Source organism: Ambystoma mexicanum, chromosome 2p, assembly GCF_040938575.1.
Source record: "Ambystoma mexicanum isolate Mex_15411 chromosome 2p, UKY_AmexF1_1, whole genome shotgun sequence".
Taxonomy (NCBI): Eukaryota; Metazoa; Chordata; class Amphibia; order Caudata; family Ambystomatidae; genus Ambystoma; species Ambystoma mexicanum.
The window spans coordinates 250,586,304-250,658,392 of record NC_090923.1 but is presented as its reverse complement, the minus strand read 5'-3'; positions in this window follow the sequence as shown (position 1 = coordinate 250,658,392).

The window sequence follows — 72,089 nt, the reverse complement described above, 5'->3', positions numbered from 1 at the left end:
AGTTTGTGCATTGGCTGAATTATTGTTTTAGGATGTTATTTGGAGTGGATAGGTCTTGAGGTGGTTGTATTATGTTTTTGGGTTGTGGTCACTGGGCAGGTGTTTGCTTGCATGGGTGTCTAATGCTGTGGTGGTTGTGGCCAGGGCCTAGAGTCTTGGGTGCATAGCCCCACAACCACTGCAGCATAACACACCCATACAAGCAAACATTTTGGGTTGTGGTCAGTGGTCAGGTATTTGCTTGCATGTGTGTTTTATGTTGCAGTGGTTGTGACTCAAATCATTGTATACTTACTGTTTGCTTTGTTGAGGTTTTGTTGAGGCTGTATGCAGTTTTTTTGGCCAGGCCATGCACACAAGACTCTAGGTCCTGGTCATAACCACCGCAGCATAACAGACCCATGCAAGCACACATTTTGGGTTGTGGTCAGTGGTCCGGATGTTTCCTTTCATGGGTGCGTTATGTTGCAGTGATTGTGACTGCAATCATTGTATACTTACTGTTTGCTTAGTTGAGGTTGTATGCAGTTTTTTGCAGGGTATGGAAACATGGAGCAGACATTGTTTTTTTCATTCTCTGTGATAAAAGAAAAGATCACATGTTAGTGTAGGTAGTTTGTATTGAGTTATTACATCACATAGCAGACATTTCTGTATATGCTTCAAACCAGGGTACTGTGCAATTTGGGTCTGTGGAGGGGAATCCATGCAGGATTAAGAAAAAACTTTCTACGTTATGGTACAATCATCTTTGGTGTCTCATTTCAGTAGGAGGAATTGAAATGGTATATGGTTTTTGGTTTGGAAGTAGTGGTACTATTGTTGCAGTTAGATAACATTACGTTACATTTTAGCAGTATTAATTTATCTGTTTTTTTACCTGTTGGCGTATAGTTTTGAAGTTGTTGGGGGTATTTTTATACGTAATAGGTGTTGCAGGGTTTCCTTAGAAAAATGTATATTGCAGTTTTCTGGTTGTAGTTAGATATCAGTTGGCATATTCTAACTTTTTATAGTTTTTCACTGTTAGATAGCTGTTTGCCTTATTCTATTAGTTTATGGATTTAAAGGTTATTAAGGAGATTTTGTAGATGTTCATACTCAGATTAGTGAATACATTTGGATTTTAAGAATATTAAGTATGCGTTTACAAGATTTGCTGGTAATCTCTATTTTAGAGTAATGGAACTACCATTACATTCAAACCATCTACATTTCTTTTTTATGTATGCAGTGTAGTGACCTGCATTGGTTGTGACTCCTGTGTGGTAGATTATGCCTACTGTTGTTAAGGTTTTCTTGCCAAGTGATACTTCTCCATGTGTGAATCCAGTCAGCTTACAGTTGTTTTTGGTACCATCTGCATTGTAACGCAAAAGCATTACTATTACGTATTCACTATGTCACTGTACTTGTAATTCAGACGATTATCTGAATTGCAAATAGTACATAATCTCTCTTTGAACATGTTCAGTGTGTTTGTTGTATGATACAACACTGTAAGATACCCCCTGAGCTTTTGGACAGTGTGGATGTTGGCCGAGTCTGTGGATAGTCGCTTTGTCCGCAGACACTGCAGACATTGCCAGGGGGTTCAGTATGTTGTTGTAAACTAAGGGTATCCTGGTAAAAAACCTATGAAATTCATGATCCATATATCTATATTCAGTGAAAAGATTTTGTTTAAGGGACCTTATGGTTAAGTTGCGGTGCTACTAGAAACCTATCAAATTCAGTGAAAAAACTTTGTTAAAGGGATTTTATGGTTAAATTGCGCTAGCAAAAAAACTATCAAATTCAATGGAAAAATGTTAAAGGGACGTTATGGTTACAAGTAAAACCGAAAAAAGAAATTTTACAGTTATGGTAAGCTAAGAAACCATAACTCGTGCCACCACCATGCACTGCTAAGAGTAATACCCATGACATCAAAGATGATATCACAAATTCCAACACTTGCATACCATTGATGGATGCCTGTGATCCTAAACTCACATTCTTTCAAAACCAAATTGAGCAATGCAGTGCATTGAAAACCTAATGATGTCAACTCACTAAGAGGCTTTACTTATAACTAGCCTTCATAATGTTTCCTTTGCATATGTGACAAGTAGCAAGTAGCAATAGGTAAGGACATTCATGCTCCTGCCAGTAGAATGCATAGCCCCATTTTTCTCCAGGAATAGTTGCTGCCAAGTAACAAAAATGAAACAGAGATAGAGATAACATTACAAGTGGGAAACAGTCAAAATTCTTGGACTATTTCTCACACAGTTGTTAGCTATCAATTACAACACAAGCACACTAAATAAAATGTAAAGCAAACAAACAACTCATTTTTCTAAATCATGTGTTGCTATAGAAAAAATATAAATATTCTGAAATAGCCTAGTATTATCAATAATGCTAATCCACCTGGGAAACATATTCTAAAAATAATATATTGGTATAAAGGAATTTACTAATATAACCTACCAGGTTTTAAACCCACTAAAAATGGAAACTTTGTTCACATAAGTGAAAACTACTTTCAAAGAGTCCATTAGATAATCTAACATGTATTATACATGTCATATAATTAAAGGGCATTCTCTGTTTGGCAAACTGCTACAAGGATATCGGACCGTGGAAGATATTTTGCAAATGTTAGTGACAATGAACACATGTATACCGTATATTTAATAACAATGTAAAGCCACCTGTCATGGACGCAGGTAAAAGGCCAGCAGCTATCAACATTTTCTCCACTATGAAACTGAGAAATGAAAAGAAGGAAATGCCAACTACTAAGAATCACATTCAGCATATCCTTGTTATTCAAAGTTTCACTCTGACCTAGTAGCTTTCTTGTCACTTCACAAATACTATTTTTCCAAGAAAACTGGGGAATAGTGCTCATCTCCAAATATGCATTTTAGGTTATACTTGGCATTTCGAAACCCTGCAAAGGGAAATATTAAAGGTCAATTCACAGAGGAACTACCTGTTTTATTAACATCTTACTTGGATATGTAGTCCTTTGTTTATACAGTCTAACTCTGCTTTTGTAAAGAGGAAGGCAACCCAAAACCGGAACGGTAAAACTAATTCACAAGGACAAATAATCAGTGCACCTCTTTGCAAGGGAAAACAAGGTTTATTACATGCAAAAAGTTCACAGACAGTACCGTAAAACCAAACTGACATGGATCTTGTCACTTCCCAAAGACGTTAAAAATTATATAGCGGTAAACTGCAAAATCTGAATACATACCTTAATATGTTATACCACCAAAATCATTGGCTACCACCCATAGAACATGCTAATACTGAACCAATAGTCCCTAGACCAATTGGCCAAACCATATCTAAACCATTCCCCTAGACACATGGCCCACTACATGATCACTATTGAATCCAGGTACAGGATTTGTTGTTCGAACATATTGACACACTAGTAAATTGTGATTTTCAGGTGATGTGCACCAATCCGATCCAGATGCGTTCGAAATAAACTGAGGAGGCCAACTGTGCATTGATAAGACAATAGGCCTTCTCATTATACCCAGACACTGTGGCACACACAAGATGCACCCCCTACTGTATACTGAATCTAATGGCATCATATCTACTCCTCCTATCCCAAATCATGGAAAATTCCAGACATTGACCCCTCACCTCCTTTAAACCCCAGGTGCCCAGTTATGACGTGACTGAGGGCACCATTCTTTTGTCTGAATTTCAGGGATGCATTTGATTTAGTTGTGTGTTTTGTAATTCAAATGTGGTGACCGATCCTTGGGTGAGGGCAGTAGTGCACTGAATCAATTCCTTGCCTATTTGTATCACAAATACTGTATGCAGACTGTACACCGAATCGGGCAGATTGTATGCCCGATTCTCATGAATTTGTTCTTCAAAGGGTGCAGCCCTTCTTTTTCTCCCCACAGTAAACATTACATTCTCACCACATCCAGGCCCTACAGCTGGATACAATTAGCGTTTATCTGTGCAACGTGGGTGCCTCTAAACTCGGCTTCTCTCCATGGGACCAGGAAAGGGGATTTGTTTTTGGAGTTGAGCTAAAGAGAGCCGCAGCTCAACATCAAGACCTGCATTCTATTCTATTCATCGTGCACTAGGCCTCCCTCAACATGCAATAAGGCAATACTTACGACCACAGTACCGTTCTGACTACATCTTCCACCAGTTTCAGCTCTTTTATATACAACTCACTAAAGAACATTACTTCAGATACAACTAAACACAGGGCCTATAATACTGGCTACCTATAACCTCTGCAACTGTAACATTAATATGTGTGTTGGTCTTTCTGTGTTGCTATACGTATCTAATATGAGTAAAACCTAACTAAAAACAATACATATTCCTTCTGCCACGTACAACTCAACCTGCTCACACTGTGGAATGTTTGAATAGGTTTTTCTCAGCCTGAACCATTCTGCCTGGCTGGGATGCAGTACGTGCATCCTAAAATTTAATTGCACATAATAGAAATTGACTTTTAGTATTGGACCACAGAAATACATATGCAGAATAGTTGAAGCTACAAATCTAGCATGTCATAAGAATTCCGTTACTTGTTCCATCACATACCATATAGTATAGTGTGTTTTTGTACTTTATACACTATTGTGCAATGCCAAGTTGGCAATATTTTGACAAATTGATTTCTGCCCTGAAGGAGTACTGGGATGAGTAAAGGCTAAAGTGCCAATTTAGCCGTCACACTTCTACAAACCGAAATCCTACGCAATCCTTCACCTTTTATGGTAACGTGGGCCGATGCTATGCTCTCAAGAAGAGTGTGAATGTTATTTAGTAGCGAGCCACACAGTGAAGTAAAACAGTCCAAAATAAAGGAATGTCCAAGGGAGATTATATAAAAATGTATACATTGATCAAACACACAATATGCAATATAACTAACTAGAAAACACTCCACAAATTCCATCCATGAGGTGAGTAGTTGACAGGCCCTGTGAGGCATGATGTGGCATCGAGGTGGTTTGAAATGCAAGCACCGTGGTTCAAATATTTTGGTTGAGTGCTAAAGGCAGCACGCGCTGAAGGTCTTGTGGTTTGAGATGCAATGAACGTAATTCAGAAGCAGTTTCATTGGTTTGATGCATTGAAATCATGGATCCTGGCTGTCTTGGCTCTCTGGGTGATGTGAATCCCAATCCAAGGATTCTAGGAGTATATGTGTCCTTGTTCCCGGGCTGCCAAACATGGGGGAGGGTTTTACACAACTGCAGGAGTCCTTTTGCACTGTGAGGTCCTGCGTACAATTGAAGATGGCAGAGAGAAAGGTCTTGTGCCAACGGTAGTTCACCCCCACTGATGCCTGGGGATGGTTAGGGGGCAGAGATCACTCATGCCTTGCATACTCAGTATTCAACTCAGTATTCAACTCACTGGCAGAGGACTTTGCAAAGATCAACCCTCCCAAAACAGGTCCAATGAGTTATTTCTTAAATGTTTGTTCAAAAGTGAATCAATCAAGGGAGTTCTCTTTTTAAAGGCAAAATCCCACAGGTGATTGCACTAAAGCTAGTCATCGTTAGAGGTCCACTCCCTGCTCTTAGAACAAGTGGTCTTTGACTTCAGACAACACACCGAACATGCTTTGTGTTAATGGAAGTGGAGTGGGCAGGAAGGAAAGATAGAGGCAGAGAGCAACAAGATGGTGGAAACATTCTCCAGCTGTCAATGACTCCCTCTGTCTAACCACACCTCCTTCCCTTCTCAATAGAATTTAAGGCCTTTATATATGCAGTACCCTGGTGTGAGGACACACCTATCTTGAATGGATGTGCCTTTTATTCCTGTTCCCAGGACAGATTTATTCAGAGTGGCTGTCTCTTTGGGTGGGTGTTATCTACCCTCACAAAGGAGTAAAAAGAGGAAATCCCAAAGGTTATAGTCCTGGCCTGCCAGCAATGGCAGGGCCCAGCCTGTCTGGGGAGAATGCACAGAAGCATTTCACAGTTGTGCTGGGCTCCATGGCTGGAACATGTCTATTATCAAATGTTTGTGGATGTAAAAATTATGTGAAATACCATCCACTATACCAAAACTCAGATATGACTTATTTTTGAAAGCTGTATCTCCCGCCAGGACTATAAACTCCACTTGGAGATCAGGATACTGATGCAGCAGGGCACAGGTACACACTATTCATTTGGCATGGAACTTATAAAACAGGAATGTGATCACCTGATTTCCCTTGCACTGCCATAAATTGGAACTGCCATAATTGTGTTATTATTTAATAAAAGCCAGGGCCTCTACACCTGTGTCAGATGGTAATTACTCCTCAACTAGCAAGAAGTGAGAGCAATCCTCACACTGTGGCTTCAGAAAATGGCTGCTCAGTCAAATCCTAAAATGTACTCATTCATAAAAAAAGGCAGTTAGCTTTATTCATGGCCATCTGTTCATGCTTTACAGTCTGTCACTGCACCAGGTGGTGCACTCCAGATATGAAAAGGGTGTGAGGAAAGTCACCATGTCTGAGGGCTCACCATCTGATTTTCTCTGATTGCATTGTATAGTTTTCTGCTCACTGGTGTTGAGCTCTGTCCGTTCCACAAGGTAGGGAAGCTATGGGTGATATCACAGTGAATGTCATTATTTTCTTTCAATACATTCTGCTTTAGTGACCTTTTGAAACATGGCTGTGTTACATCTTTACTGTTCCAAATGTATCGAAGGGAGAATGCCTGTTTGAGTCTCTGAGAGTTCCACCTGAGGCAGTTAGTAGGAAAAGCCTGGAGCAGCTGGATTACTGGGGGTGTGTGTGTTATCATATACCTATATGTTTGCAGCAAACAAATGTATTAAATATTTTACCTGTAAGACATCTTCATAATATTGGCAATGAGCTGAACCTCCATGCTACCCCCAGTGTGTGTCTGGCTGTAATCGCACTAAAGGTAGCGTCCGTGTTACTGTTGCAGATTGTGGCTTTGTCTGGTGAGCGGAGGATGAGATAGGGGTGTGGCTTCAAATACTACCAACCGCAACAAGTGTTGGAAACCCTCATTTCGTGAAGATAGGTAAGCCTAGCAATGGTGGCCATTTGTTGCTAATTGAAGACCGAAAGCTCAGTAACAAGTCAAGACGGACTGCCTCACCAGAATGTGCTGTTCCACTTTATGAAAAGTAAAGATGGACTGTAAAGCAAGGACAGGGTGTTTCTTAGCAACAATCCGACTTTGGGTGTGGTAATATGTGAAAGGTTAGCCTATATAAAAGACTTCTTCAGCCCTATATAAAAGACGTCTTCATGCCGCCGTGCGAGAAGTTGACATTAATACGAAATGGCTTGGCAAGTGTACGGCAAACAACATGATGCATGCTTGAAATTGACTTCTGTTTACCAACCAAAGTTGATAAGTGACATAAGTGTCAAAATTAAGTTGGATGTAATACCAGCAGTCATACAGCTTTGTCAACAAAAATTGAGAAAAGAGAGAGTGTAAAGGCTTGCCCACACTACTGAGTAATAATAAGGGGAACATTATGGCCATGCAGAATATTCCTGGTTTGTTAATATTTATTCCTGCTCAGGCCCTGCCAAAGTGAAGTGGTCACAGTGGAAAAAGGTCTTCATGCCTTATGTCAAAGCCACATGTCGGAATGCTTTTGCCATGGATTGCAAAGTTTCCCTCTTGATACATTTTTTGCGATATGAGCCCAACGTATTTATGAAACCTTACCAGATTTACATGATGACCCTTATACCGAAAAGATGAATGAATTGGAAGTTGCAACTGTAAAACTTGATACTTATTTTAGTTTCAAAACAAGTACCATTGCGGAATGTTACAATTTTGGAGTTCGAAATCAGGAACAAAATAAGAGAGTGGAGAAATACATAACAGCTCTCTGTTATCCAGCCTGTAATTTTGGAAGGGGGTTGGGGGAACACATTTTTGGCCAGTTTATGATCCACTGTTCTCATAATAGGATATGTGAGGAACTTTGATTGAAGGAAGACCCTCATTTTTAAGAGGTGAAATGGATTGCCAAGTGGGTGGAGCACTCAATGACTTGTGTGGCAAAGCTTACCAACGCCAAAAAGAAAGAAATTGACACTGAAGTGGTTAAAATAGAGAATGAAGAGAAGGAAAATAATCATTTAAAAAAACTTCATCCACAGGGTGACATGGCCAGTAAATGAGGACATAGGAGCATAGGGAAGAGTCCACAAACCTGAAAATGTGAGGTAGATATCATCAATTTTTTAGGTGTGGGAGCAAGGCAAGTTCTTTGGGGTATCTCGAAGTTTATTGATGTGCATGGGCTGGAAAGTTTTATATGCACAAATTCAAACCATGCAAGAATTTTGAGTTGGGTCATGGAGGAGTAAAAAGGCTATGCAGTTCATGGGTGATGACAGAGGTTTGACATCTGAGGCAGATGAAGTGGAGAATGTTGCAATGCTCACAGTGACTGTGGTGACAGCTTACACACAAAAGAAAAAAAGACACATGTCTGGACCCAAATACTTTAGAGCAAGTTCTTTATGTGACAAAAAAATATGGTGGATGGGGCGATGTGGATCATAGGAAGATGTAGGGAAATTGAAGGGGACAGATGCATCACATTGTTTTATTTTAGTTTCATATAGAAAAAAGTTTGTTTTAAAAAGAAAACGGGGGGTTGGGAGTGACCCCCCATTAAATATGTTTTTGTGTTGAAACTTATGTATGTAGAAAATTTGACTGTCGAAAAAATCACCATAAACGCAACAAGCTGCACAAATGATGTTGAGAAAAGCAGTGAAAGAAGAATGAGGTAGAGGACAATTGCCTTACGAATGACAAAGCTTATGACGACTGGAGTAAGCCCTTTTGAAATGATGAGAAGCTCCTGAAGTGGCTTGGAAGTGGCTGGTAGGCTGGGAAACGCTGGGTCCACTGATGTCAATCACCAGGGTACGAATCCTCTGCAAAACCAACTTCGTTTGCTCACTTGATTTTATACTGGACTATTAACCCTCATGGACTTGGTTACTTTGTGGTGAAGGATCAGTGCATAATATTCATGCTAAACACCCTATATGTATATTTCTTTAGGAGTAAACACGCCCCTTTTCACCTCATCATGAAAACAAGCCGCTGCGCGCTGCTGCGCGTGTGCTTCTGCACGCGTTCACCTGCAGTGGTTTGGAAGTGGCTGTTCGACTGTTCGCTGCTCCCAGCCATTCCAACTTACTCTTACCTTTAAAGCGTAGGCAATTGTACCACTCCTTATGCAGCAACTCCTGTTTCATATTGTTGTGCTATTAGCGGCAGCTTTAAAGTAGACTCTGCCTTGGTAAGAGATCTGTTTAATCACACAGGGTAACATGGCGATATTGAATTGTTTGTTTTCCTTTGCTTTGCCTCTATGCACGTATTCTGTTAACTCCATTCTGACTGCATTTGTAAACAGAGGTTCTTAGGAACAATTTGAGTACAAGCTGGGCAGCGTACCTATGGTTCTGCGCTCCATAGCTTATTGCCGGTGTACATTTCAATGTGTTGCCTGTGATTTCTAATACTTGCATACCAATTAATGTTAGAATCTTTCTTGCTGCCACGCACGCTCTTAACAAAATTAACCTCTGTTGTTGGAGGGGAATAGGCACATCATGTCAGCGCGGTTGAGCAGTGGGCATATTGAAAGCAAATTTCACACAAAAAATAGTAAACTTACTGCTATGTTTTCTACCTATGATCTCTAAGAAACCCCCGTCCCATTGTGCTCAGGGGGCTGATACAATTGTCACAAAGTAGCTTTTGCATATGCACAGGCTCAAAATTCATCACTTTCTAACTTAGAAAACAAACTTGGTTTGAAGGTAAGGGAGACAGAAAGTGTACTTCCACACATTCCTAGGAAAAGCTTTTTGAGTATGCATGATGTGGAAGACAGCAATTTGACAGAAAATGCTTGGGGTGCTCCCTTCAGGTCGCTCCCCGATATATTGATAATGGCACCAGCAGTACTCTATGAGCTAGAGAAAAGGGTGGAGAAAAGGGTGGAGCTATCAGGGGGTCCCTCTACACCTGTTACTGCCCCCTTGGGTTGAATGGTCCAAGTTCATATTCACTGTTCTGACCATCTTTTGCCAATTTTACCTGAATCTAAACTTTCAAAGGTACTCCACACTCAATCCCCCAATGAATTCCACACAACGGGCTCAAAGGGGGGTTACCCCAAAGTATGACTGGTCAGGATTGCTCTTCCCCTGATATACCAATATTTGAACACTCCAAACTGGGTGAGGGAAATTATAAACTGGATCCAGATGATAAACTGTCAACTTTTTCTGAAGATCTTCAAATATTTGAAACAAACTACCCAGTAATATCAAGAATTCTCAATCTCTTAGATCGAGGGCATGACTATACACATTACAAACTTTGTGACATAAAAGCGGCCCAAACACTTACACTTTCCAAAATCAATAAACTTGAGGGCTTCATATTTGCGGAAAACTATAAACAGGAGGGTGGTTGTATCTCTCCACAGCCCAACAAAAAAATTGCACAAAGCACTATAGCCACACAAACAGACATACCACCCGCAATCATACCAACCACTAACCCTCATAGCCAGGAACCTCCGACTTTGCTCAGTCTTTTGCAGATACTTCCAAGGACACAACCTCTAAACTAACCATTCAAGTTTATATGCATGCACAACTGTGGCAAATTGTGACTGCACATGCGGAAAAAAATGACCAGTTACTTTTTTTTAATCAATCAAATGAAGGAACCACAGGAGAATAATCAGATCAGGGGGGTATGCTACAGCAGGAGGAAATTACCTCACATCCCGATAGTCCTCCAGTCCTACTTGCAGCTATCGAGAACGAGAACATTGCAAAACACATCTCAAAGAGTGATGAATCACCTGTCGGGACATTAGAGGAAATTCCACATCAAAAACTATTTATCTCCAGAAAGGAAAAGAGGTCATACCTGTGGACAATAAAAAGACTCAACATGTGCAAAGCTGCCATGGCTGAGGAAAAAAATAATAATAATTGACTCAAACAGAAAAGACCCAAAAAACAAAAAACAGAAAGGGCATTTTGAAGAGACTGGCTCCTTAGACCAACAGACTTCAACTTTGGATATTGCCAAACCTCGATTTGGGTATAAATGTAGAGGAGTTGTCACTTGAAAGCAAGCTTGCTCTGCAACCTAATTTAGTGGGTAGCCTGAAATCATCGAGGTCGGCTCCACCAAAACAAGGTATGCATGACAAACAACCTGTGAGAAACAACGCTAGTTCCACTTTAACCAAACATGCAGAGTTTGCATCATCACTCACAGTGCCACAATAAACTCTTTTATCCACTAACTAAAAAATGATTTATTGTTAAAAATCGACAACAGGTAAAGAACAAGTGGTATTGGATGATAAATTGGTGCCAGACGGGGCTGGCACGGCATGCCAGTCATCCGCTATTAAGATTCCATCTGGCAATGACAAGTCATTGTTTATGGGAGCTGTGCAAGAAATGACAGCCTCGTTGACGGCATCCCCACCATGCCAAACGTTGACTCCTCCTATACCAGTCAGTGCTGTTTCCACTTCCAAAACTGCAGGTGAGGAGATGACTCCCATTTCAAGTAACCCCAATAATATAAAAGATAACAATTCTGAAAATGATTCTCAGTTCAACAACTTGAACAACACGGAAAAAGAAGAGCAAAACACACTTTCTCAGATATCACCCATTCTTTGGTGGATCAGCTCCTCGGAAATGAACGGTGACAAAAGCCTGAATTGTTCAAAAACCCCCTGCATTAAGAACACTTACCTCTCAGGATATTTCCTGGATTCCTGGATTACCCTTCCACCTCTCAACAACTATAGAATGGTACAGCAAGTTGAATCTACAATTATTGCAGAACTAATAAGGATGCATAGACATGAACTAAAAACGATAGGACTTGACCTTCATCCATTGACATCAATTGAGAAAGTGATCATATTCAATGAAACTGCAGTAGTGTCACAGAAGACTCCCCCACTATTCCCGACAGGTTCTTTAGCCACGGTCCCAACAGAAGCCGCGGTTATAGCTCAATTAGCTGCAATGTCAGTAAACACCAAAGGTTGGTCATGGCTATCTGTCCTCTTCAATCCATCCAAGAATGGGCAGGATATAGACCCCACATAGTAGCAAGAGTTCCTTGAGGGTGATGTCCTGGAATTCGTGCGGTACTAAAAATCTTTTATTCTGGGCTGATACAACAAATCTGCACATATACATTGACATCATACTATGTCAAGAAACTATGTGCACCTTCCACTCCAAATAAGTTGTTGTGTTGCATTCCACTCTGAAGCAATTCGAGGTCTACAGGGCAGGCCCACAGGTGGATTAGCTATCTTTCGTAATAACAATGAGTCTGTTAAACATTGTAAGATCTACAAAACTCAGCTTTATTTGTCAATAGTTGTGGGAATTGGGGACTATGTTGATGACCTCTACCTGCTTGTCTCCATTTACTACAACCGTCTCCAAATGCCATTAGAGCTTGCAAAAACTAACTGCCTTATCTGATGAAGTTTTCTTTGAATGGCCAAACCGAAAGCTAATTTTGGGTGGGGATATGAATTCATGTTGTATTACTGATTTGCATCCAGAGATGCCCATTGATCATTCACTTAAAATCTCCCCTTCGCTTAAAAGAGGAGCCCAATGGTTTTCCCACTTTGCACATTGGGAAGTTTATTTTATACCTTTCCAAGGGGAAGGGCATGCAACCTCTTGGCACTGGGATAATACAAAATCTTGCATTGACTACTTAGCAGTAACAGGCGACTTATTAGCAGTGTCCAGAGGTATTGAGCTCTCCACTTCAGCAAGCAGTGATCATAGTATATTAACAGCACTCTTTGACTACGAAATACTGTGTATGGGGAAAGATCCCTTTCAGACACTGCTGATTCCTGATCGTGTGGGGGCTTCTCTTAGGTGGAATTACCATTTGTGTGATAAAATCAACTTGCTTATTACAAAGGAGATAGGCAGGTATTTTTGTAGCACCCCAACGACCATGGATCTCCAGCTAAATACACAATGCATAACTGGTATAATTAAAAAACGCAATGCTATCATTAATTAGAACCCAGGATCACTCCAATAGAAATCAAAAACATTCTCAAGCGTTTAGTTATGATCTATTGCTGGAGAAAAAACATGAAAATAAGTTGCTAAGACAGTTTAAGATGCAATCCTTGGAAGAGTTGGAAATTCAAGCTCTAAAGAAGCAAATATGCAATAGCTATCGGAATAAATGCAAAAACTAGAAGGCCTATTTACATCTCAAGACGAATCAGGCTATGATAACCAGCCATTACAGGAATGATAGACGCTCTACATGGGCGATATTACGAGGTGACCCACTTAATACAAAACATGCACAAACCGCTAACATCTCAGAAGAGGCTTGGACATCCTTCTTTAGAGTGAAATTCCAGCTCCCCATGAGATTTGCCCAGGGACAATCCAAATTCACCACAGCTAAAATCACTCATCCTCTAGGTTGGCCCCCTGAAGACATCACCTGGGCCATTGGCAAATTAAATAACTCCTAAGCCCCCGGCCCTGATTGCATTCCACTGTGTGTTTAAAAAAGAAACCCCACTTTATAGGCTGAGATTTTGGGATTCCAATATGAAGAAATAAGAACCACCTCTGTTATCCCGAAATCCTGGGTAAAATCTATTGTGGTCCCATTACACAAAAAAGGGCAGTACTACCAACCCTGAAGATTTTCGACCAATTGCTCTAATAGATGTGGGAGCAAAGGTTTTTTCGATCCTCCTGCTATGTGAGCTTCAGCTTCACATACGCCAGCATAAGATATTGTTGCGATTCCAGATAGGCTTCCGCGCCCGAATGGGCACTGCTCTGAATGCCAAAGTCATAACCCACCTTCTAACCAAAACCAAAATGTTGGATCCTGGGCCATTATATATTGCGTCAGTTGATCTCTCGGCAGCTTTTCGCTGCATATTACGCACTGTTCTATGGGAAAAACTAGAACGGAAGAGAGTTCCCTTGCATCTCTTAATACTAATTGCCAGATTACATCATGACACCTCCTATTTGGTAAAGTTGGATGGCTCGGTTGCTTGTAGATAGCTGATACCCACAGAGGTTGGGATTAAACAGGGATGAAACTTGGCAACGACCCTGTTTAACCTCTACCTCTGTGACATAGACAAAATATGGTCCAGTGAAATATCATATCCAGCAAGGCTTGGCCATCTTAAAATCCAATGGCTTGCCTTTACGGATGATATTTTAATATTTGATCGAAACCCCCATAGGGCTGCAGAACAAGCTTAACATAGTTGCAGCCTACTTATACAGGCACAACCTGAAATGTAATATAAACAAATCAAGAATTCTAATTTTCAAAAACTTCAAAAAGAAGATGCACACCACAGTTTTGAACCTGGATGGAGTTCCAATCCAGGTGGATACATCCCTCAAATATCTTGGCTACGAGATGATTGAATCCAATTCAAGGAAAATGTGGAGGGAATACCTCGAAGCCAAAACAAATGCCTTAGGTACGCAGATGCGGATGGTGTACTCGAAATTTTGCACATTTTCCATGAGTCCCTTAATTGATTTCTACATACTTAAGGTAATACTATTATATGGGCTTACTTATGTCTATTAAACATTGACACCATGCTAGACCAAATACAAGGCAAATTGTGGAAGCACACCTTACTCCTTGCCGACTCATTCCTTAACTGTGTGCTTCGCCAGGAATTAGGGCTAATTGCACTTTCAACCAGATTCCACTGGCGTCAACTTACAAATCTTGCTAAAATACTCTATCCCCCAGATGATTAAAACAAGAAATCCACCTTCATTTGCACAATTCTATGACTCAATGGTCCAAGTGCTTGATGATTTGGGATTGAAGCGGTGCGATTTGGAATTTCGTTGTACTCTAGCAAAAAAACGGCTTTTTGAGTCGGACTGAGTAAGGACCCTGGATGATATGCTCACAAAGAAACTGTACTATGAGGCATCATGGTATGCAATGAAACAAATCTCTCCTAGATTGTATCTGTTCAAATTTCCATGTCATGTATTAAGAGATCTATACTTAAGATTTAAGTGCAACGATTTTGTAGTCAAACAGGGCTAAAAGAAACATTGAAACATCTATTGCATTTATTTTGAAACCAACTGATGCACCATCAGACCCACACCTTCACTGCCTTCCCACCTTACTCAAAGGTTCGAGTTTACCCAGGTCTCTGACTCAGAAGTGACCAATATCATCAGAGGAATAAAGTCATCCAGATGCCAATGGGATATCTGCACAGCTTCAGTCATCAAAGACTGTGCCTCAGAGCTCGCCCCATTCATCTCATCATTCATCAACACCTCTGTTTACTCTGGCAGTGTGCTAGCCAACCTGAATGAAACCTGGGTCCTTCCACTCCTCATGAATCCCACATTAGACCCTAATATCCTGACCAACTAACGCCCTGTCACAACTGTTCTTTCCTTACTTAAGAAACTGGATAGAGCAGCATACCTTCAGGTCCAAAAGTTTCTTGAAGTCAATAATCTTCTCAGACTGTGCCAATCCGGATTCCTCCAGGTCACGAAACGGAATCAGTACTCCTAGATTTTAAAATCAAAATGGATGTGTTCAAAGACAATGGCAAACCTTTCCTCCTCCTCTTGCTAGACCTCTCAGCTGCTTTTGATTTGGTGGACCAGAACATTCTCTGCCAACACCTTTCCTTGCAAGCCTGCTGCTCCACTAAAGCAACTGCCTGCATCTCAGCTGTCCTATCAAATAGAACAATCAGGGTCTTCTCTGCCTCTGCATCATGCCCTCCAGATCAAGTCACCTGCAGAGTTTCCCAAGGCTTCTTGGTCTCTCCCACATTATACAATATCTACACAAAGACTCTCTTCAACCTCTTTGACACTTTGGGTGTCTCCTATACTAACTATGCGGACGATACCTAAATCCTCCTACCCATCTCAGGCACCAACAACACTGACTCTGATTCACTGGGAAAAAACAATAAAACCTTCCAGGCCTGGATGGCTCTACATTTTCTTTGCCTAAATGACGGTAAGACCAATTTGCTCCCCATTGGATCAAAAACACTCTTGAACGATGTTGACAGAGGACACAAGTCTTTTATCATAGACGGTAATACCATCCTAGTCTCTAAAGAAGTAAAAACAATGGTGGTTTACCTGGGCTCCTCACTCTCGCTAACTAGACATGTAAATGCAATTGCCCCGAGTGCGGCCTACATGCCTAAACTCGGCAACGCCTGCAGACGCTTCATTACTATTGACAGTTCCATTATTATTGCGAGAACTCACATTGTCTCCAGATTAGACTATTGTAACACCATTTTCACAGGATCCACCACTTGCAACATCAGAAAACTAAAGATCATACACAATAATGTTTTACACCATTTTCCGGTATTTCCCCATTCAGGGAACCTATCCCCATTCCCATTCCAGCCCCCATAGGGCTCAATGGGAATGGGAACCATGCTACCAACGGGCCCGTTAACAATGGGCCCGTTGTTAGGATGCTGGTCCTTTAGCGACTCCCACTCAGGGGGCCTGGTAAAACCAGGTGCCCTTAGCGGGACCCACTAAAGGACCTCGTATGCAGCGGTAAGGGGTTAACAGCACCGGCACCTTTACCGGTGCCGTTAACCCATTACATCCAACCTCGTAATGACCCCCCATATCTCAGCGGCTAGAAGAAGTGTTCATTGGTTGCTAATTTGGAAGTGCATTCTGTTAAACACCCTCACACTAACTTACAAATGCCTCTGAAACACTGCACCCAGATACTTGTCGAGAAAATGTACTAATCCACAATATAACAGACCCACTCCTCTCTGTTCCTGGATTCAAACTGCAACGAGCAGGAGATCACAGCTTTCCAATAGTGGCCGCAAACCACTGGAATACCCTACCGCTATCGCTAAGATCGGAAAAGTCATTCTGGATCTTCTGCAAATGCCACAAAAAGTGACTCTTTTTACAAGACTCATAACTCACTATCAGTCTCAATCACAGCAAGTGAGGCACTACGGATCTAAAGTTCACTACTGCCCATCCGATTAACTGTATGTCTGTGTTATGGCTGTACGTTTCACAAAGTTGCACTTACTGTAATCAGGGTCCTGATGCCTTCTGGTTTGGTGCGCTCTACAAATGTCAAAATAAATAAATAATGAAATTAACACCTTCCAAAACGTGCCTTATGTAGCCCCATTGATTGATGACCCTCGAGGATTCCCTAGCAGATTTGTTGATCACAGATAAGGTTCTGGTTATCCCGATGTTTATTAACTAATGAGTGAACCTTGAATGTGCTGGACATTGCTAGTTAATCTGCCTCAGTGTGCTTGTCATTTAACACTCAATATGCATTACAGGTCTAAATGGTGATTTACACCAGGTTCAAGTTTCGTCTACATTGAGACAAAATTTCACACCCAATACAGGACTCATAAAGAAGAAAAGCCCAACTAACCATAGATCTAGTGAAAGTAATATGTTACACCTGATTCACCAACACATCTACTCATGCTGCTAATTGTTGAGAAAAAGGTAACGTTTTATGCAGCTCCAACTCATAATTTAGTGACATTTTATAAATACTCAGAATATCGTAGTTTAACCATTAGCACTATACTCCTAAGGAGGCTTTAGTGGTGACTGAGGAATAAAATAGTTTTGAAACAAGAATGACGTTTTCAAGTGCCAGATCTCATCAGACACACTGTGACCCTAGGCATGTGTGTTTACACTGAGCTTCCCTGGTGTTACAGCTTGTATTATTATTATCACATATCATTTCAAATAGAAAAGCATTCAAACGTGTACATATGTAGGATGCTACAAATAACTTTAAACAGAAAGGAAATGCATTCCCAATACTCCGCCCCTTACTCACCCAAATACTACTTCAGGCAGGCTTTCACCTGCCCACTTGCTCAACAACATATTTCAGCCATTGATCTACCCACCCATTCATTCAATGCTCATACATTGGTTCGCCTACCTACAAATAAACAGATGGCAATCAATACACTTTAAATAACTGACACCTGTTGGCTTTCGCCATGTGAGTTCACTTAGCAGTTGCCAGGCATTCTTGCTCAGGGCCGGTGATGTAGTAACTAGATGTTCAATACAAGATAGAACTGCACCACAAATACGTAGACCTAGGGTAGGTGGCCCTATAAACTGCTATAATATATGTAATCCTTATGTCTTGGTGCAGACATCTAAATTACCACTGTCTCCAGCCATGTGAAAGCCAAGGGTGCAATCAAAAAAGGTAAAATACTTAACATAAAGATCAAAGTAAAATGTACCCCCAACACAGGGAAGAAAGAAAACGGTGACGGTTAGTTAATGGTGACTCCTGTTGCACTGAAAAATAAAAGGTTGAATGAAAGGACCTATTCAATAGTTAAACCATGTGTGTTATATCACGACATGTATATAGTCCTTCAACTCAAACATATTTTGTAGAGTAGAGCCACCACAAAAAGCATATTGATGCAGTTCCATTACTCAATTGTAGTAACCAAAACATGATAAAAAAGGAAAAGAGACATATTTTTCATACAGCATTTTCAATAAAAGAATCCAAAGAGAAAGAGGGAAAAGAGCATTTTCAACATGAGTCAAGAAGCTACAAGCTTTTTTTGGACATTCCAGATTGTGATTCTTCAAAGTTCTTTCTTAGGTTTTTAGAAAAGTCCTTTCTTGGCAAGTAAGAGAGCCTTAGAAAGTCCTTGATCGGAAACAAGTTGTACCTTAATAAGAGATAAGTTGTGCCAAAAATTCCTTGATCGGGAATGGGTTCTGCCTTGATCAAAGACAGGTTATACCGACGCGACAGGGGGCAAGTAGATGTTAGCACAGTATATTAACGCTCATAAGTAGGCAAAGAAAAAAAGTTAAAAGGGGCCCCCTTGTCAAAAAATGGCATTTTGTCGGCAAGATTGAGGAAATTGCAAATGGCCACCTTCATCAAGGCAGAGATGCCGGTCCCTTTAAGGCAAAAGAGACTTTAGTTCTGCATGTTTTCTTTCTGGCAGTAAAGGTAAACATCTCAATAAAAACAAGCAATATTTAAACATGTGGCATTAAAAGGATGTACTCATCACGGAGAAAATTGAGACACTGAGATGCACTTTATCGCGAACAGGGGTGCATAATATGCAACTGTAGTCAGCGTAGCTATCCTCCTCTTTTGTATGGACCATGGAACTGGTGATTCAGTCGGTCCAACCGGAATGGGGCCGAAGGTGGACGATACAGAGACATGGCCTGCTCAGAAGTATGTAGAGCCCCGAAAAGCCAGTAATGATGTGGAGTCGCGTAGGTGCGGGGCTCTGGTTACAAAGAAGGAGAGAGGGCCTCATTACGAATCAGGCGTTAAGGGGTTAGCGGCGCCGTAAACGGCGCCGACCCTTAACGCCTGATTCCGAGGTCCCTTTGCGCCATGGTGAGTTTAACGCCTGCTTTTTGCAGGCGTTAAAATCCATGGCGCTAAGGGACCATGGTGCTAATTACGCCACCGTAATTTACGGTGGCGTGATTAGCGCCTTCCCCACTCCCATTATGCCCTATGGGGCAAAAATGGGAATGGGGAAGGGTAAAATGGGAAATGGGGGTTTACCGCCCCACTCACCTTAGAATGGGGCGGTAAATCCGCCATCCACCATGGTGTAAACGTACCATGGTGGTAAGGGTACGACCCAGGCGGTAATTTACCGCCTGGGTCGTAATGAGGCCCAGAGTCATGTTGCTGTGTGTACAGAGCACGGGTTGACTCAGATGATGATGAAGTATGTCTGAGAGAAAAAATGTGTGTAACAAGAAAGAAACAGAGAGCGGCACAGCCGTTATACTATGGGACTGTATAAAAATCGCGTGTGGTGAAAACCGAAGTAAGCAAATGAGTGGATGAGGTTGCACTGGTTACCACAACAGACTGTGGCCAATTATGAATAATGGTTGTTCCTCATGTGAGTAACAGGTCTGCTTGTAGTGTCAATGGGGAGCTGTCATGATTGTAGGACGTGTTCCGCAATCGGTCAGGGAGAAAGTGCTGCGCTTTCCCGAGTGAAACTGGAAGCGTCGTCGTCGTCATGGTAATGAAACATGTTATAGTAGGTATGGCTAGTACGCAATCCGAGTCAGGCCGAGTCAGGGCCTGGCTTGTGTCATGGGACCAGCTAATCCTATGAGATTGTAACGTGTCGTTTAGGGCTTGTGTGTTAGATCAGCAATTGGTGGTTTCAATGCAGGTGCTAATGGGAACCACAGAGTCAGGTAGCTTACAGGTCCAATGTTTGTGCATCCTGAAATGACAGGGCGGAGAGTGAATGGAGAAAAAATCTTGCAGGCAATGGAGCGCCTTGATCTGCCATGTATCAACATTCAGATTGAGTCAAATATAAGTATAGAGATCTGCAAGCAAAGCAACTCCTATCATATAAGTGTACCTATTACGTGCTCACTACAGGGCAAATGACTGAGCCACCGAAAGGAGTCACAAATGGCAGACTGGCATGGGTGTACTGCTGTGGGTGGATGTTTGTCTGGTGAGTAGATCAGAAAATGCAAAATGGACTAGCCAAAGAGCCTGGAAGTAGATTGCATGCACCAAAAATGCCAAAGGTGCTGAAAACAATGTGGGGGTGGATGAAAGTATGTTCATATATGAAAAACATGCTTAGTATTGAGGGAGGAATTGTTCGTTAAGCCCATGCTCAAAGTTGTCCATTCTATAAATCCATCTGCATTTCAGAGCCGGCCTTGTATGTTTGAACCAGTCCTGACCCATTCGAGGACCCACCATTTTAAATCATTGGGGTATGACGGGTCTCAGTGTAGTGCTGCACAAGTGGAGATCCATTTTTGCAAGGATCCTTGACCAATGTTCTGATATCCGGATACGGGCATTGCGCATGGTTTGGCCCACATAGCGCAAGCCACAGGGACATTCCACACAGTACATAACTTGATTGGTTTTACAATTGTAAAGGTTTTTCAATGTCAAGTATTCTGTCCCACTTCAAACTGTTGAATTTCACTGGTGAACTGACAGACCAAACACGAGCCACAAGGGTAGTGCCCTGTTGTAGTTCGGAGGTTCCAAAGACCTGTACGTCAGGCCTTTTTGGTGAATAGTGAATGCACCAAATATTCTTTGAGATTATGAGGCCTTTTAAATGCAAAGTGTGGTTCTTGCTGGTCAGGTATTTTGAGCCTGACTATTGGCCAATATTTACAAATTATTTTTTTGATATTTTGATATCGAATGTATGCTGGTCATAGGGGACCACACATGTGATCCGGTCATCTTGATCTTGGAATCATGGTGCTCCTGGTGTTAGAAGCGATTCACTGCCTGTAAATATCACCCCTTTCTTAGATTAGGATATTAGTTTCTTGGGGTAACCTCTATTTTCTATTTCACTAAGGGACGATGCATTCAGATGGAAGTCATCCAAGGAAGGGCAATTTCTTTGGATCCTAAGAAATTGGCCACAGGGTAGATTCTCCTTAATGTGATTAGGATGGTTGCTGGCAAAGTGCAACAGTGTATTCTGATCTGTTGGTTATAAATCAGTTTGCCCTCAAAGTGGTTAATTCTAAGATCCATGAAGTGTATGGTCGAGTTGCTGTAGTCCCTGGTGAACTGGATATTTGTTTGTTTGTTTGTTTGTTTATTTATTTATATAGCGCTCTTGACCCAGGGGTATATGTGCGCTTAGAACATCAAGTTACAGGCAACAGTAGGGAACAATAGTACAGTATTAATGAAGCAGAGTAAACAGAAGGCAGATAGTGCATAGTTGAAAATGGGCAAAGCATAAAAGGAAACATTTGTACATTAGGTATGCATACATACATGGTTGGTTATTTGTTGAGTAACCAAGTGATGACCTTATTTCTGAACGGTTGGAAGGTGGGTGTGGATTTGATATCCAGTGGAACTGTGTTCCAAAGTTGTGAGGCCAGAGTTGGGAAGCTGGATCCGCCACCTCTTTTAAGGGAGTATTTGGGCACCGTCAGTTGTAGTGTGTTAGAGGATCTAGTGGTTCTGGTGTTCTGTCTTAATGTAAATTTGTTAGTGAGATAGGGTGGGGCTAGATGGTTAAGAGCTTTGTATGTGAGGCATAAGGTTTTTAGGTCGAGTTTTTGTTGGATGGAGAGCCAATTACAGGCGATTCTTGTAGCGGAAATATGTTCTCTTCTAGGAATATTTAGGGCGGCACGGAGTGCGTTATTCTGTAAGACTTGCAGTTTTTTGGTTACTGTTTTGTTGGCGCCTACATAGAGGCTGTTAAAATAGTTCAATTTGGATTGAATGAGTGCCCTGGCTAAAGTGAGGCAGTTGTTAGGGGAGATCAATGGTCTGCAGGCCCTGATTAATTTACCAGTGTAGGCGGTGGCTGAGGCAGTCATATTAATTTGTTTGGCTAGGTTGGTATTCGTGTCTAAATAGAAGCCGAGGGTTTTTACACTCTTGGCAATGGGTAAGGTGTTACCATCAATGGTAAAGCAGGTGTAGCTGGGGCAGAGTTTTTGGATAGTCTTGGGTGAGCCGACCAGGAGCAGTTCGGTCTTATCGTCATTCAGGCAGAGGCCATGTGTGGCCATCCATGCCTGAATGATGGAGAAGACTTCATTGATCCATTTGGTGTCCGCGTTGTAATTACCAGATAGGGTGAGGAGTATCTGGGTGTCATCTGCGTAGTTCGTGTAGGTGACACCCAGATTGTCCAGCTTGTCGAATAGGGGCTTTGTAAATATATTGTACAAAGTAGGTGAGACACAGGAACCTTGTGGGACACCGCAGGTAATGGGAGTGGGGTCCGCCGCTGCCAGGGGTGAGAAGACCCGCATGGTCCTGTTGTCCAGGAAGGATTGAATCCATGTGACCGCAGAGTGGGAGAAGTGTGCTGCCGATGACAGGTGGTTGCACAGGATTTTGTGGTGAACCAGGTCAAAGGCAGCGGAGAGGTCGAGTAGAAGGAGAATGGCAGCCTTACCTTTGTCTTTTAGTTCGTCTATCTGGCAATTGAGGTCAACAAGGGCCGTTTCTGTCCCATGTTGTGGTCGAAAGCCAGATTGGCGAGTTCCTAGTAAATGGTTAGTTTCAAGGTAATCCTGGATTTGTAGATAGGCCACTCTGTCAAGAATTTTTAGTAAGAATGGGATGGTGGTAATGGGTCTATAGTTCGTGGGTATGTCCGGGTCGAGAGTGTTTTTTTTTAGTAGAGGTAGGACCCAGGATTGTTTCAGGTTACTGGGGACCAAATTGTTGGAGAAAGACAGGTTTATTCATTTAGTAATGAAGGGGGAGAGATCCCTGGCTGCATCCTTTATGATCTGTGAGGGGCAACTGTCCCCCTTACAGTTCGAGGGTTTCAGAGATGCAATAATTTTTTGTACCTCCGGTATGGATACCTTTTTGAAGGTAAAGCCTGAGCTAGTGGCGGTGGGAGGAAGAGGGGTGGAACTGGAAGTGGGACCAAGAGTGAGTTGTTGTCGTTTGTTGTCAATTTTGGTTTGGAGCCCTGCAATTTTGTTAGCAAGAGCATTCTGGATCCCTGTGCACCAAGGTTTATCCTTGGTGCAGGAGTCAGTGGGAGGGGTAGGGTTTTCTAATTCCTTTAGGATGTTAAAGAGCTCCTTAGTGCTGGAGCTTGCCTGGGAGATCCTAGTGTTGAGAGAATCTTTCTTAGCGCGTGTAATCTCATTTTTGTAAAGAGTGGAGATATTAGTGAGGTTAGTTTTGTTGTTTACTGAAGGCACTGATTTCCATAGTGCTTTGAGTTTACTTTTTTGTTGACGGAGAGTTTTGAGCTCCGGGGTGTACCATGTATTCAGGTGCGCTTTAGGTTTGCCTTTTCGCATTTTCAGTGGGGCAATGATGTCAATTGTTATGGCCATGGAGTCGTTATAGACTTTGACCAATTGGTTCAGGTCAGTTGTAGCTGGCAGTGCGTTTAGAGTCGGGATCACCAGAGGTATTAATGCTTCCGCAGTGATGTAACTCTTTTTCCTAGTTAAGCAGGCGGGTGCAATAATGGGTTTTTTGTACACTAGATTGCGGGTGTTAATGTCAAATGGGAGAAGGTAGTGATCTGTCCAAATGAGCTGTGTGGGATCTTTCACGGTAATGTTACAGTTGAGGGCTGTTATCCAGTCAAGGATTCTACCCTTCGAGTGGGTGGGTTTGGAGCAGAATTGTTTTAGGCCATGCTCCCCTAAAGCTGTGGCCAGGGCAATGGCAGGGGTGTCGAGAGGGTCATTGAACCCAAGATGGAAGTCTCCAAGTATAATCATTTGTGCTGATGGTTTGGAGCTTTCAGCAACTAGAGAGGTGATGTCTTCCTCAAATGAGCCAGGTGGGCCCGGGGGTCTGTAGATTAAATGCAACGTAATAGTGCTTTTGGGGGAAGTTTGTAATTTGACTGTGAGATGCTCACAAGATTTAAGTGGAGGAGAGGGGGCTAGTCTAATATCAAGCGAGGACTTAAAGATAATGGCTACCCCACCTCCTCGCGCGTTAGGTCTATCTGCTCTGAGGATGGTGTAATTGTCCGGTATGGCGAGGGTGAGAGATGATCCTGCAGCATCATGCAACCAGGTTTCGGTTACAGCAAGGAAGTCCAGGTTGTTAGTTAGAATAACGTCTGCGACTTCTATGGAGTGGGCGACTAATGATCTAACATTTAGAAGAACTCCTTTAGGAATAGGAGAGGTAGAATTCATGGGTATTACAGAATGATTGTTGGACTTATTGGGTGGTTTAGCTGGGCATTTGCTAGATCTGTGGTGGGTTCTGGTACCAAGTCTAATGTTCCGTTCGGTAAGGGTGAGGGTAGTGGTTCGAGAGACGGTTGGGTTAGCGGTTATGGGTGTGATATAGTCGAGGGTGGGGCAAGGTGCTCTCCTGTTGGTGGTTTTCCGCTTGGAGACGGCTGAGTGCATAGTAGCTGGGACATGAGAAGGGTGAGCATAGCTGCGGGTAGGGTTGGCGTATTGAGATACCGGGAGGAAGGCCGGTGTGGTAGGCAGAAATGGTGTGGGGCAGGTGATGGGGTGGTGTCTTGGGCAGGCCGGTCTGACTAGACCATTATTGAATGCTATGTAACTATTGCCAGTGCAAGGTATGTTGCTTTGCAAGACACAAAAGGGGAACATGATCACGGTAAAGCAAAGTAACATGCTAGGGCTGGGGTGGCGTGCAGAGGATTGGCGACTAGGGGGCATTGGTGACATAGGGTAGGCGCGGTACAATTTGATTGTGGACAGGAAACAACCCTGAGGCACAACACAAAATCAAAAGAGGTCTGGCGGCGACCATAGGGCACTACACAAAATTAAATGTGGTATGGGGGCGACCATAAGGCACTACACAATGCCGGAGTGGTCTGGGGCGACCATAGGGCACAACCCAATGCAAAAGTGGTCTGGGGGTGACCATAGGACACAACACAATGCAAACGTGGTCTGGGGACGACCATAGGGCACTACACAAAATCAAATGTGGTCTGGGGGCGACCATAAGGCATTACACAATGCAAAAGTGGTCTGGGGACGACCATAAGGCACTACACATAATCAAATGTGGTCTGGGGGCGACCATAAGGCACTACACAATGCAAAAGTGGTCTGGGGGCGACCATAGGGCACAACACAATGTAAACGTGGTCTGGGGATGACCATAAGGCACTACACAAAATCAAATGTGGTCTGGGGGCGACCATAAGGCACAATTCACCTCACATACACTGATCACACCATTGACTGTAGTACATAACATCGCCTAAGTGAGAGATCCCAAAGGGGCACACATGTACTGAGAGAGGGTGCAACAGGGCACCTGGACCAAGTTCGTGTATAGAGGCTTCTAATATGTTGAGAAGTAGTGTGACTTTGGGGTAGGGCAGGATGCTGAAGCACAACAAATGTCAGAGGGGATAGCGTTCCCATAAGATATGTACGGGGCAGATGGGTTATAGGTACGGCGGAGCGTAGTTGTTGCAGGCGCAAAGTTACCTAGGCAGGTGAATGTAGAGGTCCAGGGGGTCTGGCAGACGGCAGAGTCGGCAGTGAACAGGCACAAGCCTTGTCCTCGAGGGCCTTGACTGGAGAGGGCCGGCTTCACCTGCCGGCGACCAATGGCAGGGGTTGTAGTTGCAGTGGCCAATCAGGGAGGGCCAAGACTGCTGCTGTGTGCCTGGTCAGGCACCGATCGGAGGTAGCCTAGAATGCGGCGGCCATCTTAGAAGGGGGTACCTCGTGTACCACAGTACTGGAATCAGGGCAAAACGTTCTCTAACGAAGCAGGGCGGGTGCAGAGCTGCTTAGGTTCTTAATAGGGCATCTACGAATGCTTGTATGCATTTGTGCAGCGAATAGGGAAAATCGAATTTAGGTGGCATAGAAAATAGCGCAATTTCAGGATGTCACTGCTACATGTATTAAGCCAGGTGGAGAACGTGAGTTTTCAGTTCCTTCCCTAATTAATATAACATTGTCTATGTAACATCGACAATGCTTGATGTTGTGAAGCCACAGATTGAATTGATTCAAGACATACTTTTTTTCAAAGGTGGCCATAAAAAGAATTGCTAAGCACAGGGTAAAGGTCGCCCCCATGGCCGTACACTTAATATGCAAGTAGAACTGATTGTTAAATGTGACAAGAAAATTGCAGAGAGCCAAAGTCATTAATTCAATAATGAAAGATCCGTCAATAATGAGGGACCCGTGACTGGATTTTAGTCTTGAATCAAATGCTCATAAGCACAGTCAGTGGCAGCCGGTTGCGGAATACTGGTGTATAGGGACTTGATGTCGATAGTCACCAGGTACTGGGTTGTTGGGTCAACATCAAGATTCTCAAAAATGTGTATACTGCACATTGTGCCCCTGATGTATGATTCTGTCATGATGCTGTTGGGCTTGAGAAAATAGTCCACACATTTGCAGAGTCATTCCAGCACTGACCCACAGCCAGAAACTATAGGTGTGCTTGGGGGGTTTAAAGCGTCTTTATGTATCTTTGGTAAGGAATATGGACACAGAGTCCTACCCTGCGATGTTGTCACGAAAATAGATTATTTCTCTGTAATCCATTCATGTTCTAATGCAAAGTAGACCATCTCAGAGATTTCAAATTGAATTTCTTTGGTCGGATCTTTCTTGAGTAGTCAATAACTGTCTGGATCATCAAGAAGTTGCATAACCATATTGGTATACTGGTTAGTCATCATAATGACAATGCCTTCCCCCTTGTGCACAGGTTTTATTACTAAATCATGGTTTTCTGAGTTGTTTGAAAGCATCTCTCTCTGATTTAGTTAGATTTGAATGTGTTCTTAGTTTTTTCTTACTCAATTGCTTGATTTCTCTCAGAACACAACGTTCAAAAGTGAGTAGATCACTTGGGATCTGATTATCCGTTCGGGTGAATGTAGATTTGGGATGGAGTCCAGTATCAGTTTGAGATCCACTATTATCTATGTTATTAAAGACATTTTGGAATCTCACTGTGCGTAGGAATTATCGAATTTCAAGTTCTGTGTTGTACCAGTCTGTGCTTGAATTGGGCACAGATGAGAGGCCTTTGCAAAGAACTAAGATTTGAGGTAATATGAGATCTGTTTGGGCCAGATTAAAGACCGGTAGGTCAGTGTCAAGTGTGGGATTCATCCCCTCCATTGGCGTGGATGTCTGCATTGGCCTTGGTACAGCGGGGTCCAACTGGGTGGCCCCCATCCTGCCCCGAACCCTCCTCTGCCTAAAAAAAGGTGATGAGAGTGGTTGTAATAGCCGTTGGCCAAATTGATTGTATTGATACGGTCTGAAGTTATAACTGGAACCTTCGCTGGAGGAGCTACTGCTGGACCCTGAGAAGGTAACCCACCTCCTCCTGTCTCCTTGTCTGCCTGAAGTTATGGGTCCTTGTTTATTCATTGAGTTAAAGTAATCATCAGTGGTGTATGTATATATTACTTCTGTCTAGAAGTCTTTAATGTCTTTTTGTAGTTAGTATGTTTTTTTGGTTAAGGTATTAGATTTAAAGATCTGAAACTGTTTATTAATCTCGAGGATTTGTTCTTTGGCGTTAGTCATCAAGGTACTGGTAATGAATTTAGACTCCTCGGCGTCCAATGTTTTTTATAGATCCGAACTGATGCGTTGGGCGGTGGTAACTGTAAGGACATTAGGGGCCTCATTACGATCCAGGCGGTAAGTTACCGCCTGGGTCGTACCTTTACCACCATGGCGTAAACTAAGTTTACGCCATGGTGGTTGGCGGACTTACCGCCCCATTCCGAGGTTGGCGGGGCGGTAAGTCCCCAATCCCCATTTACCCTTCCCCATTCCCATTTTTGCCCCATAGGGCATAATGGGAGTGGGGAAGGCGTTAATTACGCCACCGTAAATTACGGTGGCGTAATTAACAACAAGGTCCCTTAGCGCCATGGATTTTAACACCTGCTAAAAGCAGGTGTTAAATCCTCCATGGCGCTAAGGGACCTCGGAATCAGGCGGTAAGGGTCGGCGCTGTTTACGCCGCCGTAAACCCCTTACCGCCTGGGTCCTAATGAGGCCCTAGGTCTCTAGTGCACTTGGTAGCAATGAAGCTTAGGTTTGTGGTGTATTCCTTGTCATTCAAGAACAAGACTGGTTCATTGCGGACAATCAAACCAACCAATATAATGCTAGCTCTCAAGTATTCACGAAGAAAGTGGCTGTGTAACTCAGTGTGGAATACCTTCTTCTTAAGTTTTAAGAGATTGTTGCATGTAGTTGTAGTTGTAGTGATAGTGGGTTGGTTGGGATCAGGTGGTTCAAAAAGTGATGGACTCTGTAATAGTTCTGAAGTCTCTTCCTTGTTGTAGCTTAATGTGGCGTTCTCTGCCATATTATGCAGGGAGTAGGACAGTAGGTGAAACAGTATCTGGGATGCGTGTGAGGAAAAGAATCAAGGAGCAAGGAGTTGCCACACATTTTTTTATTATTTAGAGAAATGTCGGAACGTTGAGATAATGAATCATAAAAAACTATTCTCAAGACCGAGGGGTGTCCTGAACCAAATAGACAACCAAGGGTTGTCATGTACATATATAGAACAAACAGGAGTTTGGTACCCCTAAATGGGACTGGTAGCAGGATAGGGCAAGCATAGAAGTAATATCAAAGACTGGAAGTGCTGCTACCAAGGGGTGACAATCAAAAAATGAAGCCTATTTGGTTCAACCTCTGATTTAAATAGAAACTAATGACCAAATCATTAATTTAGGTTTCCGAAAGAAGACACACAGGGAGCCAAACAGGTGGTGATGTTTAAACAAAAATTGTTTGTTTACTTTTTACAGTAAATATTTTGTGAGTATGTTCAAAAAGAGACAAAGACAAAAAACAATGCAAACAAAGAAAGGAAGGATTTGGTACCATGAACCTACACACTTATGGTGAAACCAGGCAATCAAAAAAGGTAAAATAGTTAACATAAAGCTCAAAGTAAAATGTACCCCCGACACAGGGAAGAAAACATCCTTTGGCAATTAGGTAATGGTGACTCCTGTTGCACTGAAAAATAAAAGGTTGAAGAAGGGACCTATTCAATAGGTAAACCATTTGTGTCATATCACAACTTGTATATATGGTCCTTAAACTCAAAAATATTTTGTAGAGTAGAGCCAACACAGAAAGCAGATTGATGCAGTTACATTACTCAATTGTAGTTGATGAAAAAAGGAAAAAAAAACATATATCTCATATAGCATTTTCAATAAAAGCAATCCAAATAGAATGAGGGAAAAGAGCATTTTCAACTTGAGTCAAGAAGCAACAAGCAGTTTTAGTTCATTCCAGATTGTAACTCTTCAAAGTTCTTTCTTTGGTTTTTAGAAAAGTCATTACATGGCAAGTAAGAGACCCTTATTAAGAGACCCTTAGAAGGTCCTTGATGGGAAATAAGTTGTAACTTGATCAGAGATACGAGATACGTTTTGACAAATAGCATCACATTAACTCTGTCTTAGCTAAAGGTTTTTTTCAGTTAATGTCAAATATTTTGTTTTGCTATAGTCTCTTCTTGGCCAACCAGCCATGAGCATTGGCTGTTGTCATTGTCTGTGTGGCACTGATTATTAAAAAAAATACATATTCCCACTGGACACGTCCTTCGGCATAGGGCCTTGTCCCAAATACCACTGGCTTGTACCTAATCAGATACCACCAGCTATGGACTTCAGCTATGTCCACTGTCCTAGTAGCACCAATGTAGCACCAATTAGCACAATGAATGTGAATCCCCTCTCTACGGCTGGGACCCAGATCCCCTCAACATGTATCCCGAAAGCCTTGGCCATTGTCCCTGTCTCTACAACACAACTGAAAGTGCATTGGTCATTATCCTTTAGCCAATTCACCATTCTTTTTCCCCATTCTTTTTTCCCCCTTCTTTCATTTCCACCAAGCAAAAACCTGTGGTCACCTCATCGCCACCTTGTAATACTGTGCCAATTGGTAATTATTCCATCAGTAATGCATCGTATGCAGATTACTGTGGTAATGGGAAAACACCTGCCTTTTTGAAAGACTTCTCCATTCTCATTGCCACTCTCCAAGTGCGTGCCTCGTCATTTCTAAGTCTCACCATCTGCCCCACTTTATGTGCATGTTCCCTGATCTGTTCCTATTATCGCTTTTGACTTGCTGGTTCCTGTGCAGGCCACAAATCTTGTGTGTATGCTCTGTTAAATTTCAGCAGCAAGGCTTTTCAGAAATAAAAAAACCAGCATTGTTTTGTTTGTTTGTTTGCTCTTCCAACTACACAAGTAGCACTCCTCCCTCAGTCCCACAACTATCCTATTGTTTATTCACCTTCCCTTGGAAATCCCTTTTTAAACACTTTTTCTTTTCGGCATCCTACAACAATTATCTCCCGCCAAAATGTCGAGCTTAAAATGGTACCCCATCTTCCCCAGATGTTTATTTTATTTGTCTTTCTTTTCTACTGAAACTATGTGCTAAAATGGGTGAAAAAGTGGGATTCTCTGATGCAGGTCTTCTCACTCCCTTTACGATATAGGACACAGAAAGGTCGATATTGAACCTTCAATAGATTATTAAAAACGGTATTGGCAGAACTGTGACTGTAACCAACATGTTTCCTTCCTCGAAAAAAGGCTAGCAATTAAATTTAAGAAAAAGGACAACATAAATGACAGTTCTGATAATATTTCGATATCACCACCCAGAGGGCAGCAATGGCATCGAAATGTAAGGACCCTTCCATAACTGCATGTTGCAATGGTGGTTTAAGACCAAAACTTGCGATGAGCCGCCCATTATGTTACAAATAATTTCTCGCAGAGCGATGCTTGCTGATTGAAATGATAGGAGTGATGCTTTCATTTCTCTTTACGGTGGAAAGTCATTTGCCTCTGATTAAGGGGTAATTATCTCTTGTGTTCATTACATGGTTCAATTTCACCATTTGCTTTAGTGTGACATTAACTTGACACAATTATGTCTGGATGTATGAAAGTGACATGGTAAGCAGAAACAGCTGCGAACCAGCCTGTCGGGTTTCAAAATTCGACTGTATTTCTAGACTGAGATACGTTCAGAAAATAAATCTGTTTGACTGTGAGACAAAACATTGTGCTAGGTTATGAAGTTTCTGCGTTGGGGCCTTTTAGAGGATATGAAGGAGCTACGCATGGGAAGAATGTGCAATTATTACACTATTGAAATAACATGCATGCAGATGTAATAGCTTACCTTTATTATTTATTGCCTGATAGATTCAATCTGACTTTTATTTTGTGATATATTTATATTTAATTTGTTTGGTGTGGCATCAAACATGTGTTCTTGTGTCCACTCCAGAGCCGGTTATCAGACGGAATTAATGGGTTTTAAGATGCAGGTTCCCTATGTTGACTTTATAAAGGATCAGAGTTTGGCTCATCCCAAATAATGAGTATTGGGGTAATGTGAGTGGTACTTGTTACAGAAAATCAGTGTACATGTTTCAAGTGCACAGTTTGAAGACTTCCAAAAGTAGGGATGGGTCTCCAGTCGTGCAATCCTAATTAGAGCAGATCAAGGCTTCTTTCAAGACATGGGATTTCAAGAGCTTCTGTATAACACAGTTTTCCGCAGTGTCAATTAACGATTGGAGGTGAAGCAGCATTTGGGATGCTATACTCAGAGGGTCCCACCACAACGATTTTTAACACATGTATGAATTTCTTTTTAATCTAATGTTCTTTAAAATACACCTATGGCGGGAGTTCAATCCTCAAGTAATTCCTAGTTGTGTGCTATGGTCAAAATATAGAAGTATGTAAAGAATCCCTATGCCATGGGAGACAGGAGGTGGCTCCTTGAATTAACGTCTAATCATGATTTATGCATATTGATTGGCAGATTGGTAGTGCAATGTTCTCAATCATATACTTGCTTAGCATGTTGTCCACGGTGGATAAGGTGTTTCAAAATGTGCATATGCGTGGACATTTCATTTCTGACTGTTGTATGCATGTTTTAAAGTGCAATCAATGTTATCCTTTACTCCACATGAAGCCCATTGATAGGTTATAATAAAGGTTTCATGCATTTTTCTATTTCATGTTAGGGCACAATGTGGTCATTTGGTTTGGAACTCATTGTTAACTGTTCATTTCCCAAGAAACCTGTTTGCATCAGAAATATATTTAATCATTATCTGGGATTACTTTTTGAGTTCAAGTGGAAAGCACCACCACAATCTGGTTGCATTGAATTTTGCTGGGAACAGATGATGACCTGTCACTCAACGAAATCCAAAGTCTTTTTGAAGTTAACCATTACTATTATTTTTAAAGGATCATTACATTCAAATACTTATTTGTACTTAAATCCTTTTATAATTACTGTGACACTTCCTAAAAACGTTTTGTTCATCATCTTATTGCAAACAGTTATTGTAAAATGAAAAAAGGGTAGGTGACCCTGCTCCTGAAGAAACCATCACTCGACCTAGGTAATCTGGCCAACTATCTCCCTATCATGCATCTATCATTTCTCAACAAATGTATTGGGAAGACTGTCACTATCCTGTTGCACAAAAAGATCACTCGCCACACTTTCCTACATAATTACCAACCTGGTTTCCAACGACAATGCATCACAGAAACAAAGCACATCTAAATTGTCAATTGTGTTGTGCACATCCAATTATGTTCCAACTCATTCCAAAGCTTTGCTTTCATATGCAAGATCACAATACATGATACCAGAAAGGTAGACTAAGGGCCTCATTAGGAGTTTGGCGGTACCATGCAGCTATTTGCGGCATGGCTGCCTCCAAACTTGGGTCCGGGTCCGGGTTCCTTGAATGAGGAATTACCGGTCCATTCCAACCTTGGAGGCTCCAGTAAATCCTTATTCAATTTTCCCATCCCCATTCCCATTTGAGCCCCCAGAGAGCTCAATGGGAATGGGGAGGGAGCTAACAACAGGCGTGTTAGTAACAGGCCCGTTGGTAGCTCCCTGGTCCCCTCGCTGGTCCCGGAAAGGGTGTCTGGTCTGACCAGACATCCAGAGCGGGTCCCGCGAGGGAACCTCATAAAAGGGCGGAATGGGTTTAACGGCACAATGGTGCCGTTAAACCAATTCCCCCAGGGTCCTAATGAGCCCCCATTTCTTTCCTATATCAGAGTAACTGAGGTTGATAAACACCCATGTATATATATACTTTTGTGATAGAAACAACCACCACAATACAAAATAATGTACCTCATCAGAGTGGGCTAGCAATAAAAAGTAACATAGCAACAATACGAAGGAGGTCAAGATCTTGATTTGTCCAATCGAGAGTTGCAAAAACTAGTAGCTATCCCATCAAAGAGCACTGGGTAGTCAAAATACTGACTGTGGAATCAAAGTGTTCATGCTAATATCCTGGCTCTGCCAGAGTGCAATACAGAATTGCTAGACAAAGCATCTTCTCTCACTGTTCACTACTATGTGCGAATGTTTGCCTTGTCACACACTAGTACCATTGTTTAGTCTATTTCCTGATCCATATTTTTATGTTCGCCATTTGAGTGTAGGTGCCATAGACAGAGGAGAACAGGCCAAATGCTACAGGCTTCTGGTGACACTATTTTCAAATATTACTTAGCACAAGAAAAATATTGCTTGTTTTTCTGCACATTTTCAATAACTGTCAACAAGTCCGGTGTATTTAAAACCTAATAAAAGATTAAACCTTTTAAACTCAAACTAGTTGATATTCTAGTACTTGTACACTGACCCTTATGATGGAAAACATGTAGCCAGAATCATGCTCCTTTTGCATAACTTGCTTCTACAAAGATATGTTTTTAAATATTAGGACATGTTCTCAAAACGTTTTGGGGACAAGTAAGGAGATGTGCTAAGGCATCTCCTAATTTTTGTCCCAAAAAGTATGCAAACAATGCTTAGGTGCCCTTTTTTCCAACTTAGCACGTTTCTGCAAATAAGGGTGCATTTATGGCGAATTAAAAGTTCATCCAATATACCTTTTGACTGAGGTGCAGGGGGATGAGCAAATCATGGTAGGGTCATTTCTGACCCTACCATGATTTAATTTTTGAAGTGTGACAGCTGTTGTATAAACCACAGCTGTAACAATAGCATGTCCATCCCTCAAACTGGGATGGAAATGTTTCTTTTCTTAATCATTTCACAAACCTGTCTCTGTGAAACATGGTTGCTTTAGCCTGTCATAAATTAATGTTGTGAAAGTGCTACTGAGACTAAGGTATGCAACTGGGCTGGACAGGGCATCGTTGAGCAACTGTTTAGCTCCTCCTGAAGTGCACAGGTTACTTTTGTGAATGAGGTGACTGGATCATTTCTATATATAGCACCCATGAAGCAAGCACATTCTCTGCGCTCCCACAATTTGCGCTATTTTTGAGAATCTGGCCTATTGTCTTCAAAATCAGTTTCACAAAACAGATTATTATTTTAGCTCATGGATGTCAGATATTCACCAATAACTGCACCTTTGTCTACAATAAGAACTGGGAATCAGTGTGTCAAATGCAGAAATTGTAGATTGATTCTAATTCCAGCTTCACTTCATAACCAATGTGTGCTCTCATTTATTCTTGTGATGCACAACCTGTCAAAATGTACATTCTCTAAATATTTCAAGTTGTCACACAGAAAGAGGGATATAGTTATCAGGGTATGCTCTTCAAAAAAGGCTCACTCATGGTATAACTTGCTATAATGTTTTTATGTATAATAATAATAATAATAATAATAATAATAATAATAATAATAATAATAATGATAATAATAATAATAATAATAATAATAATAGTTTTGGCATACCAAACATCCTTGGTTTCTTCAGTGACTAATATCAATACAGTTTGAAAACCTTAGCTCTCTTCTAATGTCAGTCTTTATTAGTATACATGCACTTTGCTTATAGCTTCTAATTTATATCCACTATCTCGTCCATCCAATGGTATGTGCACCGGTTATATGAAATTATAACTAATGAAAAAATAACTCATGAAAAAATAGCAAATACAAACGAACGAATTCTATAATAACTAATTGATGTTTCATTGTTTTTATTGGGATGAACGGTTGCCACACCAACGCACCCCCTTTTTTAAATAATACTTTCCCCCACCCCCATAATAACTATTACCATTCAAAGCCCCATTTTTTTCTTCAAAATTTGTTCTTTTGGAATTAGTTGTTTTTTCATTAGTTATTTTTGCATGTGTTGTTTTGTATCTGATATAATCACTGCATACCTTGTGTGGTTACATGCAATTATAACTAATGCAATAATAACTAATGAAAACATTACAAATTTGAACTATTTCTGCATGTTTGAGTCCCCTGTCTATTCAGAGTATGTGTACCTTTTCCATACGGGTAGTCCTGCATCTAAAACTACATCCTTCACACAGCTTTATTTCTTTTTTCATTTCTGATTATTGGGTGGCGCTAAAGCACCACCTATAAGCTGATACTATTGCATTGGAGTAAAGTAGGTAGAGGGATGAGATGTGAGGAGAGATGCACAGGTGGTGTGTGTTTTTTGATTATACACTGTAGGGTATTCTTTGAGGTTCCTAGCTTGCCACAAAACCGGGGGCTAGATTTACATTGGGATTATTTGCTAAAATCAAAAGCAGGACTTACTGCTGCACTACGGGCACCCTTTCTTTATCTTATTTTTATTAGATTGCTATGAAATTACCCAGAGTAAACTTACCTGGTCACCTGTTTATAACATCAGGAATCAGTTTGCAATTGTTTGACTCGGATCACAGTATTTTGCAAGCAGTAAAAACAATACCAGCTTTAGCTTTGTATCTCTCTATGCATTACCACAAATAAATAGAGCACACAAGGAACAGACCAACGCTGATCCAATTTGTTCCAGTATTTTATAAGCAATTGAAATTCTCAGCTCAACACAAAGTGTTTGTGAAAAACAAAACAACGTGTGTAATGTAATAACATCAACATAACATTTGCAATGATACAAGAATGAAATCACAAGATTCAATCTCTCATTTTCACTGGAGTGAGGCAAATATTCTTCATAGATACTGCCCTTTCTGTGATGAAGTCCTGTCCCCTGTAACAGACTTCACTTATACTTTACCCTCTGGCTGGCAATGTACTGTTATTTGTAACCTTGAACATTGTTAGCTACTTTGGCAGGATTGTAAGCTTTCATTTTGGATGTGAATTGGTCCTCTTGGACAGGGGAGAAAAAAACATCAAATTGCTATCCATGGTAGTATTATTTGCTTATTTATTTTACTTCTATCTTTCCACACAGGCCAGAGCCTTACTAATAAGTAACCTTGCACATAAGTACCTTTACCGAAAAGTCATGCTCACCTCATCCACAAAGGGAAGTCAGGTTGCATGGAAGTTGCTGTACTCACTTCAGAGGCTTCTCGCTCACACTCCCAGATAGTCATTGCAACTCTCCCTTCCACAGACAGCTTCTCTCACACCCCTCCAATCTCTGGCAGCTATCATTATTAAGACCTTCCCCCCGACCCTTTTCGCAGCAATCGTCAAATTTGTGAATACCTGACAGTTTCATGGCAGAAGACCTCAAACATTCCACGGTGACTCTCCTATTGAAGGAACCGCGTCTCCCCATGGGAGATCCCCTTAATTACAGACCTATCACAAATACAGTATTCCTTTTAAAGATTCTGGACCACGTAGCATACAGGCAAGTGGCCCTACATCTCAATAACGTCCCTGTCCTAAACAGCCGGCAATCACTTTTTAGGGCAGGTCACAGTACGGCGACGGCCCTTTTAAAGCTTAAATCTAGGCTTCATGAGCCAATGGATAAGAGACTCCCCTCCATGCTCATGCTACTGGATCTTACAGCTGCGTTCGCCCTGGTAGACCATTCATTACTTGTATCCAGGCTCGAGGAGGAGGCACATTTTTCCCCAGCCACATCCTGCTGGGTCGTGTTGTTTCTGAGTAACAGAAAAAGTAGAGTCTGCTCTGAGTCGGCAGAGGCTGCTACAATACCGATAGAATATGGTATTCCACAGGGGGTGACTATTTCCCCCTGTCTCTACAATATCTTCACGGCTCCTTTTTTCGCAATGCTGGATCGGGAAGGGATACATTTCACCAACTTTGCTGACCACACACAGGGCGCCCCTGACTGGCTGTCACAAATCTGATGAAGAATGTTTGAACAAAGCCTATGCCAGCATTGACAACTGGGTGGCTGTGAATAGACTGGCACTTAAGAAGTCCAAGACCAAACTCCTCATTGTGGGCTCATTGCCTACTTTCTCTAAGTTGGGCTCCAATTATGAGGCCTTCCAACTTGGCGATGTGAAGATCATCCCACTGAAGAAAGCCAAGTCAAGGGGAGTCATTTTCAATCAGAATCTTTCCATGAAGGTCCAAGTAGGGAGTATAGTCTCGGCTGCTGCTTATTACATTAAATTGTTTGCCCACCTACGTCCCCTTATAATCCAGGCCAATGCTGAGATCCTGGCAAGAGCCATTGTGGGCTCCAAACTGGATTATTGTTGTAGTTTACTGACAGGTCTCAGTGAAGCAGAATCCAAGAGACTTCAGGTCATTCAAAATGGTGCTGTGAGGGTTGTCAAGGGCTTATCTAAATGCAATCACGTTACTGAGGCCAGAAGAGCCTGCACTGGCTGCCGGTGGGGGTGCAAATTCGTTCCTGCCTCCTCATGATCACATTTAAGTGCATATTGAGCATCATGCCAGGCTATCTTGAGGAATTAGTTGTGAAGATATGTGCCAGCAGAGCCCTTAGATCAAAAAATCAAAACCTATTAGTTATTCCCAGATGTAAATCTAGGAAGTGAGAAAAGAGGGCTTTCTCAGTGGTGCCCCCATTGGCTTGGAACATTCTACCCCTCAATCCTAGGCTCCAGACTAAGCTTGAGCCTTTTAAGAAGAAACTGAAGACCTGGCTGTTTGCCTTATTCCTAAATACTAACCACATTACAGATATCCCCTTTGTATTCCCCGACTCTTGTTTATGTCTGTTTCTTTTTACGTACATCAGTGCCCTTATGCCTACGGGTCCATTGCCATGCTATACCAAGTAATTAAGGTAAAGTAAAGTAAAAGTAAAATATTATCTCGTCAGCTCTCCGAATAGAGACCAGGCTTCAGAGTTCTCTTTTCTTCAATCAACTCCTTTTGCTCTTTCTTTTTTGGCAGCCAAAGCCGAAGCAAAATCCCTGGCTCACTCTCTGTGTCTTCTTTTCAAAGCGTACTTTCTACCTTCCCATTTCATGTAAATTCCCATACACAAAGTGTATGAATTGCCTGCCCCTGACTGTGATGTCATATGTCAATCAGACACCTCATCTGGATAGCTGATCCGCCTGAAAACTTCCATAAGTCCCTTTTCTATTCTACTGTCACCTTTGAGCAGAGTATTAAGCATGAACGTTGTAATCCACGAGTTACATTTCTGATTCTGGCTTTATGCGCGGGAAGATGGACAAAGACCTACTAAGAGCATCATGACTTTTCACATTACTCAGCTAACGTCCACATTGCAAAATCAGCTTTAATTCTTGCCTTTATTCTCTAAGCAGCATTTCTGAGCCTGAATCTGCACTCCCACTTACATCCAAGTTTGCTCCCTAAGTTTGCACCACTGATTGCCCAAGGTGCTATGGACTCAGCTATTCCATTTAAAACACTAATTCTAATTTGTTTGTTACATGTTAGAATTACTAATTAGTAGATTAATAATCGTTAAAATTAGGTGTTGGCCCCTACACTCTCTGAAAATGTGCACCACCATGAATGGGTAAATCCCAAGTTACCCCTCAACTTTAGTTTGTATGAATTCTCAATGCTATCTCACACCAGTGTCTCACACACACCCCATCATATCACTTCTGCAGGAGTCTAAGCTAGGATTCCCAGCCTATTTGAAATTTGCACCACCCAAATAACCTTCAGTACCCACACATTGACTTGGCGAGACAAATCCTGATGTCCTTGTCCTCCCACTTACAATCCCTCTGTGCCAAAACACAACATCTTGATCTCTTCGTGCTTGCCTTTTCTAGCAGTAAGAACACATTTTGGCCTGCCAGAGTTCCTTCTTAACAGTCTTTTGAGAGTTAATGACTTCACTTCAGTTGTAGATCTGGTACTTGTGCATGTCTTACCAAGTGTCCCTTCCGCCACTTGATTTATAAGCAGGACACATGTCCTTGCACTGAAGGCTTTTTACAAACAAGCACTGGAAAAGCCAAACCTTTTGGCGTGTTATGGTTATTAGGTAGTTACCTATAGGTATTACATACGTTGTCATCTCTGTGGGGGGCCAGCTCAAACATGTGTGTGCTCGGTGCCCGAAGATTTTTTAAGAAGGCCCTAATCCTAGTCTTGAAAATTGTTAGTGTTTTTAGTTTTGGCTATTAGGTGTTGCTAGAGCGAAAGCCAAAATGGTTTTACATTTATAGTTCTAAAGTTTTCCTGGTTTTTCTATGAGTTTACATGAGTCAACGCACATATGCACATACTCGCATGATGCCAGATGCATAGTTGCTATCATGTGATGGCTAATTGACATCATGCGTGTGCTTATATTTGTAAGCTCAGGCTGGGTGAGTTGGGGTCATCTGTACAACGACACAGTGCCATTGCCTGCACATAGATGGTAAGACATATTTGAAACTCCTGTGATTATTACAAGAACGGCCTGGGGAATGAAATGTCTTGTGTCCCCCAGATGGTTGCAATTTAAGTTGATTTCCATATTGGTTCATGGCTCTGTCTGTATGGCGAGACAAAGTACCCTTGATATCACTATTTTGTGACAAGGTATGTTTTGATAATATTGTGATTGGGTCTTCCAAAATGACGATGAAGTTTGGAATTTGGAATGCACCGTGGTGGCAGTGTTTTTCTTCTTCCTAATTGACACTTTCATGACTGGCACTTGAGGAGGTTATGGCTACCGGAGTGCTAGTGATCTTGCTCTAATTGTTGACATGCTAGGTCAGTGTTTTAGTGGTGGTGCTTGTTGTATGCGACTTATGCTATTAGGATTACTAGCCTCTTCATATTTGGTCCGAGGTCTGTTATGCATTGATAAACATTTGTGCATGTTTTCACCTCGACTGTTGACACGCTAGTTTGGGGTTTTAATAGTGGCAGTCATCTAGTAAGACTGGAGCTTCCAGGAAAAATGGGATGTTTACATGTTGAATTTATATATCTGGTGTGCCCATGAATCTGGATGTCTTCAAACGATAGCACAATTAAAGTGCACCTTGATTCAGTGAATGTGATGATACCATCAAGAATTAACAAGAGGTATTACTGAATGTGTATGGATGTGTGTTTCAAGCACAATTAATATGAGATATTAATTGAGTTTAGTGTCCAGGAGAGTACATATATTGTATGGGTGTCTTATTGTTTGTCTTTGTATTTGACTTTTTGTCTAGATGGGTTCATTAAGTGGATGGCTCATCAACTTTAAATTACACTCTTTTTACGAGCATTTGTCCATCTTGGCAGAAAGAAATATTGTGTGTCTACAGGACTAAGAAAGCCATATGAAACAACCATCTTTGGGAGGGTTTCTTCACCCCAAGTAGGAAGGAGATTGTTTTCAGCATTTAAACCCCTGAGGAAAGTCCTACATTTACAGTTCTATGGACAGAAACATGTTTGTTTGGAGCACAATTTTATCTGCGTAGAAATGATTCAGTATTAGTCAGACAAGATGTATGAATTTACTGAAGTGGTCTACATGACATATAGATATTATTTCTTTTGAGGATTTTTGGACACTTCAGCATTTAATGTGCTGCTTTCATGAGTATGTCAAATGTCGTATATTTGTGCACGTGTTTATGTCATTTAATGTATGTAATAAAATGGGTATTTTTATTGTGAATGAATTACCTTTTCTATGTGTGCTCTTCCTTGCCTTTTGTTGTTTACAAGTGATATTTCAAAGCAGTGTTAATGGTTTCATTGCACACACTAAGCTCTGTGATTTGTGTCTTTTATTTAGCAGCTGACATGTTTTGGCTTTTGATGGCGACAATCTAACGGCCAGCAAATATGGCACCCAAAGCACTATCTTTACCTATACTGGTACTCCTACCCCAAACCCCTGCCCACCCCTTTTAACCCCTTACACCACCCCTATATAATTTGATTTGTTTTTTTCAAAGGAATTACTTTGAAGTAAATTACTTTGAAGTAATTCCTATCAGTAAAACAACAGAATATCATTCAGTAGACCTTGTACAGCTATGATTAGGATCTGATGAGTGCTCAAAAGATAACTCTGTGATAGGAATTTGTTCTAATCATAAAACAACCTTAGAACAGATGAGGACTGTAGAGGAAAAGAAGAGTTCATGTTGCTTTTGTTGGTTTGGTTCAGATATCAACACACAGAAAGAGGTTTATGCTTAGTGTGACAGTTTAATGTTATGGTGTGTGGAATATATCCTAACCCCCAAATACAGAACAGACACCTCACCTAACCTAATATTTTGAATGACATATTTATCAGTTGTGTTGTACCTCAGATGATAGATTAATACTGTGGAAATGCTTCATTCGTGGGGTACTGTCCAAGAAGTTGCACATTCTCAAGTGAAGAAGAGGGTTCATATTGAATTTTGACCAGAATCAAGTTGTGGAGTGTAAATGTGTAAATGAAGACTTATTGAAGTGCTCACATTGTCTGTGGCAGGTATTTCATGCATCCTCCATTAGTACAAAGGACCATAAACCCCAAACCTGCAAAGCCACAAGTCTCAGTCCACATGGAATAGTCACTGGTCGACAGATGGCACAACCAAAACACATGCTGTTCAACACAAATTAACAGAAACTGATAAACACATCACAATCCCCAAGTAGATAGAAAACCTCAAATAACTCAGTGGCACAAAGGGTCAATGAGACCTTTGTCACATCCATGATATCTTGCCTCAGTCTGTGACAATGCTTTATTGGCATACACATGTACCTTTTTATTTGTATTTTGTTTCTAATATAACACTGCTATCCTGCATTCCTCAGTAAATGCAATTTCAAGGAACAACTCTTGACCTCCTTGTTTGTTGCCAATGTTGTCTTATAGCTTAGCTACTGCCTCATGCTGTTTCTCTCCTCATTTATAAGGCTTGTCTTGTTTTAGTGGTTGTGTTAGTGGATTTGTAATCCCTGCCATTTTCTTCAATGAACTTCCCATTAAAGCTTGTCACGACGAACACACTCTCCAAGCTTCTCACACTGGTGGAGTCCTTTACAGATTTAAGAGCCACCAATGTGTTTTTCCCTGTTGTTCCAAACCATTGGTTGCAATCTAATGTCCAGAAAATAAAATATTTTCCTTCACCACTTGAAGGAAGTGTGGGCAGTGTACCTGTAGCAGACAGGGAGCTGATAGGGGCCTTTGTGTGGGCTTTCGTGAACTGGTACCGGCTCCCGCCTCTCGGTTCGGCTGATTGGCCTATCATGGCAGGCCAACCAATGGGAGAGGTAGTCAGGGCCAGGTCACACAAGAGGAGGCAAAGTGAAAATAATCTGGCCATCTTTCAAAGGCCAATAGCACATGAGGAAACAAAGCAAAACACCCGGGAAATGGGTTTTAGCAATGTAGTGGGATTGCGCTTCTGCAATCATCATGCCGCCGGTCAGTTTGGATGAATTTAGAAGAATACATGCCCAGAAATGTGCATTATGCGCAGAGAACTCCCTGAGTCTTTTCATAGCATACATCTTACAACAAACATGTGTCCATGGTCTCACTGATCCAGCCCAAATATGTATTCATTTCTGATTGCAAAATAGGGGACTTCCTTTCTGTCTTCTATCAGTCTAACGACTCCTATACTAATAATAATTATATATTGTTCTATAGCCAGATTTCCTTTGGTAGCACTTTATGTGCACCAATATAGTTGGGTTATGACCTTGCATATCAATATTTGCTGAGATATATTGCTCCTGTTCGTCATTAGCTTGGGCACAATGTCCCATGTATGCCTCTTGGATATACATTATCAGAGTGATTTCGTATATGTGGGTATCTCAACTTCTATCGGATCTAAGTGAATCTCAAGTAGTTGTTCAGACTCTTTGTCTTCTGCCTTTCTCTGCGCATCAGAATGATAGTGGCACTATCATTTTGCATATACACTTTGACTGCAATTTTGGACATGGCTACAAAATGACATGCCTGCACTGTGCTTTGTTGATGGGCCAACCTTTGGAGCTTCAGCAGCCTCTTTGCTTAAGAGACAATCATTCCAATGTCTCTCTCAATAAGTGGGAGTCAATGCCAACCATGAATGGTACCTCATCCACGGTCATTATCACCACGAGTGTATTCATTTGTCTTTTTCCACTTTAATGTCAACCTCAATAACAGTGTCCACTGGTAACACAGCTCTCAATTAAAATGATACACTGGGCCTACCTTTTTTCCCCTAGCCAGGAATGTTGCCAAACATTGTGGCATGGAAAAGAGGACATACTCTTCTTTTCCTCTGACACAACACTGGCTACTTCACATTCAGCAGTAGTCACAATGTGTCAACCCACCTGAACTTGGGCTATAGATTGTCACCCCTGGGCTCTATATTTGTGAACGATCATGCCCCATGGCTCTCGCCACACCTGATTCCTCTGGTATGTTGGGATCACTTACATCATTTTCTGAAAAGTGGATGCCTGATGTCTGTAACTTATTTTGTGTCTGTAATGCCACCAATCAACTGGGGCAGGAAGAAATCCCTAGGGGATTTGTCCATTGACCCTCTTCTTGGTGTGTACATCTCTGGAAATATAGCTGGCATTATATTTATTGGTAAATTTACTACAATATGTCCCTTTCACATTTCCATCGTTTACATGTGTTTCCTTATTGTCCCGTGTTATTGTTCGCAGACATATTTTGTGTTATTGAGTTTTGCACCCTTGCCAGATGGCAATTCTTCACATCTATATATGTTTTATATGTATACAACTGTCTTTGCTAAAGCTTTTCGCTATTTCTTTGAAGGCCTTCACAACCTTGTAGGTTGGCCATCTTTCAAAGGCCAATAGCAATGAGGAAACAGTGAACAATGCACAAACAAAGCATGCAACTGTTTCTTATCTGGCTGCATTTGAGGGAACTCCATGAGTCCCCCTAATGTTCTGAGGTTTAGTAATCTATGGCTTTGGGTGCTTTCTTTTTGGGCTTTTCTAAAGCTGATTCTCTCCGTGAAGCTGCTGTGCTGTGCATCCATCCCAATAGTGCCTGGATGAAGACCGGGGGTCATTATGAGTTTGGTGGCATCTGGCCAGTAAATCCATCCAGATACCACCAAAATGTATTATGTTACCACCACTAGGTCCAGCGTTATTACCGCCAGCTTATAAGTGGTGGTGGCAGTGTAAATCCCCAGCGAGGATGTGTGGCATTTCAATGGCTTACGGTGCAAGTTAGTGTTGTGATGTTACATACATTTGTAATCTGTATTTAGTTCTTTAATCCATTAGATGCATGCGCCCTGTAACCCTCACAACGTATTTGTGTATCCTTCCAGAATGTTGATGGAACTATACACGAAGATGTTTCATTGAAGGTGGTTGGTCTCCTGGGGGCTCCTCCTAATAAACTCATATGTGATAAGTTACTATCTTGATATGAATAGTTCATACCATGTATACTTCCTAACAGTTAGTCACTGCTGGGATGTCATCATCAATCACAATTTTTCTGTAAAGATCACATTTTTTCCACATCACAATAGACAGGAGAGATTGCGTTGCAACTTCATAGCGGATTCGTGCCATAGGGTATGAAGGGGGGGAGTAAAAGTACTTTCCTCCAAAAAATTGGCTCTAGTTGTTGCCAAATTGCTGAGTCTAGATTTATCATTGTCTTGGCGCCATATGATAAAATTCCTGCTACTTTTCGTCTGTAGAAAGATACTATTGGTTTTATAGAGTATTTTTCAAATTTACAGTGTAAGTAGGCCCCTGTCTGGCCAGGTAATGGGTTTTTGTTTTGAGATGTATTGTCCATTCTATTTTGTTTTTTGATTCATTAATTCAGATGCCCGAGTATTTCATTGTCCCAACCTGTGTCAATTTTGGGGCTTGGATAAACTGGGCAGGGGAGATGGTTTGCTTCCTCGTAATTTTGGTTAGGGACATAACTTTAGTTTGTTCTAGATTGATCTTCAATTCATTCTGTTCCATGTATTGCTCTAGCTGATTCAAATATAATTGGAGACCTCTGGGAGTTTTGTTGAATATCAAAATGTCATCCGCATACATCATACATGACAATTGTTCTGCATTGAGTTTGGGTTCATTAGTTGTTTGTAGATGCATTGCAACCTCAAAATCAGATGTAAACAAATTGAACAAGGTAGCCGCAAGTGGGCATCCTTGTATCAGTCCATTCCATGTTTTTATTGGAGATGTTACGGATCCATCTATTGTCATTCGGACTTGTACACTAGTATTTGTGTATAGTTGTTTAATCTGTCCCATTATGGCATCTGGACAATTCCATCTGGTCATTTTATCCCATAAAGCTTGCCTATTGACCATATCAAATGCAAGCCTTAGGTAAATAAATGTGGCAAATACCATTTTTTTTTATGGCTTCCAGTTTGAGTAGATTTACCAGTAGTAAGTTGACATTAGTCCCTAGTTTTTTAATGAATCCAGTTCGTCTTACCTCTTGGTGGTTGTTGGTAATAGCCCACTTTGATAATTCCTCAATGGATTGACCAAAGCAATCAGGCAATAATTGCCCGGATTGGCACGATAACCTTGTTTGAAGATGGGGATCAGAATCGCATGTTGCCACATTTTGGGGATCCTACTTGTTTCGTGTATCAACGTGAATATTTGCATGCATAGATCTGCCCACTGTTCAGGATTACACTTTATTTGAGCATTGGAAAGCCCATCAAGTCCGGGAGCGTGGGATGTATTTAGGTTATTTATTAACTTTATGATATCTTCGTGGTCAATTTCGAGTGACAATTTCTTTGGTTGTTCATCGCAAGAGCTGTCCCGTGTTGTGTTTCTTTTTTGGTATAACACAGTAAAATGTTTTATCCATAGAAGTTCAGGGACATCTGGAATAATTTCTGCTGCCATATTGGGTTGGTGATTTAGAAGTTTCCAGAAATTCCTCAAATTTCTGTTTTTCAGTGCATCCAGCATGTTTTCTGCATCCCGTTGCATAGCTAAATGTCTGTTTGATTGTATCCAATTGGAATCTCTTTGCTTTTCGAGTTTCACAAACTTATATTTCTCTGTATCAGTGCCTTTCATCAGCGATTTGATCTTATTTCAAAGTTTTTTTTTAATTTTTTTTATTTGAGGATTGAAGGTATGTAAATGTTGGGTTCTGCATGCTCTTTCATCATTTTGTGGGTGGAAGAACAGTAAAAAGAGCCATTCGTAATTTAGTTTCGGGTATCCTGAAGACTAGTATTTTTAAAGTTTTCCTTCAAGGTTCAAATTTGCATTTGAGTCAGTCTCAGTCTATTGAGCCTTTTATTAGTTTTGACCATGGGTATATTGAACTTGGTTTTGATTGAACTTAAAGAGGACCATACTAGTGATAAAATCCTGTGGTAAATCTGAGGTGCTTGTGTATTTTCAGTTGTCTGTAGTAAGGCTTTAATCCCTTGGGATATGGAGATGTAATCGATAGTCACAGTCGATTTTCCTCTCGACCATGTTGTTAGGGACTCGCCAGTTTTGTTTCTTGGGCTGACAGTCAGGAACAAGTTGTGGTCTTCAGTTTCTTTTATCCATCGATGTGCTCTTAACGAAAGATTGTTGGGGGCAAATCTGTCAACTTTCTGGTCGTAAAGGTGAATATTCAAATCTCTGCATATAATCAGTTCAGGCAGAGGGTGAGTGTTCACATCTAGGTCTACTGCAGTAAATACAGCATAGATAAAGGCATCACCACTCATTGCCACAGGGATCCCATAAACATTCAGAATCGCTAAAGTTATTATGACTGGTCTAAGACTCTTTGTGCATCCTTTCTATGATTTCAAGGAGTGATATTGTAGAAGAGTATATTGTACCCAAGGGTTCAAGTTCTTGGATTCTACAATTTTGATGTTAGCATCTATCCTTATCAACATCAATAGGCCAGCAGAAGGTCTTCTAGTTGTACATTTGATAGCTGGATTGCTAAAAGTGATATACCCATCACAAACTGGCTTTTGGGTTAGCCATGTTTCGTGGAGGCACACTATCTGACTCATTGTAAGGAGATGATTTTTTTGGTTGCAATAAATGAGTGTGTCCTCTCGAATTTCAAGAGCAAAGTGATGTAGTTCTGTCTTCTTGATTCGTAATTGTTACATTTGGGTTTCATAATCTCGCCTATTAGGATCTTCTGTGTAATGTGATTCTCCCCAGAAAAAGTGCTTGGTGTAATTGGTTCTCGATCTATTGAGGGGACTACCATCTCTAAGATTTCTTGTCGAGATATTTTGGACTTCAGCTGCTCTGAGTACAGTGATATGTCGGAGTCCCCCTGCCATCTTGGATTGTTATCGCAATCTTTTTGTTCTTGTTTCATTGTTGGCTTCATTTCACGCTCTATATTCTTCTGTTCATAACATGCACTGCATGTGAAGCCTAGTTGATAAATTGTTTTTCATACCGTAAAATGAGCTTAATTGTCATTTTAGAATGTTGGTCAATCCACACAGAGTTGAGCCGTATCTCATCAATTCATTTTACAACTTTTAGGTCTTCAGAGTGAAGGGATCGCAGTTGTGGAATTGCATGTAAAAGGCGTAAGATATTGGCTCTATTTAGTACCAACCCATCGTAGATATTTTAATTTCTTCGGAATCATTACCTATTCAGTGTGGCTTTCTTTCTCAGGTCAACAAAGTGTGGGACCTTCAATTAATTTTCTTTTGTTAGTAGAGTTACTTCTTAGGTTCTGCTTCCTTTCTTCGTAGGTTAGTAGAATTTTCAATTACAATTACTGATTCATCGCTATAAGATAGCAGTTCGATACATTCGGTTTGATCCCTGCTCATAGTCGTTAAGTTGGAGTCTGAGATATTGTCACAAGATAGGTCAACATGAGTGCGGTCAAGAGAGGTACCTATGTCATATTGATCAATGATTATAAGTGATGCGTTGTTTTCCTCTAAAATGGTTCCATCTGTCTGGTGTTGCTTTATATCAGAGTGAGTCGACATATTCAGTAGTTCTTCTTGTATCGTTTGCTCTTCTTATTGAATCTTCTCATTAGTTTGTGCCATTGTCTGGATATTTTCTTTTGATACAATTGGGCAATCCATTTTTTTCTTGGATCCAAAAAGATGTTATTTTTTTGGCTGTGATTTTATTGTCTTCTGTGGTAGGCTAAGATTTCATAAAAATGCCCTTAGATTGTGTATTGCACTTGTTTGAGTTTTTTATTAGTACTTGTGATTTTTGTTGTAAATATGTCAAACATCTCTTTCTCTTTAAGATTTTTCATCGCATTCAGGCTCCCAATATCGGCTGTCTCTTTTTGTACTAATTTAGGTATAGGGAGTATTACTTGGGTCAGATCTATAGAGCTTGCTTGAGTGGCCTTGTTGCGCAATTTAGGTTTTTTCATGGGCCAGTACTTTCTGTGATGTGATAGCAGGTATCATGTCCAATAGTGCACTGGTTAACTGTGCTTTCTTAGTCCGATCGTTCCTAGCAATTTCAAATTACTGAGTCTGCCACATGGCACTAGCTTCATCTTCCATGTTAATCTTATCTTGTATTCTCGACATGAATGGTTCTACATGTATTTGCTTTGAATGAATAAGTGTCAATAGCGTGGCCTGATCTTTCATGGTATCCTTGTTGGCTTCATGTAATTTCAAAAAAGCTTTTATCGCTTGGGATGTGGCAGCTAAGAGCATATTCTGTAAGTCCATCATGCTCGTAGGTATTGGGTCTATTTGGTATCCTTGTGTTGGCGAGCACTGACATCCATTCTTCCTATGTCCACTATTTGCTGATGTAAGTTTAGGCTGTATGTCTCTGTTCTCTAGAGTGTCTTCTTGTGATTTATCCTGCTTGTCATCTTGAATCGATGTTGGGGAGAACAGAAATTTCATTGGCTGCATAGACAGGCTTCTTATGCATGGTGTTGAAGTAGCGTGTAGTAGTTTATTCCGAATCGCTCCCTTCTCACCAAAGATTTCTTTTCTCTTCTCATGGTTGTTCATAAGCGTTTCGATTTCCATTATATTAAGAGATAAATGAGCTACCCTTGAGGCGGCAGGAAAGATAGGTTCTTCGATTGAGTCTTCTATTTTCTGGCTTTGTCGTTGTTTTAATCGCTGTTTAGCTAGGATGGCTTTATTTTTCTGAGTCATTTCACCTTTGATACCGGATTCATGGCTCATATCCTGTTCTTGCTCCTAAATGGTAGTCGCAGGTAAATGCAGATTTCCTTCACTTTGATTTAGTAAATGTGTCCTGAAACTTCCTTGAGTGTGACAGTGGAGATTATTTGTTGTCATTGCCAAACGTGAACCATTTACAGAGGAGTCTGAGGTCATAATTTTCTCGTCATCCAGTGGTTTATGGGGTTTGTTAAGATGGGTGGAGTTGGGGGGCGCTGTTGTGCATGATAGAAAATAGCAGCTCCCGTGTGAGCTCTGGAGAGGACCAAGGCCGTAATGTCAACATAAGCACTCCTGGTGACCGGTTCGTAACGAAAAATTCATAAAACGTGCAGCAACACTTGTGGAGCATCCATGGGAAGACGGGAGAGTGAGGGATTCTAGAGATACAGCATTATCTGACTCCCGCGCGCATCTGAAATGGAGCCTAAAGACAAGCGGCGGATCGGGAGGTGGAGCCTGGTGCGGGACAGCGCAAGCACCGGCTGACCGACGGAGAGCACACCAGCTACTTGGGATGAGCTGCGGGCACTCCGCTCATCGTTGAGCCCCCCCCACACCCGGACACTTCGCAATTGCCGTCCTGTCTTCAGCGGAGAGGCGTGTCAGGCACCTTCTCCGAGGACCACACAAAAAGGGTGTGTGATACGAGGCCGCATGGCCCACAGAGCCCCGGAGAGGGAGGTTCCTGGATCCCAGGCAGATCCGTTACAGATAAGTGGGGCGGCCAAGCGGGGGAGGCCCTGTGGAATGTGGAGCCAGGGTCCCAGTGTAGATTAAAGACTTTTGTTCCCCTGTGAGTGCGGGGCGTGGCTCCCGTCTTCTGAGCCGTTCTCCCGGTGCAGGGACTCAGCTGAGGGGGCACGTATAATCACAGGGATACACACCAGACAATATTCACGCCTCGAGCTAAAGCCAGAGATCTTTTCTTGCAGCCTCTCTCTTACGCCCACTAATATAAGGCAGGCACGCAGGCTTGCTCCTACATGGCAAAAAGCGATAAAGATCCCGCGCAGGATATCACAGCAGGGCACACCCCCTAAAGCTACTCAACTTGTGGACGACAGTGGCTATGTGACTCTTAGAGAACTGCAATAGATACGAAACGACTAGCAAAGACTTCAAATTTGCACCGCACTCTGCCTTATTATTGGGGGGTCATATGGAGAGAGGCATTTGAGAGACAATCCCATAACACCCCTGTGATAGTCGTGGCTCAGCTCAGGACCAACATAGGCTCCCTCATTGGCAATAGCGACCCAGTTCCTGAAACATACAGCTCTAACAGCTCATAAACACGGAACCCTGCAGTGGGGCACAACCTAGACCTGCTAGAACAAAGACCTAAGGTCTGGGACACTCATTGGAGGGCAGATTAGATCCCTAGGGCAGTACGACTCATAAGAAGGCAGTGGTAACTCCACCTGGTGCATTGCTAATGTGAAGTGCATGAAAAGGTGTACTGCGACCTAGCTCAGAGGATAGTTCACCTCAGGGAAACAATGCCAAAGGGCTTCGGCCCCAAGAAGGGTAAAGGAGCCATCGATAAATACACTGTGCCAATACAAAAAGAGACTGATACCACGATGGCGGAGGGTACACTCTTACATGAACAACAAATGTCCCAGGTGAAGATGATGGATCCGCAGGCAGTTTTTCTTGCCATGCAACAGGGCTTCTCAGCACTCAATGACAAATTAGATGGTATCACAGCGAATATGGTGTCAATCAAAACACAGCTAGACAAAACAACTTCACGCATGACCGAAGCTGAAACAAGAATATCGGGCACCGAAGACGCCCTCAAAACCCTGAAAACCATGGTCTCAACGATGGTGATAGAATTGGGGTCTGTGAGGTCCAAATGCGAGGACTTAGAGGCGAGGTCATGACGCAATAATATCTGCATTGTTGGTGTTCCAGAGGAAGCGATAAAAGGTTCAATGGAAAAGGCAGTGGAAGATCTCCTGCGAACCCTCCTGGGTGGTCTGGGATGGTCACTGATGTTTATTGTAGAGCGGACACATAGGTCCCTTGCCCCGAAACCGAAGCAGGGAGCGTACCCTAGGCCAATAATAGCCCAAGTTATGAACTATAGGGAGGGACAGGGACTTCATTTTGAAAGCCGCAAGAGAAAAGCAAGAGTTACGATGGGAAGTAAACATCATACGCATCTTTCCGGATTTTACTCTGGCAGTACAACAAGAGAGGAAGCTCTTCACAGGGGTTAAAAAACTGCTACGTGAACGACAGATTCAGTACGCTATGCTGTACCCAGCGAGACTCAAAATTCACTTCCAGAACAAAATACATTTCTTCACGTTCCCAGAAGAAGCGGCAAACTTTGTTGAAACGCACATTCCAGCTCCGGCGGGTCTCCCCAGAATAGAGGAGGCCTAGTTATTCCTGGTTATGTAAAAAGCAAGCACGTTTCTGTTATGTAACAAAAATTTCCTGAAGTGATGGCCCTCCACCCCTCAGGGGTGGTCCTCATAGGGGGTGTATAAGGTTAACTCTAATGGTTATGGTAATGTGTGATACCCCCACAGGTTTCAATATGTTTGAGAGCAACAATGTTGAACCGGTCTACCTTTTATTGTTCCGAGATGTCATGGGCACTGGGACACGCCTCAGGCCCGCCTGTAGCAGGTGCACAGTCAGTGATGGGAGAGGAGGGTTGGGATCTTAAGACCACAGTTGAAGTTGGGGGAACTGTGAGGGTGGGGGGAGGGGACAAGTTGGGTTTGTTGGGTTGGGATTATGTTAAGGAAGGTAGTAAAATAAAACTCACACAGGCAATGAACACAGTGACCATCAAGTCTTTAACAGAGGCATACATTATTGCATATGTTAATAATCGCTTCATAGGTAATGGCTGAAGACAACACTGATAGCATCAAACTATTAAGTTGGAATGTTCGTGGCTTAGGATCCAGAGTTAAGAAAAGGAAAATCTTAGCATACAATCTTAGCATACATTTACAGACAGAGCCCTAGGTTAATCTTTTGTACAGGAAACACATGTAGGGCCCCAACAGTACATCAGTATTTTACAGCATACTCTAAACGGGCAAGAGGGAGAGTGATTTTAGTACATAAAACCCTGCCGTTTAATTGCATCGATGTGGATTGTGACTCCGAGGGGAGGTTGTGATACTTCATGGCATACTTTGCAACAAAGAGATAGTCCTCCTAAACGTATATGGACAAAATTTAGACAACTCGGAATTTTACTCCAAAATATTCGGGAAACTAGCTAACTTCCCCACGGCTCAATTGATATGCGGCGGAGATTTTAACACCATCCTAGATGTCCATACCGACTGCACATCGACACACCCCAGGGTATTGACCAGAGCGGCGCAGACTATAATCACACACATGGCAGACTTAGGTTTAAAAGATGCCTGGAAAACTCTGAATCCCATCGAGAGAGAATACACTTACTATTCCACAGTGCATGACATGCATTCCAGAATAGTTTTATAGCTGGTAGACAATGTAGTCCTGTCCTGGGTCACTGGCGTTCAGAAGTATCCCAGAACATACTCTGATCATTCCCCGATCCAGTTGACATTGCAAATCCCTGGTAGCATAGCAACTCGACCAACGTGGAGATTCAAACCTGCAGCTCTGCGAGATCTGGTCGACAGAAATGCAATGGACCAACAAATACAAGAATACTTTGAAAATAATGAAAACTCTGTGTCTAGTCAGGCAATAGTGTGGCAAGCATTTAAGGTATATATAAGAGGAAGTTCCATATTGACAGAAAGCGGAATCCTCAAAGACATCAGGGGCAGATTGAACAGATTAGAGACACAAATAGCATTGCTGCAATCTCAATAAGCACAAATCCCATCAGCTCAGCTCAGTTCCGACACAAAAGTTAATTAGAAAAATATATTGAGACAGCAGATCAAGAAATCCGATATTTTGATAAACCGGTAGCAGCGCCAATACAGTGAGGGAGAACGCCCAGGGAGGTTGCTGGCCAGAACAGTGAGGGGAGAAAGGGGACCTACTACCATACCATGCATACAAACGCTGGATGGTTCAGTTACTACTGACCAAGGCAAGATAGAAGAAACATTCCATGCATTCTACAAAAAACTCTACTCTCTGGAATCTGAGGCCACGGATGCAGAAATTGAACAATATCTGTCACAGATACCAACGACACTGTTGGCTGACGACACTAGGGAATTGTTAGAGATGCCGATAACTGAGGCCGAAATGTTGGAGGCAATAAAAGCACTGCCTAACGGCAAAGCCCCAGGCACAGATGGCTTGGGGGCTGAATTTTATAAGGAGTTTGGTCTTTTGCTGGTGCCCAGATTAATGGAGGTGTGGACTGAAGCTCTAAACAAAGGAAAACTTCCTGAAACCACCAGGGAAGCAGTAATTACTCTGCTACTTAAGTCACCATGCCAAAATTAGAATCAATGGAATCCTAACAGATAAACTAGAGTTACGTGGAGGCACCCGACAGGGATGCCCTTTATCGCCATTACTGTTTACCCTAGTAATAGAACTCTTGGCGGATATTCTTAGGTCACGGTACAGCACAGCAGGACTAAGGCTAGATGGTAAACTCCACATTATAACTTTGTACGTGGATGACATTTTCTTATACCTAAGGAATCGGATCGATCTTTGGGTAGGGTCCTGGCGGAGGTTAATCGGTTTGGGGAGTACTCGGGTCTCCGTCTTAACTCCAACAAATCGGAGATATTCCCGATCACAGAAAATACACCAAAACCCCAGGACCTATATGGTCTCATCTGGAGCCCGACACATATTCTTTACCTGAGAGCACACATTGCCAGAACAGCACAGCTCTCTCGTGCCCTGAACTACAGCGTATTAACTGACACTCTATGCACAAAAAAGAAATGGTGGAGCGCCCTCCCCATATCACTGATGGGCAGTGTAGCACTAATTAAAATGACCATACTACCAAACCTCTTTTATCTATTCAACACAATCCCCGTCTGGCCGGTTCACGCTCTATTCGCCACACTGACCAGTACATGAACTTCGTTTGTATGGGGAGGACATCCTAGGGTGAGCTGGAAAATGTTGAATGATACATACTCTAGGGGAGGTATGATGGCACATGACCTGGAATTATATTACCTAGCTGCGCAGGCACATTACGCCTCCCAATGAGCCACACAATTTCTCAATCCTGAAACCCCTATACCTGGTCGAACTGAGCGGGAAGCGGTTATGGCACACTATAATAGCCGACATGTTTAACGCCGACAGGCTATATCATCCGAGTATGCCACTCTGGGGCGACCCCCAAACAACCTTCAACATAGATAGAGAGATAGTGATGCATTGGACCTCCAGGGGTATTACCCAGTGGGGACAATTATTTCCAGAACAGTCTTTTGTTCGGTGGGAAGACATCAAAGAGGTAGTTGGAAATACAAATAGACACAAACAACCGTATGCCCGAGTACGAGCGGCTATACAAAAGGCATGCCCTACCTTCCCCAATGAGCCGGTGATAAATATGGGCCTAGGATATATATTCACTGGGGGGGTCACAAAAGTTTGCGGCTGCAGCACTGTATAAACTTTTACTCCAGACATGCCCTGCAGAGACGTGCACAGCTAAGAGTAAATGGGAACAGGACATGGGACAACAGATTGACGATCAAGAATGGTCACAGATCTGCTCACTCACCAAACAAATTTCATGTAATTCCAGACACAAGCTAATTCACTTCAAGATAGTGCATAGGACACATTATACCCCTGTAAAACTCAAACAAATATATCCCAACATGTCGGGGACCTGCCCTAGATGTAATATATATGATGCAAATATTTATCATATGTTATGGGCATGTGTAAAGCTAAGGGGCTATGGGAAGAAATTTGTGCGGCCCTAGATGGGATGGCAGATCAGCCAGTGGAGTGGTCCGCCCGGATATGTTTGTTGGGGGTAGTGGAGAAAATGAATCCTACTTGGCGCAAACTATTGAACTTAAGCCTTCTAATAGCCAAAAGAGCGATCTTGTTGAGATGTAAGAGTGCATACCCCCCAACTAAGGCTGATTGGGACAGGGATATGGTATGGACTAATGATACAGAGGAAATTTACATAGACTTGGTGTCACCCCAATCTAGACCAAGGAATATATGGGAGGTATACAAACAATACCTGATCGATAAGGCTGGACGAGACCACTCAGGATCGGAAAGTGATTGAATCTGTATAATGTAATGAAGCAATGTGCAATATATGTATGCATCTATGTTACCTGTGTGCATGGAAAAATAAAGTTTAAAAAAAGAAAAAGATGGGTGGAGTTACAGACTCCGCTTTTATTTCCATCATCCTGGTGTTCTGCCATAGGACGGGCCTTTCCCTCAATTTCCTTATTCGGTTGACCTATGCCAGTCATGCTGGAGACGGTTGTTTGTTGACTGGGTATTTCACGAATTGTCAATTGAGCATTTCATCCCGCCTCACGAGAAAGACTCAGGCGAGCTTCATTCACATCTTTCATTTGTAATCTGGATTTGAGGATTACTTCTCCATAATTCTTCACTTGTATTGTTGATGAATTGACAGCTTCTTCATATGCAGATTTAATGAGAGAACCGTTGCTAAGTCCAGCCACATTTACTGAGTCAATCACAGCGTGGGCGCGGGGCATCACACATGCTCTTACTTAGGTATCTGAGGCTGACAGTGTTTTTGTTCTCTGTCGGATAAGTGGGCCGACATTAACCATCTAGATCGCAAATATACTGATTTGTTTTATCAGGAAGTTTATCGCAGGACCATTGAGTGACAGAGTAAAAGGTAGTCTTTAGCGATGCTGACTCATTCGCTGGTCACTCGCTGGTTACTCGCTGTTTACAGGCACGGCGTACTAAACAGGCTCTGCGGCGCTCAGCGTGAATAAGAAAAGCTGGAAGCACTCACATCGGTATCTATGTTAGTTGTAGTCAATTTATTGCGGGCTGGATTGCACACCAATCGAAGCAGGATCAAAGAAGGGGACCGTCCGCAGTCTCCCGCTGGGGCATGGATAGTATCACTCTCTTACCCATTCTTACTCCTCTCGATATGGTAATATCGAGAGGCAGACGTCTAACTTCTTAGCGTCGTTGGTCTTCGGTCTTCAATCATCGGTTGTTAGTGTTGGGTCACGTGTGTCCTCCCATTCCTCCGTACTCCGATGGACCATGACTGACCACTTGAGCCTCCACTTGCTACTCTGCGCATGCTCCGTGCTGCAAATGTGGCTATGGAGTCTCAGGCTCCAAGCTGCTTGGCAAAACTCCGCCTTTCAGGTAGAATGAAAACAAAATACTGCTGCTGCTGACCAGGACTGACCACTTGAGCCTCCACTTGCTACTCCGCAATTTCATATGCCACAATTGAGTCCTTGGAGACTTCCAATTCAGAAGAGCAAAGCATTCTGCTTCTGAATAATTCCTCACGCCTGATAAATTGATCAGTTCCATTTTTCTTTTCATTTGTACTCCCTTCTAACCCTGTTAAAAATCGTGTTACAAACTGCACTGGGACTAATAAACACAATGGGCACACATCCTTGATATCTGCTTTTATTAGGCCGTAGACAATGACATTTATAGCTGAGAATTGCCTTATTCTCCACCAAGGTGTATGTTGACGTTGTTCGTATCCCCGATTGTTTCTATCTGTTAATGGACCATCAGCGGTGCACCCCAAGCATGGTTTTCACCAATGAGTTCACCACTGTAGCCACCATCGTGTTCCTATAAGCATGAACAACGAAAATCAACACACATCCCCATAATACGTTCACAATCTTCCAGTCAATATAGTGTGTGGTAACATAAATGTGAACAAATAACCAGTAAACATTAAAGTGATTCTCATTCAGTGTCAGAATAAATCTCATTTAGAATTCATCAGCAAATCTAACAAACACAATGAAGATATCTTTCTGCAGGAGCAAATATCAAAACAACATGAATTTCCTCTCTGAGAACCACTTAACAGGGAGAAACGTGTAACATTTTCATAGAATTTTGTCGGAATAAAACTTGGGGAACAAAGAGTTTGACGTACAAAACTGACTTTGAATCCTCCACGTCCTTGGACACAAGAAGAACTAATAGCAAGAAAAGAACACGTACTTCAGAACATTTAATGCAATGGATAGCAATTACTGACTCACCTCATATTGTTGACGAGTCAATTGTCGGTCAGGGGTAACTGCTAATGGACACTTATAACAGCTATATTGAAACACATTCTATTTCCTACTATCCCTTAGCACAAGACAATACTTACAGATCCAATGCCAGAAGTGGCATCATTTGTAGCTGCTGGACCCATGGGCAAGGACGTTAGGCCTTCTCTCTGAAAATGCCAGTGCTCCGGAAAATCTGGTGAATGGCCTTGTTATATCACTTCCCAAAACCAGCCCACTCACCAAGTCAAATCTCCTGCAAAGCCATCAACAAACGAAATCCCCAGACAAAAACAGATCTCCTTTTTCCTGGCTGCAGTCACGTTTAAACTTCTTTCCTAGTACAGCTTTCCTTTACATTTTCCATACGATGATCGCCCATTGAGCAGCTGATCCCCACGTCACTTTGTAGGCATGTACCTAGTTACCTTATGGTCGCACCCTCCGAGTGGTGTTGCAAATTCATGTGTAGTGCCAATTCATCACCACTGAAGGCCATGGGTTTGAGAACATGCAATTCAGTTTGTTCGGGGTGCATACACTCTACTGCAAAATCTGCAGGTTTGAAATTCATGAATGGGCAGCAGCATTGAAGTGTGTAGGGTATTTTGTGGAGATTTGGGGCCTGACGGTATTTTATTACCGCAGAAAAATAACTTAGCAATAATCACTCTTTGTATTCAGAGTTGGCCATGTGCAACAATAATACAATGGACATGCATTATTTCAGCACCCAGACCTGCATATTTGGTATACGTGGTTGGTGGTATTTTGGTGAGCATAATTCCCTTGTTTTATTTGTGGCCCCAATGTCCAGAATCCCTTATCTTTGCTTAGATTTTTCGTGTGATCACTAGAGAGACCTCAGACCTGCATTCTAGGAATACCACATTTCCAGTGATAGTGTTGGTGTGCCACCATGGGCGAACTCACTGACTTATTTACGACAGAGAGCTATATGTGGTAGTCTTGTGGTAATTTCCACTACCTTATATACGGTAGGGAGCTATGTTCAGAGAGTCTCTCTTCCCGTTGGCTCATGTACCTCCAACAAGCTATGCTACAGTCACTCACAATTATTCATACTGATTCTGACATGCACACATCTGTCTTAAAATGACCATTGCACTGTTTAAAAATCTCCCCACATCATCGGCATTGTAATGGTAAATAGAAAATAAAACACCCGTCTGTTTTCAAATATTTTCTGTATTATAAAAGCTGCATTTAGACACGATCTCATTCTTTACAGAAATAAATAAAATGGTACAGTCAAAGCATTGTCTATGACACACTGCAAAGAGCGTGGCGGAGAACAGAACTCAAATTGCAACATTGGTATTTGATTAAGACACGCACAGGAATCCTACACTGACTGCATATTACCGTACACACTCAGCTCCCACACTTCTCATTACCTTATCTTTTTAGTTGTTCTCTTTGTGAATGTGGCTCTCTTGGATTAACTCCAGCAAAAAGGAACGCTTGCCTTCTCAAGCCGGGGTCATTGCCTGGAATTCTCAGCTTTTTCAGATAGGAATGCCTCAGCCAGTGGAAAGGTTTTTCTTTCAGCTCTCCCCAATCTCGACTGCAGCAGGACACAGGAATCTGCATTCAGTCAGGACCCCACAGCCAGGTCTTCTCCCCAGTAGTGCAGAAAGATGTCTGCCTGTCTTTTTTCCCTGATACTGCCCACTAAAACTTTCCTCTCAGCCCTCTGTATGACGTGTCCCAATGAAATCCATCATCTCTCATCCTCCTACTCTTCAACAATAGCTTCGCTTATACATTTGCAATTGTTGCAAATCTGACTTCCTTCTCCTGCAGTTACTGTGCACAAAAACACGGAGAATCAGGCAGAGAAGAGAAGAGAAAAAAATCTGCACACACATTTAAATGGTTTTCAGAGTATGCCTAATTCTGCAGTGGAGAACACATTTTATTAGTGGGTTATATTAAATAAGGTTTTATTAGTCAGGTTAATGGTTAATAGGTTAGCTGTTAATTTTCAAATGTGTCTCTCGCACCATAGGCATTTCAGGTGAAAAATAGTGTGCATTTTTAAATGAACACGTGTGCTTTTAACTGTAAAAATAGATTTGCATCTTATATGTTAAAATCGTTTTTGACTGAATAGCCTGTCTTTCCTTGTTAATCTGCTAACCCATATAGCAATGCACCGCACCCTTGTGGGGGTGGTGCTGCAAAAAAAAATTTGCTACTTGTGCAGTAGCGCTGTACTCTGTGCTGTTTGCTAAATATCCTTACATATACCCTCCTTTTGTTTTTAGAACTTGGCTATAATCCAAGCCAATTCCTAAAAACAACTTGTTCTTTCTTTTTTTTTTACAATATAGCAATCCAACAAAATGAATATTCATGTGCATCAATGAAAATTTGCAATCAACATTTCATCTGAGTCCATCAGTTCATAAAATGTTCCACATTTGCCTTCTCAGTGGAAGTGGCATTACTTTAAGTTTAAATTTTCCAAGTCAATTAAAAACAATGAAATAAAACAACTAACTAAAACAAATAAGTAATATAACAAGTTAAAATAAATAATTAAAATAATAAATACGTGGAACTTCATATGCCGGAACTTTTGTTTTGTCTCTTTTGGTATGTCCCGACCAGCGATGTTATTCAGTTCATTCGAGTACTCTTTCATCTTGGCAATCTTGAATCCACAGTAGTCATCTCTTTTGGCATTCCGGTTATTTTGTCTTCACCTCCACCTGGAGGCAGGTATCTTTTGGTCTTCATCCAGGGGACTCCAGGACTCCATCGTCTCCCGTGGCCTCTGATCCCGGAACCTCCGACCAAATAATGTTAATTGTCTAAATCAAAATAGAAAATAAACAGATTAAGTACATAGCACAATACTAACTTCATCCGTTTGCCAAAAATAAAACATGCTTGGTAAAAATATTTCGTGTTTTTTTTTTCTTTCTTCTGAAATTAAACACAAGTTAAAAGAAAACAAACACATATAAAACAGCATTCAATATTTAATACACTTTCTCTCTGCACACCAACCATGAGCTTCCATTATATGTGCATTTATTTATTTATTTATTTATTTATATTTATTTTATATTATATTTTACATATACTACAGTGTTTATGTGCCAGCATAACAATCAACTTTTTAACTTCTTTGTCACTGCCTCCTGATTACACCCATTTATTTTCTCAAGGGACTCTATCTGTTTCTACATGCTCAAGCTGCCTGATCTCATGCCTGGGATGGCATGGTTTGATTTGATTTACATGGACAAACTGCTCTATTGCTGTTTCACCTTCATTTTTCAAAATTTTATACACTACAGGAGAAACCTTATCTATAATTCGAAATGGCCCCTGCCAGGCTGCTAGAAATTTAGAATTTTTCTGTTTACTTTTTCCAAAATGAAACTTGTACACCTGATCCCCTACACTGTATTCCTTTACTGATGTCTTTTTATCATAATATGACTTTGCACTGTCAGCAGCTCTTTCCAGATTTCTCTGCACAAAAGCAAATGCATGTTGCAAATGCCTCCTCAGTTCATCAATATATTCATGAACTGTGGATGCACTCACTAGAGTTTGCTCATGTGTTCTGTATAGTAGGTGTTGTGGTAACACCATTTTCCTACCTGTTAAGACCTCATGGGGGCTAACACCTGTTGCTTTGGCAGGAGTCGACCTGATTGCCATCAAAACCAATGGTAAACGCAAATCCCAGCTGGAACCTGCTTCTGCCACAAATTTCTTTAAAATATCCACAACAGACCTATTGCTTCTTTCAACTGTACCTGAAGACGCCGCCCGATATGCGATATGTAGTTTCCTTTTCACACCTAGTATTTGCCATACCTTGCTCATTAGAGTACTTGTGAAATGACTTCCTCTGTCTGACTCAATTCTTTGCGGCAACCCAAACCTTGAGAACACATGGTTCACCAGCAATGTGGCTGCTGTTTGCGCACTACAATCTGGTGCAGGAATGCACTCAATCCACTTTGACATCAAACATACCACACTCAAAATATAACGGTGTCCCCTGCTCGACCTTTTTAAAGGACCTACATAGTCTATTTGCAAATCTGACCATGGGAGAGTTAGGCCTCTTTTCATCAATGGTGCTCTATGCATTGGTGAAGCAGGTTTAAATTGGGCGCATACTAGACATCCTCTAGTATATAATCCCACATCTTGGGACATATGAGGCCAGTAAGCATAATCTTTTAGTATTTCTAATGTTTTTTGTGAACCTCTATGGCCTGCAGTTATGGCATCATGTGCATGGTGTAGCATTAGTCCTCTGAATGAAAGGGGTACTACCCACTGTATTTGCCCTGTTATGGACTCTCTAATCATGAGCCCATCCTGTAATCTAATTCGTGTTTTGTTCTTTAATAACACCCTCAACTCTTCTTTTCCCATACAATCTTTTTCTGTTACAGGATTTTGTTCAGGATCTATCAAATGATTATAATAGATTCCCAAAATTTGATCATTCTTTTGTGCCTCAATCAAATCTTGGTCTGGCGTGTCATGACTCCACTGCACCACCGGTTGATCTACCTCCTTTGGTGCTTTAGAACGTGTGACTGCATCAATTTGTATTTCACCCATTAAATAATCAATAGGTAGCAATTCTCCCATCACAGCCCCAATCTTAGCCAGATGGTCTGCCTTATCATTTCCCTCCTTATCCTCTCCTGGTGTTTTTAAATGCCCACGAATTTTTCTCCAGTATATTGTTAAATTATTTTCTGACACCAATTTGTCTATGGCTTGTATCATTTTTCCATGTTTAAGTGGCTTTTTGTTGTATGTAACCATGCCTCTTGCTTTCCAACCAGGCAAATACTCCACAAAGCTATTCCGTGCATAGTCAGAATCAGTCACCAGGACAATTTCACTGAACTTTTTATCAACTGCAGTAGCAATTGCTTTATAGATGGCTGCCAATTCCGCCACCTGACTGCTCCTATCTCCAATCCTCATCCCTATACTAGGAACGCCTTCACATTTCAACCAGACATTTCCTATTCCTGCCACTAATTGTTTATTATTGTCATTTTCAATGTGAAAAGCACAACCGTCCACATATACAGTTGGCAAATCCTTGCATGTTTTTTCATCAAAAGCTTTGTGTGGTGATTGTTCAAATTCCTGTAAACTAGCTTCCACATCCATTTCATTTGGTATTTGTTCAGCTGCACAGTCATGTAAGTCAGCTAACCCTTGAGCAATTGGGCTCTTTTTATTTTGTCCATATCTTACTTCTACGGGAAAACCTTGTAATGCCAGCGTCCATGAAGTGATTCTGGATTGCGCTAGATTGCCTGATCTAATTCTTTTACTCTCTAAAAATTGCAACGGTTGATGATTTGTTTCAATAATCACCTTTTCTCCCTGAACAATGGGGCGGAAATGTTGTAGCGCCCACACAGTGGTTAATAGGGCCTTTTCACATTCATTAAATTTCATTTCAACTTGGGAAAATGCCTTACTTGCATATGCAATGGTTTTGTGATTCAAATCGTGTTTTTGTGATAATACTGCTGACATACAATGTTCAGAAAAACCTATTTCTATAAAGAAATCCCTGTCCTTTATGGGGTATGCTAAACATGGTGCCTTTACAAGACATTCCTTCAATCTAGCCACTGCATCAGACTGCTCTCTTTCCCATCTCCAGGGAGTATTTAGTTTAAGCAGTTTAGTCAATGGTTGAGTGATTTCTGCATAATTCTCAATAAACTTTCTGTTATAGCCTGTCATCCCTAATAAACTTTTTACTCCTTTCACATTTTTAGGATCTTTTAATCTTTGTATGGCCTCTATTTTCTTCCTTTGTGGATTTAGCCCATGTTCAGTCACTTCATGCCCTAGAAAGTTCACTTTTTTCTTGCACCATTGTGCATTTTGCAAAGATACTTTGGCGCCTGCTTTCTGCAATTGGCCAAGCACATGTCTTATTTCATCAAAATGACTTTTAAGGTTTTCATTTTTTATCAGGACATCATCCACATAAACTATTGTTCCTCTTTCCGCTGCATCTGGCATGGCCTTTCTCAAAAATATGCCAAATTCACTCCCACTATTGATGTACCCGAACGGAGCTCTAAGCCAGGCATATTGAGTCCTGTCAAATGTAAAGGAAAATAGGTGTTGTATCTCCTCTGCCAATGGCACACACCAATATCCAGATGTGAGATCTAATGTGGTAAATACATTTGAACCATGTATCTGAGCTAGGCCCTGATCAATGAATGGTAGTGGCCATCTAGATACTGGTACTCTTTTATTTAACTCTCTTAAGTCTGCACACAGCCGCCATTGACCATTTGGCTTTAACACACCTAAAATAGGCGTATTGGATGTGCTATGAATGGGCCTAATTATTCCCCGTGATTCCAAATTTTTAATAATCTCTGCCAATGATTCTAAACATGCCAGCGGTAGTCTATACTGGCGTACAAACACTGGATTTCTGCTACAACCTTCTGGTAGTGTGGCCACATGTAAATCAGTTAAACCACAATCATAAGCATCTTTTGCAAATACATCCTTAAACTCCATAAATATTTCCCTCAGGTCGTTTCGATCCCCATCGCTGTCACATGCATCCGCTAAGGAGATCTGCTCTTCTACCATTCTGGAAAATTCTGGAAACTCTTCTGGTAAAGGAATCTCAGCGCTTTCCTCTAACTGTGTGGCTGTGTCTTTTTGTAGAGCTGCCACTTTCAAATATTTTGGCATATCAGCTTCCACTTCAATGGGCTGATTTCCTGTTTCATTTTCATTTAAATTAAATATTATGCAATCCTCTTGATGGCAGCACACTGTCTCATTTGAATCATAAGGATATACAGAATGAATTTTAAATATTCCTTTGGGCTGAGAGTCCAGGTGTTCTGGCAACTCGCCCTTGGCATCTACATATTTTTCAGGAATATTCCCAATCACCATGTTATTTAAATCTGCCGTATAATGTGATTTTTGTATGGCCATTCCTAATGGGGAGTTTTCCTCTAAATGAATATCCTGACAACCTTTATTATTTACCATGATTTTTACAGATCCCTCACCAATGTCTACCAATGGAATGTATTCATAATCCAGGCCTTGCTGTTTTATGGATTCATTCAGGCATACAAATGCATCAGAGCCTTTCATCTGCTGTCCATTTTTGCATTTCAGTGTTATTGCAAACTGTTTTGTAAATGCAGGAACAATAGTATTTTTCCTCATTTGTAATTCGACTGCATAAGGAACTAGTTGTGCACAATGATAAGCCCTTCTTTTGTCTTCAAATTCAGGTGCCGGACCACCTAGGCGTGACCATATTTTTTGATTAAGGAAATCTAACACCATACACATTCTGTGCATGATGTCATTGCCCATGTAAAATTCATTTTGTGCTCCACTCACTATCCATACATTATGGTAAATTATTTTCTGCCCAATGCTAATTTTAAGCATGCATCTGCCTGCAATTCGGTTTTCAAAGTCTGGACTGTCCAACCCAGAAACATATTGGTTTTTAATCCTAAATTTCGGGATTTCTTCCCTCTCCATAATTTTTTGCAACAATTTCTCATTAATGAAACTCCTTTCATGTTCAAGCGCTAAAGTGGCTTTTATTGTTTTAAGATAATCATTTATACCAACGTGAACCCATGGTTGCTCATCTTCCATGTGTATTTCTGCCAGAGTGGTAATGTGTTTTTCTGAATCTGTTTTAGGAACAATATTCTGTTTGCATGTATTCTCTTTTAAGTAGAAACGTAATGTGTGCTCATCTATAGCAGTCTGCCAATCTTTCCTTGGGTCCAAGTATATTTGTACAGGTAGTTTTTCATTGTCGCTCTGATCTTTGTCTTGACACATTAATATAACAGTGACACTAGGTATGCAGCTATTCTGGAGATATACCTCCACAGCATCATTTGTTTTGGCAACGGTGTGACATTCTTTTATATTGCTGTTTTGTGATTTTAGTTTCTTAGGCCTCAATGGTTTTTTAGTTAAGGACCACAGCACTCCATTCACCCCATCTATGAGAGGAGACAATCTTTTCAGGCAATCTGTCCCCATCAGAAATGGAATTTCACAAATAGATGTGATCAATACCTCTTGTTTCATTCTGTGCTTTCCTATTTTTATGTCAACCTCAGTTACACCTATGATGGGCACCTCCTCCCCATTAAAGTTATGCACTGGGCCTTGATTTGCCTTCACTGTGATCTGACTCTGTGGAGGCCTCCCTTCATTGATACTCTTTACCAGCTCCTTGGACATAATTGTGGCCTGTGCGCCAGTGTCAATCATAGCGAAGGTGTGGCATTTTTCTTCTACAGTGATGGGTGCATAATATCTGTCCTCAACTTCCTCTAATACACATAAGAAATGTGAATTCTTACTGATTTCAGGGCTCACCTTTCTCAGGTCTTTTTCACTTTTGGCTAAGCACATTGGTAAATGAAAAGACATTTTTCCCTCCTTTTTACCCATTTCTGTGCGAGATATTTTATTCATTTCTCCATGATCAGAAGTTTTTTGGAGTGTGGCCACTGTTCGCCCATCCATCTGGGTAACATCAGAGACCACATTACAACCTTCCAACTGAACATGTGTAACAACATCATTCAGCAATTTGTCATTTTTTAATTCTGTGCATTTGTGATCATTTAGTGTAATACCAGCCCTTGCAGCCTCTTCAAGAATATGTGGCTCAAAGAATTCTTCAGGTGATTGACTTGTACCCTCCTTGTGAGTATTTCCTTTTTCTGTCTGTGTTTGGTCATTGTTTTGCTTGCCCAGGGAAGGAGCTATGGCATCCCCACTTACTCTCTGTTCACTGGTATTCCCCATGCATGAGTCATTTTTCTTAAATCTGTCCCTTTGTTCTTTTGGAATTCCTAATGTTTCTTTTTCATTTGTGCAAATCTTTACTGTTTTATTTAGCTCTAAGTTAAACCGTACCTCTTTTTTAGAAGTATTTGCACTTTCTATCACAATTTCATTTACTGGTACTTTCATTTTTAATCCATTAGTCACCTCAGAGTTGTCATGCAAAATTATATCAGAGCAATCTGTCATTTTGGCACTGCGATTATCATGAGTACTTAGTCACTTTTCGGAAGCCCCCCGGTCATTGCTATGGCCATCAGCCCCCTCTTTGGAAGGTTGTTTTTGCGCTGTATAGAGCTTTCCTATTTGCTCAGCTAACATTTTCACTTGGGCCTCAAGGCACTGGAACCTTTCCATCTCTCTAGGATCCTCTTTCTGTGGCCTAGGTCGATATTGGTTGTTTTCCCCCTGATTGGATCTATTCTGATACCTCTCAGGTGATTGATACCGGTTGGGATGGTTTCTGAACTCTTGATTCATTTGTGGAGGGGAGCGGGTTGCACCCATCCTTTGATTATAGTCCCCTGGTGGGGAATCATTGTACTGGCGTGGACTGTAGTTCACGTTTTGCCTCATGTCCTGTCTCTCAGATTGTGGGTACTGGCCCCTATGTTGATTTCCATTATCAGTAAATCGATCCACATATCGGGGCCTATCCTGATTACCATATATCATGGTGTTGGGATCAAACCTACTCTGTGTCCCCAATGACTGGTAGGGACCATCATTTCTTTGATCTTGATTTTGTCTCTGGTTATTGTTCATACCTGCCATATCAGGCCGATATCTTACCTGGGGTCTATCCCCTAAGTACCTAGGGCTGATGTAGCTCTCTCTATTACTAGGATCATGTGTTTGGAACATTGGTACAGGCAATGGCGATCTTTGTTGATTACCCCTTTGTTCAGGTGTCACATTATTTTTACCTTGACTTTGAGCAGACTCAAGGGACATTTTGGCTGACCTGATTTCCATTACTGTGGCTGAGGGTTCTTTAGATTTAGGCCTAGTATCTTTCATTTTATCACTTTCTCTACCCTGACAATAGAGTACCTCATATAGCTTTGTGCTTTGATGTACAATCCATTCAAGGGACTTGTCACGGTCAAATTCACGGACCAATTGGGATATGATGTCTTTCTGTAGCCCATAGAAGTATGCAGTTTTAAACTCATTGGAATTTGAGTCAAAAGATACATCAAAGCGAGAGAATGCTCTTTTTAAGTCTTGTAACAATTGGCGAGGGGATGTATTAGGTCCAGCAGTAATTGTGTACGCGACTTTCTTTGCCTCCTGCAATGACTGAAAAGGAGAAAAATGACGCCTAATTTCTTTTTCAAACTCCAGCCATGTCATATTCTGCTGTTCATTTAATCCCCTTATGATGCTGGCCGTCGGGGCATCTAAAGTTAAATGAAAATATTGTCTGTACTGTCCCTTAGGTATCTGGAGTGCTTTAAAAATGTCATGCACCGCTTCTAAGTGATCCTCAATGCAGCATTCACCTCCCTTTTTAAATGGTTTGATCAGGGCTTTAATGGATTTCATTATTTTTATGGGGCTACTTGTTGCAATACATGGAATTGCACTATTTTGTGAGTCAATCCTGTTTTCAGGTGTATGAGATTGGTGACTGCCCCCAATGGGAGTATCAAATCCCCCAAGGGCGCTGCAACCAAGTTCAGTCACCGGCCCAGTCACTGGGGCACTAGCTCTTTGGGCAGAGCTAGAATTCACCTCCACTCCATTGAAGGTGGCACCCTGCCGCCTCTCCTGGGACCTGGGAATGCACATTTGCTGTTCTAAGTCCTTACACTTTTTAAGGAGTCTGTTGGCTTCATCATGCAAATAATTATTTTCATCACTCATTTTATTAATCGCCTCCTGCATATCGCACATTTGCATTTGGCATTCATTGAACTCTTTATTTCTCTTGTCTCTTTCTTGGATCATTTTAATCATTTCTTGTTCTGCACTCTGGAGATCACCTTCTTTTTCGCAATGTTCTTTTTGTAAAATCTGCATTTCTGAAACAACCTCATCTTTATCCTGCCTAATGTGATCCACTAAGGCTTTTAAGTGTGTCAATTCTTGCTCACTATCTTCAAATTGTTTCTTGCTTTTGGATAACTGAGTATCAAAGTCTCTGCATTTTAATTGCATGTCTTTTTGGCATACATCCAATTCTGCTCTCAACATTTCCTGATTTTTACTTGCCCCATCTAATTCAGTCTTTAACCTGTTAATTAGCTGAGTATCATTCTCTTGCATTCGCAGGGACTTGTTTAAAATAAACCATATTTTGCCGCATAGCCGTATTAAACAGTCTTTCTCTGCACTTTTATCGGCTGCATTCAATAATCTTGTAAGGCAGACCTGAATTATGCTGCCTTCTGCAAAAATATTGTCTAGTTTTTCTTTCTGCACCTCACCCTGAATGCGGTTACTCCATTCTAACGTGCTATTCGAAGACCAATTCCCATGTGCAAATAACTTTGCCTCTAAATATAGCACTAGATCTGAGAATGTGGTTTCTCTTTGTGACATTCTGAAATTCGTTTTTAGTGGCACACTGCTATTATAAAATGGGTTCCCTTTAATGTGCAAATGGCAGTGTGAGACACGCTTGCCACGCCCAGTAGGTACTCTGTGATCACTTTCCCGGCCTGCAACGCACCATAAATATGTAGGGTATTTTGTGGAGATTTGGGGCCTGACGGTATTTTATTACCGCCGAAAAATAACTTAGCAATAATCACTCTTTGTATTCAGATTTGGCCATGTGCAACAATAATACAATGGACATGCATTATTTCAGCACCCAGACCTGCATATTTGGTATACGTGGTTGGTGGTATTTTGGTGAGCATAATTCCCTTGTTTTATTTGTGGCCCCAATGTCCAGAATCCCTTATCTTTGCTTAGATGTTTCGTGTGATCACTAGAGAGACCTCAGACCTGCATTCTAGGAATACCACATTTCCAGTGATAGTGTTGGTGTGCCACCATGGGCGAACTCACTGACTTATTTACGACAGAGAGCTATATGTGGTAGTCTTGTGGTAATTTCCACTACCTTATATACGGTAGGGAGCTATGTTCAGAGAGTCTCTCTTCCCGTTGGCTCATGTACCTCCAACAAGCTATGCTACAGTCACTCACAATTATTCATACTGATTCTGACATGCACACATCTGTCTTAAAATGACCATTGCACTGTTTAAAAATCTCCCCACATCATCGGCATTGTAATGGTAAATAGAAAATAAAACACCCGTCTGTTTTCAAATATTTTCTGTATTATAAAAGCTGCATTTAGACACGATCTCATTCTTTACAGAAATAAATAAAATGGTACAGTCAAAGCATTGTCTATGACACACTGCAAAGAGCGTGGCGGAGAACAGAACTCAAATTGCAACATTGGTATTTGATTAAGACACGCACAGGAATCCTACACTGACTGCATATTACCGTACACACTCAGCTCCCACACTTCTCATTACCTTATCTTTTTAGTTGTTCTCTTTGTGAATGTGGCTCTCTTGGATTAACTCCAGCAAAAAGGAACGCTTGCCTTCTCAAGCCGGGGTCATTGCCTGGAATTCTCAGCTTTTTCAGATAGGAATGCCTCAGCCAGTGGAAAGGTTTTTCTTTCAGCTCTCCCCAATCTCGACTGCAGCAGGACACAGGAATCTGCATTCAGTCAGGACCCCACAGCCAGGTCTTCTCCCCAGTAGTGCAGAAAGATGTCTGCCTGTCTTTTTTCCCTGATACTGCCCACTAAAACTTTCCTCTCAGCCCTCTGTATGACGTGTCCCAATGAAATCCATCATCTCTCATCCTCCTACTCTTCAACAATAGCTTCGCTTATACATTTGCAATTGTTGCAAATCTGACTTCCTTCTCCTGCAGTTACTGTGCACAAAAACACGGAGAATCAGGCAGAGAAGAGAAGAGAAAAAAATCTGCACACACATTTAAATGGTTTTCAGAGTATGCCTAATTCTGCAGTGGAGAACACATTTTATTAGTGGGTTATATTAAATAAGGTTTTATTAGTCAGGTTAATGGTTAATAGGTTAGCTGTTAATTTTCAAATGTGTCTCTCGCACCATAGGCATTTCAGGTGAAAAATAGTGTGCATTTTTAAATGAACACGTGTGCTTTTAACTGTAAAAATAGATTTGCATCTTATATGTTAAAATCGTTTTTGACTGAATAGCCTGTCTTTCCTTGTTAATCTGCTAACCCATATAGCAATGCACCGCACCCTTGTGGTGGTGGTGCTGCAAAAAAAATTTTGCTACTTGTGCAGTAGCGCTGTACTCTGTGCTGTTTGCTAAATATCCTTACAAGTGCCTGATTTTCTACACGCCATGTTGTGTTGCATAATGTGCCTGCATACAGATGCACTTTCATAATGCAAGCGATTTTGTTAGTATTCCAGAAGCATTCTGCCTAATCCGACACTAGGCCTCATTACAAGTGACCCGGTCTGGTAATAAACTCTGTGTTTGCCGGCAGGGGCCTCTGTACTACTGGCAGGACTGACCTGCTAGGAGTTCAGGCCTCTAACAGCATGTTTTTCACTGGAGCAGCGGCACCGTTACAAACAGAGCCGGTGCTTCTGGGTTCTCACTCCCATGTGAATGGGGACTTACTGTACCGCCCCCTCTTGTGATATCCCGGTATCAGGAGGCGGTAACGGAAATACGGGGTTATCACCAAACTCATAATGAGGGCCACATGTCTTTAATTCATCTTTCAATAACATTAGAATGCTAACCAACATGTGCAATTACATTCGGTTTATTGCGGTCTGCGTGGGTGCATCCCTATTCAGGTTAGTGTATACTGCACAAGAATAACAAG